Source organism: Triturus cristatus, chromosome 10 (genome assembly GCF_964204655.1).
Source record: "Triturus cristatus chromosome 10, aTriCri1.1, whole genome shotgun sequence".
NCBI classification, from domain to species: domain Eukaryota; kingdom Metazoa; phylum Chordata; class Amphibia; order Caudata; family Salamandridae; genus Triturus; species Triturus cristatus.
Window position 1 is genome coordinate 1,061,787,150 of NC_140593.1, and position 72,089 is coordinate 1,061,859,238.

The 72,089-nt window shown below is 44.5% G+C and overlaps 1 protein-coding gene across 1 annotated transcript; it reads left to right on the forward strand.

The window, feature by feature from the left end:
• The first annotated feature begins 5,567 nt into the window (after nucleotides 1-5,567).
• LOC146796564 (zinc finger MYM-type protein 1-like) lies at nucleotides 5,568-34,804 on the forward strand. The gene is made up of 3 exons (XM_085631348.1): nucleotides 5,568-5,793; nucleotides 33,166-33,255; nucleotides 33,810-34,804. The coding sequence occupies exons 1-3, from the start codon at nucleotides 5,568-5,570 to the stop codon at nucleotides 34,802-34,804; spliced, it is 1,311 nt and encodes a 436-aa protein (XP_085487474.1).
• The last annotated feature ends 37,285 nt before the right edge of the window (nucleotides 34,805-72,089 follow it).

The window sequence follows — 72,089 nt, forward strand, 5'->3', positions numbered from 1 at the left end:
GGAGAAACCAGGAGACATTTGACCCACATCTATCTACACTGTGAGACCTTCGGGAGGGGCTGGATGCCAGGACTCAGTGCTGCTGATCAGCCCGACTCCACAGAATAGTACCAGAAGAGCAGGCAGCAGTTTTTTATGTAAGTTCCAGTGACTTTAATGCATTCTTCAGCACATCATTACCTACTGCCTGCATAGCTAGGTTACTCTAAGTGAATGTTGTTCTTGACTTACATACATGGAAACGTCAAAGAGGACAGTCCCCACCGTATATGCAAATGTAGTGCTAGTTTGTAGTGTTCATTTTTTGGGGTGCTAGTGGGTAACTTTAGGGTTCAGGGTGGGTGTGGGTTTTAGGGTGCCAGTGAGTAATTTTAGGGTTCAGGGTGGGTTACGGATTGGGGTGCCAGGGGGTAATTTAAGGGTACCGAGTGGGTAAGGGTTTGGAGGTTCCAGGGATCAGGGTGGGTATTGGTTTTGGGGTGCCAGGGGTCATTTTAGGGTTCAGGGTGGGTATGGGTTTTGGGGTGCCAGGGGTAATTTTAGGGTTCAGGGTGGTAATGGGTTTTGGTGTGCCCGGGGGTAACATTAAGGTTCAACGTGGATATGGGTTTTGGGGTGCCAGGGGTAATTTTAGGGTTCAGGGTGGGTATGGGTTTTGGGGGGCACGGGTGTAATTTTAGGGTTCAGGGGGTAATTTTGGGGTTCAGAGTGGTAATGGGTTTTGGGGTGCCAGGGGAATCATTTTAGGGTTCAGGGCAGGTATGGGATTTAGGGTGCAATGGGGGAAATTTTAGGGTTCAGGGTGGTTGTGGGTTTTGGGGTGTCAGGGGAGCAATTTTAGGGTTCAGGGTGGGTATGGGTTTTGGGGTGCCAGGGGGTAATTTTAGGGTTCAGCGTGGGTTTGGGTTTTGGTGTGTAGGGGTAATTTTAGGGTTCAGGGCAGTTGTGGGTTTTGGGGTGTCAGGGGCAATTTTAGGGTTCAGGGTGGGTATGGGTTATGGGGTGCCAGGGGGAATTTTAAGGTTCAGGGTGGGTATGGGTTTTGGGGGGCAAGAGTGTAATTTTAGGAATCAGCGCGGGTATGGGTTTTTGGGTTCCAGGGGGTAATTTTGGGGTTCAGGGTGGTAATGGTTTTGGTGTGCCAGGGGGTAATCTTAGGGTTCAGTACGGGTATGGGTTTTGGGAGGGCCAGGGGGGAAATTTAGGGGTTCAGGGTGGGTGTGGGTTTTGGGGTGGGAGGGGTAATTTTAAGGTTCAGGGTGGGTATGGGTTTTGAGGTGCCAGGGGTAATTTTAGGGTTCAGGGTGGGTATGGGTTTTGGGGTGCCAGGGGTAATATTAAGGTTCAGTGTGGGTATGTGTTTTGGGGTGCCAGTGGTAATTTTAGGGTTCAGGGTGGGTATGGGTTTTGGGGTGCACGATTGTAATGTTGGGGTTCAGGGGGTAATTTTGGGTTCAGAGTAGTAATGGGTTTTGGGGTGCCAGGGGAATCATTTTAGGGTTCAGGGAAGATATGGGATTTAGGGTGCAAGGGGGGAAATGTTAGGGTTCAGAGCAGGAGTGGGTTTTGGGGTGTTAGGGAGCAATTTTAGCGTTCAGGGTGGGTATGGGTTATAGGGTGCCAGGGGGGGATTTATGGTTCAGCGTTGGTATGGGTTTTGGGGTGCCAGGGGTAATTTTAGGAATCAGCGCGGGTATGGGTTTAGGGGCTCCAGGGTGGTGATTTTATGGTTCAGGGTGGTAATGGGTTTTCGGGTGGCAGGGGTAATTTTAGGGTTCATGGTGTGTATGGGTTTTGGGGGGCAAGGGTGTAATTTTAGGGATCAGCGCAGGTATGGGTTTTGGGGTTCCAGGGGGATGATTTTAGGGTTCAGGGTGGTAATGGGTTTTGGGGTGCGAAGGAGTAATTTTAGGGTTTGGGGTGGGTATGGGTTTTGGGGTGCCAGAGGTGTAATTTGGGGGTTCAGGGTGGTTATTGGATTTTGGGGGGCAAGGGTGTACTTTTAGGGATCAGTGCGGGTATGTGTTTTGGGGTTCCGGGTGGGTTATTTTAGGGATCAGGATGGGTTTTGGGGTGCCAGGGGTAATTTTAGGGTTCAGGGTGGGTATGGGTTTTGGGGTGCCAGGGGGGTCATTTTGGGGTTCAGGGTGGGTATGGGTTTTGGGGTGCCAGGGGGATAATTTCAGAGTCCAGGGTGGTAATGGGTTTTAGGGTGCCAGGGGTAATTTTAGGGTTCAGTGTGGGTATGGGTTTTGGGTTAATTTTAGGGTTCTGGGTGGGTATGGGCTTTGGGGTGCCAGGGGGGCAATTTTAGGGTTGGTATGGGTTGAAGGGTTGTTGGGTTTTAAGGAAATGTGGGTGTGTGTGTGTATATATATATATATATATATATATATGTATATATATATATATATATGAGTACAATTCAATCCACAGGTAGGAAAGAGGCGGCACACCGTCCTGGTGTTTTAAGGTGTATTTAATCGCTCACAAAACAACAACGCGTTTCAGCCGTAGGACGGCCTTTGTCAAGGCCGTCTCTCTTTTGTAAATACACTAAATCTTATTTTATTTCGTTTTTCAGAGAATGGTATTGAATTATGCGGTGGCACTGCAGAACTTCGATGTTTATTTCAAGCATCAATTTATTCTTTCAGTATGCCCACTGGGGCGAGATTGTTGGCATATCCTTTACGAAGTTATATAATTTTTTGATTGGAGTGAATGCTTATTATTTCAGCAGAAACATTTATGGAGGTTTGCCCACTGGGGCTTAATACACTTCTTTATGTTATATTCACAACATGACAGCGCGATTCTAATCGCTACCCTAATCTAATATTGCATTGGATATGTTTATTCTGTAAATTGATACAATTTTGTTACTAATCATCATGTATGTAGTGTATTTTTGGATATGCTACTGGGTAACTGATACCCTTTGATTGATTTTCTGCACTAGGCTAAGATGGCCGCCAAGTTTACCAATTCGCCACTCCACACATTCTCTGTTGCTAAGAGTCTGTTGTTTATTTTGTTTATTTTGTGTTCATGAACTGTATTTAACTTTACACAAAAAAACGTCATTGTAACGTGAGCAAGGCGAAAGCTGAAACGCGTTGTTTGTGCAGTCCATTAAACCAATTTGAAAACTGCAAATCTCCTTGGTGTCCGTGTATACTTCCTTGAGGAGAAGTGTATGGTGTTGCATAATTGGGGTTGCCGATTACCCCCACACGGACCGCCCAGCAGACAGCCTTCGTTTTTATCGGGACTGGTTTTTTGATATATATATATATATACACACACAGAGGAGCATATCAATAATCAATGGAACATACTAAATAAACATCCATCAAAATCAGATGAAATTATAGGCATTTGCCTCATATTTTAAGGACATGAACTTAGACACACTGCTTTCGAGTAATACTTTAAAGGGCACTAGCCTTTGTTACTGTGCAACTCATCTCTCCTGTGGTCATTCTCAGTGTTGTATGTACAACACAAACTGGAGGGCAGTGGTCATATGCATATATTAAAAGCATTAGTCCTTGCATGTATTTTAATTTGGATGATTGGTATAATCCAATAATGTTTGATTTATTTTTATTGTATTGTACCTATAGGCACCGGGCAAATGTATTGCAATGATCAAATTAATTTAAAGAGGTTTGTCAAAATATCTGTGACACTTCATGGTGCTTGTTTTGCTTTAAATTTACACGAAGAGTTAATTACTGAAAGGTTTTTATTGGTTGAATGTAATTTAAATATGGCAACCCGTCACAGGCGTGTCAGGTGATCAAGATCGCTTTTGCGATCGAAATGCGTCCAGGGCGGACACTTGTCTGTTTTTACTACGATGGTTGATTAAATTACGATCATGGAGTAACCCCTTTTGTTTGAAGCGGTTTTTTCATCTTAAAAGACATCGAGAGGTCTGTACCTGTGTGTTGAAATCTAACAGCAACTCAGGCATCAAAGCTGCATCATTTTTCTGGAATCGGCTGACTCCGGATTGCGGACCCTCTCCCAACAAGCAGGCGTGGCATCGATCGGCCGGACAACACGCTGAGCGTTTTGCCATAGTGACTCGGAAGGAGTAGGAAAGCCAAGGCCCCCGTCATCATAATCAGCGAAACATCCGTTGGAAAACTCCGAAGCCACAAACAAGCCACGAACGGTACTGGAGGATTTCGTGTACCGACATTACTTGATGGTAAGGAGTCCCACGTTCGCTAATGACATTGACGGGTTGGGAGATTATTCTGTTATTCACGCTATTCAAACAAACTTGTGAAATTCTTCTTGGGGGAAGTATCACGTTTATTTACCGTATAACATGTCAGCCCGAGACACGCTGCGTGACCGGGAGGCAGCAGCTGAGGAACTTTTTGTGAATTTGCCTACCACTAATCGGGCAATTGGTAAAACATTAGACAGCAGTAATGTCAATGATATAAAGGGACTTTTGAAAAAGCTGGAAAAGCTACAACGCAATGAGATAACCAAATGGTGGGAGAAAAAATCTCTTGATAAATATCGGGATGTTGATAGAGTGCCACGTGGGCTGCGGGTGATGATTACTCCCACATTTGAAAACCCGCACCCAAAGATGTTAGCTGAGTGGGCTACTAACAATCTCCAAGCCTCGTTGAATATGGTGAACATCCTTATCAAATATGCGGAGATTGACAGAGAGACTATTGCTAAAGAAATCGACAAATTGAATATTATCCTTGAAACCAGTGAACAGAAAGACATAATTGCTAAAGGCAGAGTGGATATCGAGTCACGACTAAGAAATCATGAATCTGTGATCAAAACTCGTAAAGCCTTCAAGTTCGCCCGTGATAGGGATGATTACATGTCTGGTAGAGTTTTCACCTTTTCACGGAAATTTGATAATGTCAAAAAGTTGGTTCAAGCAGAACAGACCAAAATTCTATCAGCATGCGGCACAATTGGGGATAACTCTGCCCAAGGAGATTCAGATTCCTTAACTAGTTACGATTCAGAAGAAGGCACCAACGGTGTATCTGTGCAGAGAAACATAGAGGAGGCTGCAAAACACACGTTGGGGGAAGAATTTAGTTTTTTAACCATGGACAGGCGAGCCACTCTGTGCCCCAGGAACAAACAAAACACTGCGCCATCAACTCTAGAAAATCTCGGCGGGAGAGGCGGAAGCGGAGGCGCAGCAACTGGCAACAGGGGCAGAGGTTGGTGGAAACGAAATCGTTGACACAGCAGGATAACACCATCATTAATCTGACCAACATGACTCTAACCACAGCGGAACAACAACTCCTGACTCTGGGCTTGTCCTATTGTCCTGAATCTCTCGGGTGGACATCTACAAGTTTATTCGCAAGATTAAACTTAGGAAGCATTTCCAACTAAACAAAATATCTACCACCAATCGTAGCAACATTTCCAGTTCATCCGATTTGACAGTAGCTGATATTCTAATTTTAGGGGTTGTACAATCTCTTGCCAATGATATCAATATTGAACCAATCAGCTACTTGGATGAATCTTCTGAATTGGGGGTTAATACGGGCATGGCGGCTGCAAGTCCTTTTTGCCCCCAATCTACCTTCTATCCATTAATGCCCAAGGATAGTGTGGACATTTTCAGTGACATGGTTGTCAATGACTTGAAGAAATTACATACATCTGTCCTCAATGGACATACTAAGTGTACTTATCAAGAAAAAAAATATTGGGCTCTGATTAATAAATTGAAAAGCAAACATGATGTTTTTGTGATGAGTGCTGACAAGGGAGGTAACATCTTTTATGGCCAAGGGTGGATTATTTGAGGGAAGCAGACCGTCACTTAACAGATACTAACTGTTATGCCAAAGCAAGTAAGTCAGATCTAAATCAGGTGAAGGAAACTGTTTCAAAAAGTCTGCTATCATGGAAACGACAGGGGCTGATTACTAAAAAGGAATATCTTTTTTTTAAAAAATGACTTCCCTACTACCCCCATTATGTACTTTATTCCTAAAGTGCATAAGGGTACATCCCCTGTCTACGCAAGACCAATAATTTCTGCAAGAAATAACGTCCTAGAGGCCATATCTAGATATGTAGACTATTTCCTTCAACCACATATAATGAATCTACCTTCCTTCTTAAGAGACACTGGTGACTTTTTGATGAAAATTAACCAAATAGAATGGCAAGATGATTGGTGTTTAATGACCTTAGACATCACATCACTTTATACATGTATTCACCATTCACAAGGTTTAACAGCTGTCAAATACTTTCTCAATAGTCGCAACATTGGCTTTAACGAACACAATAATATGTTACTCCAGATGATTGAGTTATGCCTACAAAACAACTTCTTTTTGTTTAACAAAATTCCCTACAAACAACTTAGGGGAGTTGCTATAGGGGCGTGTTTTTCACCCACCTATGCCTGTCTTTTGGTAGGATGGTGAGAGGAGCACATCCTCAAAGTGCAACATAAACAGGCCTGGGAGGATCATGTAAGATACTATGGCAGATATATCGATGATATATTTGTCATATGGGAGGGTACAGAAGGCGAAGCTAAGGAGTTTATTTCGTCTATCAATACTAACTCCATGAACCTCCAATTTACAGCCTCTATCAACAAAAAAAAGGTGGAATTTCTATAAGTTGAGGTATACATTCATGAGAACCATCTACAAACTCGGCTACATAGAAAGGGCACGGCTGGCAATTCCATCTTGCATGTCAGCAGTGCCCATCCACGTCACTTAATACAAAGTATTCCATATGGAGAATTTCTCCGTATAAGACGTATTTGTAGCTTAGAATTGGATTTAGATAAATGTCAGAAAGAGGCTTTTTCACGATTCCTGATGCGGGGTTATGCATATTCAGATTTATCCAAGGCTTTGGACAAAGCTAACTCGCAATCACGGGATCTATGCCTAGTACCTAAAAAAAACCTCATTACTCCAATTCACTGTGAGCCCACTCTAGAAACAACTCAAACCATCCGCCTTATCACTACTTTTAGTAGACAGGAAAAGAGTTTAAGACATATTGTTTACAAACATTGGCCTATTGTCTTGACAGACTTAACACTCAGATTCTTGTTGCCTAAACTTCCAGCTATAACTTTCAGGAGGGCACCCTCTATGAGGGATGCACTTGTTAAAACATGCCCTGAGATTGTGACTAAAACCAATTGGTTGTTCAAACCAGGCTTTTTCAAATGCTCGTCATGTCGAGCATGTAAGTTTGGTCTGAACTTGTCGGAATATTGTACAGCTTTCAGTGAATCCCCAATCTGTATAAAAGAACACTATACGTGTAGAACTGACTTTGCTGTATACCAACTGCAATGTACATGTCAATTGAAGTACATTGGCAGCACAAAACTTCCGGTTTTCAACCGGATTCTTCAACATTTGTGTGCTATTGTGAATTCGGATGAAAACTATCCTGTGGCACGCCATTTTAAAGCAGTTCATAATAACAGATTGCAAGATCTGACATATTCTGTAGTTGGGGCGGTTCCACCTCACTTTCGGGGAGGCAACAGGGAGAAAAAATTAAGACAGATGGAGTCTTCGTTTATTCTCATGCTGGATACACGCATACTGCATGGATTAAACACTAGTGAGGACTTACATCATTTCCTATAAACAGTATAAGTGTTTCGGCCCTATGTTCAACACACATAGAAGGAATGTGAAAAATACAGCTATATCATTGGGTCTTTATTTAAAGTACTATTTGTTTATGGAAATGAATCTGTTGTCAATTCCACGTCAATCCCATGGAATGAAATCACTCTACTCTTAACCAGTCTAGCATTGAGATCACGTAGAACTGTCGATAATATGGCCATTAGTATGCTTGATCTACATTTTAACAGTACACATGACTGATTCAAATACCTGATAGCCGTGTCTTTTGATCAATCTACACAGCAATTAAATTTACAATTATTGTCCCTTGCTGCACCACCCAAAATAAACCTTTTTTTTTTTTTTTTTTAAAATAAAACTTTATTTTCTTTTTTAATTTTTTCTTCTGTGGTAGAATATATAATTCAGCACCATTACACTTTTTCTTCGTTAGAAGTGCACAGGATCTTCTAGACAGACATGATAAGTGATCACATTGATTACTTTTATTTATATTTTTATTTGAATAATAGCTGGTGCTTAGATAAGTTACAAGTCTCACATGAGAAATAAGAGGAGCATATCAATAATCAATGGAACATACTAAATAAACATCCATCAAAATCAGATGAAATTATAGGCATTTGCCTCATATTTTAAGGACATGAACTTAGACACACTGCTTTCGAGTAATACTTTAAAGGGCACTAGCCTTTGTTACTGTGCAACTCATCTCTCCTGTGGTCATTCTCAGTGTTGTATGTACAACACGAACAGGAGGGCAGTGGTCATATGCACATATTAAAAGCATTAGTCCTTGCATGTATTTTAATTTGGATGATTGGTATAATCCAATAATGTTTGATTTATTTTTATTGTATTGTTCCTATAGGCACTAGGCAAATGTATTGCAATGATCAAATTAATTTAAAGAGGTTTGTCAAAATATCTGTGACACTTCATGGTGCTTGTTTTGCTTTAAATTTACACGAAGACTTAATTACTGAAAGGTTTTTATTGGTTGAATGTAATTTAAATATGGCAACCCGTCACAGGCGCGTCAGGTGATCAAGATCGCTTTTGCGATCGAAACGTGTCCAGGGCGAACACTTGTCTGTTTTTACTATGATGGTTGATTAAATTACGATCATGGAGTAACCCCTGTTGTTTGAAGCGTTTTTTCATCTTTAAAGACATCGAGAGGTCCGTACCTGTGTGTTGAAATCTAACAGCAACTCAGGCATCAAAGCTGTATATATATATATATATATATATATATATATATATATATATATATATATATATATATATATATATATATATATACTTTACTAAAATAAATAAGCCATTTACAGGGAAATATAAACCATTCACTTAAAAAACCATAGGTTTCATACATGTTATAGTTAGGTTGATATTTCACTCGTAAGAAAACAATGAAATTCCCCCGTTATAGTTAGTTCAGATAACTATAACTCGCGCGACCGCAATCCACTGCTGATGACGTCACATATTACATCACTCATGACATGGCCAGTGGCATCACTGATGACATCACTGATGACATCATCCTTCTGATAGAGTGGCGGCCGCGCGAGTTATAGTTATCTGAACTAACTATAACGGGGGAATTTCATTGGTTTTTTACGAGTGAAATATCAACCTAACTATAACATATGTGAAACCTATGGTTTTTTAAGTGAATTTGCAAGGTTTTTTAAATGCTAATTCCTAACTATAACGTGTGTGAAACCTAAGGTTTTTTCAGTGAATTTGTACGGCTTTTTAAATGCTAAGTTATGTATGTATTTTAATTTTTTTTATATATTTATTTTACAATAAACTACGTATGAAAAAAAAATGTGTACATTTTTTTTTCTTTTGTTTTTCACCGTGCACGCACAGTGCGCGCACCCCCGCGATTTTTTTTAAAGAAAATTAAAATGTTTTTTTCTGCCTTCGGGGTCCTTCAGGGACCCCCTGACAAAGGCTAGGCGGTCAGGAACGCCCCCTTTGCACGTTCGCCACCTTCCTTTTTCACTCTCGCACCGAAAACAAACAAAATGGCGGCCGACACTTCCTGATTTCGACCGATTCGAACGTTGACTAACATGTAACCACCAATCAGAATTACGCTCGCGCACGTTACGGTGCGCGCACGGTGCGCGGCTATAGATATGTATGTGCTTTTAACTGCAATTTTCTCAGGAACTACTGAACAGATTGACTCCATATATATGCAAAAGGCACATCCCTGAGCTGAGGACTACCTCTCTGCCAAATTTCAAGTAATTCTGTTCAGCCGTTCGGGCTGTACCTTGGACTAAAGGTCCCTATGGAAAATTGCATGGGGAAAACGTGTTTTGGGACCCCCCTTTTTTCTCAGCCCCCGCTTGACGAATCCCCCCGAGACTTTCAGGGTAGGAGCGGAGAGGAGCGCCCCACCTATTTTGAAAATTTCGCGAGGATTCGTCAACCGGCGCCAAAGTTATTCCAAATAGAATGTTGCGGATTTCCTATGGAAACACGGTCCTTACTATAACTATCTACTGGCGACCGCCAGTAGATAATGTATATATATATATTATCTACTGGCGGTCGCCAGTAGATAGTTATAGTTAGGACCTATTTTCCATAGGAAATCCGCAACATTCTATTCCCAATAAGTCTGGCGCCGGTTGATGAATCCTCGCGAAATTTTCCAAATTTTTGGCCAGCTCCGCTCCTACCCTGAAAGTTTCACGGTGATCCGTCAAGCGGGGGCCGAGAAAAAAGGGGGGTCCCAAAACACGTTTTCCCCATGCAATTTCCCATAGGATCTGTTGTCGCAGCTACAGTCCGAACCGCTAAACGGAATGACACCAAATTTGGCAAAGAGGTAGTCCTCAGTTCAGACTCGTGCCTTTTGCATAAATGGTGTGAATCTGTTCATTAGTTCTTGAGAAAATTAGGGTAAAAAAGTTAGTGATATCTATGGCCGGGGAGGATCTGCGCACCCTACCCGCACCGTAAGCGCACCCTCCCCGAATCAAGCGCGCACCCTCCCGATCGCGTGCTGAATGCTAATTGGCTGTCGAGTGTCTGTCTACATTCGAAACCAGGAACTGTTGGCGGCCATTTTCTGCCTCGGTAGAAGCCAGGCTGAAGAAGCAAGGGGAATAAGTGTGTAAAACATATAAAGGGGGCAGAGTGGAAATACTCTGACCCTCTAGAGGTGCTTAGGGGGTCCCAGAAAGAACCCCTGGGGCCCCCTTTAAAAAAAAAAAAAACGCCGAAATGCACGCAGGGTGCGCGCATCCTATCGCGTTTGGTACACGAATCCTCTTGCGTTGGGTGCGCGGATCCAAGGAAATTTTTGGGGAAAAAAGACAAGAAATCATTGGTTGTATGACAACTTTCTACACTGAAAGGTAGGGTGTATATTTCTGTTTTTTAAACACAGGATTCTTATTGGCTAACAAAAACTGATTGTAAGGAACATTATATATAATAAGCTGATATGTTGAAAAGTCAAGCACACTTGCTGTCTTGTTTAGCAACATTGTGTGCTGAACTTGTGACCTGTGTGCTCAGTGCAGTGTTCCATGACCTGTTTCTATGGTAATAGGCAGAAGGCAGATTGGGGGAAGGGTTGAAATGTATTTCATTTGGAAAGGGTTGAAATGTTTAACCGATAGAAATGTGTGTTTGCTTTTGAATTTATGTGTGAAGGATTGTGATTTGATGTTTACATGTATATGTGTGGAAAATGAAAGGGAAACTTTCCCATTCTTTGTTTTTGCTGAGAGGTGCACAGTGGAGAGATTCTGTATAAGAAAATCTGGTGTGTGACTGATATCTGGTGTGTGACTGATATACTTCTAAATCTACAAAACAACTTAAAAGGTGAGTTATTTAATTGTGAGGGGATGTATGTAGACTATTTTGATTTTACTCCTAATGTATTTACCCTGCTAAAGTATAAGGAGTACTTTTTTTCTCTTCAATCTTATTGACAGTGTGTGTGCATGTAGAAACCATTCTGTGATAAGCATTTGTGTTTTTCATGTGTTTGCAGACAGATAACTGTGCTGTTTTTATATTTTGGTAGAATTAGAAACCTGTCATTGTTTATGAATTTGTGCAATGAGTTATGTTTCTATACTAAAATGTAGTACTCCTTCTAGATGAAGAAATGTGTTTTGGTATAGTGCAAGGGATAGTGTTGTTTGTCTAGAATCACACAGTGAGTATGTGTGCATTTGGGAACCAATGTGAGAGAAGCATTTGGTAACATCGTGTATTTACTGACAGATAACTGTTTTAAAACCTGTCATGTTGTCAAGTTTTAGTAGTATTAGAAGCCAGTCTTTGCTTATGCATTGATAAAATAAGTCATGCTTTGACACTAATGTGCTGTACTTTAATATGTAGCTTGTGTGTAGTCTCCTTACCCCTTGCACAGTAGTGAATGAATTTTTGTAAGCTGCTAGGGATAGTGTTGCTTGTCTAGAATCACACTGTGAGTCTGTGTGCATTTGGGAACCACTGTGAGAGAAGTATTTGGTAACATTGTGTATTTTCTGGCAGATAACTCTTTTAAAACCTGTCAAGTTGTCAAGTTTTAGGAGCATTAGAAGCCAGTCTTTGCTTATGCGTTGATTAAATGAGTCATGCTTTGACACTAATGTGCTGTACTTAAATATGTAGATTGTGTGCAGTACCCTTACCTCTTCTACACTAGTGAATGAGTTTTGGTAAACTCCTAGGATATTGTTGCTTGTCTAAAATAACACTGTGAGTCTGTGTGCATTTGGGTAAGGATTGTGAAAGAAGCATTTGGTAACATCGCGTATTTGCTGACAGATAACTGTTTTAAAACTGGTCATGTTGTCAAGTTTTAGTAGCTTTAGAAGCTATTCTTTGCTTATGCATTGATAAAATGAGTCGGGGTTTGACACTAAAGTGCAGTACCATGTACTATTCTCTTCACTGTGCCAGAACTGAAAATTTAAAAGTTTTACCCAGGCACTGTCCTAGCAGTAGTCTGATGATTTAGTCAGTTTCCAAGTACTCATGTTGTGAACCATACATTACCACATAGCCTGCTTTAAATGTCTATGCAGTGTGCATGCAGTCTTCTAACATACTATACACTTGTCTTTCACACCTTCAATTCCCTAGTCAGTATCCATACAGTCCAGCAAACATCCTGTCACTCCCTTTGCACTCCTCTAGGGACCCATTCAGTACCAAGTACTAATCCATTCACTGTGTCAAAAGCCAACCACTTATAAATTCACCCAGGCACTCTCCTTGCTGTACTCTAATAATTCCGTCAGTACCCAAGTACTCATGCAGTGAGCCAGGCCTTAGCACATAGACTGCTTCAAATGCCTATTCACTATGGATGCAGTCCTCTAATCACCTACACAGTTGTCTTTCACACCTTCAATTTCCCAATCAGTATTCATACACTTCTAGCAAACACCCTGTCACTCACCCAGTGTGTCTCCTTATAGTACTGTAATCATTCAGTTAGTTAGCATGTAGTCTTTTAGTGAGGTAGGCTTTAGGGCATGAACTGCTTCAAAGTAGCATGCACTATGCATGTAGTGTTTTAACCATCGTCACACTTGTGGTTCAGGGCTATAGTTTCTAAGTCAGTTTTTATATAAAATGTTTTTGTACAGTAATGGAATAGTATAAATTTGAAAGTTATTAATATACATTTATTTGCGATTCTTTTTTACAGATACTGTTTTTCAACGTAAAAATAGAGAAATCATGCCAGAAAAAAAAAAGAAAAAGAAAAGAAACTCAGAAAGGCGCAGGAGTGTTTCTCATCCGTTTGCACTCTTCTCGTCCAAGATTGTTTGGATGAAGGGTCCTTAGATGTTTCATCATACTTGCCGTGCCGTACGAGTATTTCTTGTTAGGATCCCCTCGCGACAGAACTCTTTTGCAAATCTTGCACATGACCAAGGTGGCATTGGTCTTTGTTTGCCCCTCGGAAAAGTAAAAGATCTCCACACCACTGAAGAAAAACGTTGTGGGCATGGTGCCTTCTCCAAAAATGTATCCTCATATTCAGTGAATATTTTAAAGCAGCAACATTTACAGTTTTTGTAAGTTAAACTTATAAAATGTTGTTAGCCGTAAGCATTTTATATATCTGTGATTTGCATTTTGTGGTATTTTGCTGAGAATAGCAAGTTGTTTTTTTTTTAACAATCTTTCTGATTGTTTTTTTTTTGCCCGCTGTTAAGTGATGAGTACGATTGGAATCACTATTTTTAGTGAAATTCAATATATTCGGAGAACAGCAAAAAAGGCAAACAAATTACTTTGTGGAAATTATGCTGTGTTGTAAAAAATGTATTATTACATGTTATAATTTTTTTTCCCTTTTTTTTCACAGATCCAAATTTTAAAATAAGCAATTTATATGAATTTAGATTGTAATGAAAATGTGAAAAAAATGTATACCATTTTTTATTCCTATTACTGGGAAGGTAAGTTTAACTAAGTCTCAATATGCAGAATGAGGAGGTCTGCAAGAAGCTACAAAGTTGAAACACGTTTCTAAAAACACTCTGTTTATACCTATGTAGTTTTGAAATCTGACTATAATCAGATATCATGTGACCTGCAAAAAAAAGAGATTTGAGGGGTTCATAATATTTCCCATTGTACCTATTGAAGGACCACAATAATTTCAATCATTCTTCTTTGAACATCTTTGCAGACAAAACTCTGTGCTTACCTTCTATCATTCGCAAGGAATTTTAAAACCGGAAATATGTCACTTTTTGTAACATAGATATTGCGCAAGATACTCTTTCATATTTACAAAGAGAGGAAAAGGCACTCTGTGCACTTTTTATACTCCATGTAAATACAACCTCATTATGCACACCAGTTTGCGTTGAAAGGGTGTTCTATAAGTGTTGTTGTGCATGATTGCTCTGAATACTCATAGAACAAGACACATGTCTAGATTTATCATAAATCATAAATCTCGATATGTGTGTGAATGCTGCACCATTCTAAAATTGATGTAGGAAAGCACAACAAGGAGAATTGTTTTCATTTCTCCACATTTTTATATCTTCAATGCATGCTACAATGCTCAGCATACATCGAAAGGGAAAATGCCTTTACTGATTGTTTTTGTGCAGGAAGGTGTGTCTTCCTTCACAAAAACAAACAGCACATGACACAGATATCCTTGCACTATGGTGCAAGGGTGCCTGTGTCACCACATGGCTGCAGTTTAAGCAGCCGTGCAGAGAGAAGCATAGATTTGCAACATATTTATGTACATATGTTGCATCCCTGTGCTTCGGAAGTACTACAGCACACTGCAGTTAAAGAGGTTACTGTGTGATGCTGCAGCACTTCCTCATAGTTCTGCACGTATACATTCACCATACGCTACCAATGCATTCATTCAGTCAATTACATACTACACATACATTCATCTAAACTTTCACACACTAACAAAGAAATTTAGCTCTTTTTTTAAACCAGGAAAGTTAGTTCTTACAAGAACTTATTTTTTTCTTCTTCTTTTTTTGGGGGGGGGGGGGGTTTCTGAACAAATTTTTTTTTTTTTTTTGGTTCTTCTGTAAAAAACAAAACAAAAAACAAAACAGGAGGAACCAAACAATGAACTTCAGGGAACAATAAAAAAAAACAAAAAAAACATAGCAAATGTGACTTTCTTGCTGGCGGCAGATCAGATCGATCGACTGCTCACTGTAGCACAAAGTCGTATTGTACTTAGTGTAGAGCACTTTTAAAAATTGAAATTGAGGACAGATGTCCAAATTTTGGGCTGATGGATGCACTCTTGAAGTGCTCAGCTGGGATGAGGTGGAAGGCGCAGGAGCAGGAGTGTTTCTCATCCATTTGCACTCTTCCCGTGCAAGATTGTTTGGATGAAGGGTCCTTAGGTGCTTCATCATACTAGCTGTGCCGCACGAGTATTTCTTGTTAGGATCCCATCGCGACAGCACTCTTTTGCAAATCTTGCATGTGACCAAGGTAGCATTGGTCTTATTCTGCCCCTCTGGAAAAGTAAAAAATGTACACACCACTGAAGAAAAACGTTCTTTGCGTGGTGCCTCCTCCAAAAAATTCATCCTCAGATGTATGAGGAGATGCAGGTGATGCCTGCTGCCCTGAAGCCATTTTTAGTTGAAAAAAGTTAGAGCTGAGTGTAAACTTAGTCTAAAAAAATCTTCTTCTCTGCAAAGAGATGCTCCTTCAAAGAAGGTCAAAGAAGAATGATTAAATTGGGTGGGGTCTTTCAATAGTTAGAAGAGGAAGTGTAATGAACCAATCAAATCTCTTTTTTTGCAGGTCACATGGGATCCGCGCACCCTGCGCATATGCAGCACGCACCCAGCACGCATCCGCGAAACTGAATTAAAAAAAATTATAGGATTAGATGTAAAAATATATTAGATTTAAGACTAGTTTAGAGTTTGTCTTCAATTAATATCACATGAAATGCATATATATATGTTTTTTTAAATGTTAAATATTTCGCGGGATCCGCGCACCTACCGCGTATAGATGCAGATGACGCATCGCGGAAGTGCGGAAACGTCGCGTTACGTACATCGAACGTGTCGCGTATAGGCTGGGAGTCGCGTACCTGTCGCATTGCGATCGCGCACCAAATACATACCCAACGCGTACCATGCGCGGATGCTAATGCATAGGGCTCGAGAACGGTGCGCATAGGGTGCGCGGATCCAAAAACATGGAAAAAAAGTATATAAAATAAAGTTTTGAACATATAGTTAAAGAAATATTTTTAAAAATATAAAAAAATATGTTTGAAAACCCAATAAAAACAAATAATATTTTTGAATTTTTAAAAGAATTAATTAAATTTTTTTTTTAAATGGTGATAAAAAAGAATTTCAAAAAAACATAATTAATGAAATTGACACACTGAATTTGAAAAATATAGAAATCCAATGAAAATCATTTAACATGATATCTTTAGAGATAAGTTATAGATAGAAATTAGCATTTAAAAAACCTTTGAAATTCACTGAAAAAAACATAGGTTTCATGCATGTTATAGTTAGGAATTGGCATTTAAAAAACCTTTGAAATTAACTGAAAAAACCAAAGGTTTCAGGGGCGTTATAGTTAGGAATTGGCATTTAAAAAACTCTTAGAAATTCACTAAAAAAACCATAGTTTTCAGGGGCGTTATAGTTAGCTGGACATTTCCCTCATACAAAACCCTAGAAATTCCCCTGTTATAGTTAGTTCAGCTAACTATAGCTCGCGCCCCCGCAATGCACTGCTGATGACGTCACATATTACATCACTCATGACATGGTCAGTGACATCACTGATGACATCTCAAATTACATCACTGATGACATCACTGATGACATCATCCACGTGATAAATTAGTGCATCTTCTCACACCCTAATATAACCTTTGATACACCGAATCAAAATTTCAGACGGCCATTCTCAAAACCATAGATACTCCAATACCAATAACTACATACCCACTCATTGACTCTTAGGTCTACATACATCTCCACTCACTCACCTGTACAGTCACTCATACTTACAGTCACTCAGTACAGGACAATCATATGCATTTATACACCTATATAGACACTCACACACCGCCAATCATCCATTGAGGTACTGACACACCTAGTCAGTCATGCAAATAATTAATCACAGTCCAATTTACTCACCTATACAGTTAAACACACTCAAGTTCACTTACTCATAAAAATACTAACAAATTCTGACGCTCTTATACAATTACTGATACAAGCACACACTCATCCATACAGCCACTCCCAAAATCACACACTCTCACATATAAAGTTATATACTCTTACACACATATACACTGCGTTTTACATATGTAGTTACTGACACATGTACAACTGAGATATACATTCAATCACTAACACACCCATACATACACTCACCCAACCATACAGTCCATCACAGTTGCACACTTAAAACCATGCACCCATAGAAACGCCCACTCACACATCTATGCACAGAGTCACACACACTCTACCCACACAAGCACTCAATCAATCAATCAATCAAAGACATTTATAGAGCGCACTACTCACCCGTAGGGTCTCAAGGCGCTTGGGGGGGGGGTGCCATTACTGCTCGAACAGCCGTTGTTGCTCGAACAGCCAGGTCTTGAGCTTCTTCCTGAAGGAGAGGTGGTCTTGGGTCAGGCGCAGGTCGGTCGGGAGGGAGTTCCAGGTCTTGGCGGCCAGGTAGGAGAAGGACCTTCCTCCTGTTGTTGCTCTTCGGATGCGGGGAACGGTGGCGAGGGCGTGGCTGGCTGATCGGAGGTGGCGTTTGGGAGCGTAGAAGTTGATTCGGTTGTTGAGGTAGCTCGGGCCTTGATCGTGTAGGGCTTTGTGTGCGTGGGTGAGGAGCCGGAAGGTGATTCTTTTGTTGACGGGGAGCCAATGCAGGTCTCTCAGATGTCCGGAGATGTGGCTGTTTCGTGGGATGTCGAGGATGAGTCTGGCTGAGGCGTTCTGGATCCGCTGGAGTCTCTTCTGGAGCTTGGCGGTGGTTCCGGCGTAGAGGGCGTTGCCGTAGTCCAGTCGGCTGGTGACGAGGGCCTGGGTGACAGTTTTCCTGGTCTCGGTGGGGATCCACCAGAAGATCTTCCGTAGCATGCGCAGGGTGTGGAAGCACGACGAGGAAACGGCGTTGACTTGTCTGGTCATGGAGAGGGAGGAGTCCAGGATGAAGCCCAGGTTGTGTGCGTAGTCCGTCGGTTTGGGTGCGGTGCCCAGGGCGGGGGGCCACCAGGATGAGGACCTCCGTCTTGTCTGAGTTCAGTTTCAGGCGGCTGGTCGTCATCCACTCGGCTACATCTTTCATCCCTTCGTGCAGGTTGGCTCTGGCGGCGGCGGGGTCGTTGGTCAGGGAGAGGATCAGCTGGGTGTCGTCGGCGTAGGAGATTATGTTGAGGTTGTGTTGGCGTGCGATGGCCGCGAGGGGGCTCATGTAGACATTGAAGAGGGTGGGGCTCAGCGAGGATCCTTGAGGGACGCCGCAGATGACTCCGGTGGCCTCAGACTTGTACGGTGGTAGGCGGACTCTCTGTGTTCTTCCGTCGAGGAAGGAGATGATCCATTCCAGTGCCTTCTCCTGGATTCCGACGTTGCTGAGGCGCTGCACTAGGGTGCGGTGGCAGACAGTGTCGAATGCCGCGGAGAGGTCTAGGAGGATGAGGGCCGCTGTTTCTCCGTTGTCCATCAGGGCTCGGATGTCGTCGGTGGCAGCGATGAGGGCGGTCTCGGTGCTGTGGTTGGCTCGGAAGCCAGATTGTGAGGGGTCGAGGGATCCATTCATCTCGAGGAAGGCGGCCAGCTGTTTGTTGACGGTCTTCTCGATGACTTTGGCTGGAAACGGGAGGAGCGAGATGGGGCGGTAATTCTTGAGTTCGGTGGGGTCCGCTGTGGGTTTCTTGAGTAGAGCGCTGAGTTCGGCGTGCTTCCAGCTCTCAGGGAAGGTGGCGGTGTCGAAGGAGGTGTTGATGATGTCTCGCAGGTGGGGTGCGATGACAGCGTCGGCCTTGTTGAAGACGTGGTGAGGGCAGGGGTCGGTCGGAGATCCGGAGTGGATGGAATTCATCATGCGGGCGGTGTCTTCGGTGATGATCGGAGTCCAGGCGCGGAGGGTGGTGGTGGGCGGCGTTGCTGCGGTCGTGGCGTGCGTCGGTTGAGTGGTGAAGCTGTTGTGTATGTCCGCGATCTTGTTGTGGAAGTAGGAGGCGAGGGAGTTGCAGAGGTCTTGCGATGGGGTGATGTCGTTGTTTCCGGCGTTGGGGTTGGAGAGCTCTTTCACGATGTTGAAGAGTTCCTTGCTGTTGTGTGCGTTGTTGTCCAGCCGGTCCTTGAATGCAGTTTTCTTGGCGGCGCGGATCAGTTGGTGGTGCTTCCGGGTGGCAAGCTTGAGGGTGGTCATGTTGCCCGGTGTTGGTTCCCTTTTCCAGACTTTCTCGAGGGCTCGGCAGTTCTTCTTGGAGCTCTTGAGTTTGTCGGTGAACCATGGGGCTTTCTTGCTGCCGGGTCTGCTGGGCGGGGTCCTCAGAGGGGCGAGTTCGTCCGCGCAGTTGCTGATCCACTTCGTGAGGTTGTCGGCGGCCTGGCTGGGGTTCGCTGAGCTGGCCGGAGGGTGCTGATTCAGGGAAGCGGCGAGCTGGTCGGCTGTGATCTTGTTCCAGCTTCTTCGGGCAACCTGTTGCTGGTGGTGGTGGATCGTCGCTCTTTTGAAGGAGAAGTGGACGCAGCTGTGGTCCGTCCAGTGGAGTCCTGTGGCGTGGCTGAAGGCGATGTCTTTGCTGGATGAGAAGATGGCGTCGAGTGTGTGTCCGGCGAGGTGGGTGGGGGTGGACACCAGCTGCTTGAGTCCGAGGTTGGCGAGGCTGTCGAGCAGGGTGATGGTGTTGCGGTCGCTGTTGTTCTCTAGGTGGAAGTTGAGGTCCCCCAGGAGGATGCAGTCAGCGGAGGGGAGGGCATGCGGGCTGATGAAGTCGGCGATGTCCTCGCTGAATTGTGTGTGTGGTCCCGGGGGTCGGTAGATCAGGGTTCCTCTGAGGGTGGTCTTCGGGTCAGTGTGGATCTGGAAGTGCAGGTGTTCGGCGGTGGTTAAGGTGTCGTCGGTGTTGGTCGTGATGCGGATGGTGTCCCTGTGGATGATGGCGATGCCTCCTCCCATCTGGTTGGCGGTGCGGTCCCTCCGGGTGATCTTGTAGCCCTCTGGGATGGCGATGGCGATGTCGGGCGCTGAAGAGGCGTTCATCCAGGTCTCCGTGAGGAAGGCAACGTCAGGGGCTGTGGTGTCGAGGAGGTTCCAGAGTTCGGTGGCGTGTCTGTGGACGGAGCGGGTGTTAAGCAGGATGCACTTGAGGTGGTTGCTGCTGGTGTTTGGCTTGGCGGGTGCTGGTGCAGGGCAGGTCCGGATGCAGGTGAATTTGCAGGCGTGGCAGCTGAAGGGTCCGTGGGTGCGTCGCGGGGTGGCTTGGTGGCATCCTGGGATTCGGCCGGTGTTGAGTGCGTTGAGGGTGGCGGTGGTGTACGTTCGGCGGGTGGGCTGGGGTCCTCGAGGGCCAGGGGTTCTGGCGCTGGGCGCGGTCCGGTCGCGGACGGGCGCAGACGGGCTTACCTTTGGCGCGCCTTCGGCGCACAATCGGCGCGCCCGCTGCGCGTGGCCGCTGCGCGTTCGCACGGTCGCCATATATGGCGAAGTGCGAGGGAGGGCGGAGCAGCTGGGAGGCGGGAGCGGGGAGGGTACACAAAGAAAAAGGGGGCGTGGTCAGCGGCGGTGGCGGGAAGCGGGCAGGGATTATACGGGGGAGCGAGAACAGGCAAACAGGGACAAAAATACAATTACAGGTTAAGGAACAATTTAACAACAGTACACAATAATGCAGAGGGGCACACGGCAGGACAGCGGGGCACAGGAGCACAGACCACGCCGATCGGCGGTAGGGGGCGTGGTCAGACGGCGGTAGCTGGAGCAACGAGGCAGGCAGGCGGGAGGAGCACGCAGCAGCAGCTGGTGGCCGTGCGGCGCGGGGGTGTCCTAGACTAGGTCACACTCACCTGCGTCGCGCGGTCGCCATATATGGCCAAGTGCAAGGGAGGGCGGAGCAGCTGGGAGGCGGGAGCGGGGAGGGTACACAAAGAAAAAGGGGGCGTGGTCAGCGGCGGTGGCGGGAAGCGGGCAGGGATTATACGGGGGAGCGAGAACAGGCAAACAGGGACAAAAATACAATTACAGGTTAAGGAACAATTTAACAACAGTACACAATAATGCAGAGGGGCACACGGCAGGACAGCGGGGCACAGGAGCACAGACCACGCCGATCGGCGGTAGGGGGCGTGGGCAGACGGCGGTAGCTGGAGCAACGAGGCAGGCAGGCGGGAGGAGCACGCAGCAGCAGCTGGTGGCCGTGCGGCGCGTGGGTGTCCTAGACTAGGTCACTCAGGCACCCATACAGATACTGAGACAACCAATCAATAACCCATATAGACACTCATATAGCTATTCACAAAACCATGCAGCCACTTATACACCAACACACAGACACATACAGACATTCACACAGTTTAGTCACTAGTCTGCAGTAAGATACATTTAATGACTCACTTATAGAGTCAGTAACGCACCTAGAAAATCATCCATTCACACACTTGTACACCCACTCATTCTTCAACAGGCCTTTCCCTATATATATTAAACATATTAAAACTTACAGAAACACAGACTCACTGGATGACGTCATCAGTGATATCACTGACCATGTCATGAGTGATGTAATATGTGACGTCATCAGCAGTGCATTGCGGGGGCGCGAGTGATAGTTAGCTGAACTAACTATAACAGGGGAATTTCTAGGGTTTTGTACGAGGGAAATGTCCAGCTAACTATAACGCCCCTGAAACCTATGTTTTTTTAGTGAATTTATATATATATTATCTACTGGCGGTCGCCAGTAGATAGTTATAGTTAGGACCGTGTTTCCATAGGAAATCTGAAAATTCTATTTTGAATAACTTTGGTGCCGGTTGACGAATCCTCGCGAATTTTTCCAAATAGGTGGGGCGCTCCGCTCCGCTCCTACCCTGAAAGTCTCGGGGTGATTAGTCAAGCGGGGGGCGAGAAAAAAGGGGGGTCCCAAAACACATTTTCCCCATGCATTTTTCCATAGGGACCTTTAGTCCAAGGTACAGACCGAACGGCTGAACAGAATTACTTGAAATTTGGCAGAGAGGTAGTCCTCAGGTCAGGGATGTGCCTTTTGAATATCTGGATTCAATCTGTTCAGTAGTTCCTGAGAAAATTTCAGTTAAAAGTACATATATATCTATAAGCACGCACCGTGCGCGCACGGTGACGTGCGCGAGCGCAATTCTGATTGGTTGTTAGATGTCAGTAAACATTCTAATCGGTCGAAATCAGGAAGTGTCGGCCGCCATTTTGTCTCTTGCAGTCTGAGGCTGTGGAAAACAAAGGTGGGGAACGTGAAAAGGGGGCAGGGTGGACAGTTCCTCACCACCTAGCCTTTGTTAGGGGGTCACTGAAGGTGAAAAAAACATTTATTTTTTTCACGAAAAAGCGTGGGGTGCGCACGGCACGCACAACGCATCGTGGGCACTCGGTGCGCGAAGCGCACCGAGCGGCCACAGCGCGTGCACGGTGAAAAACCTGAAAAAAAATATATTAATAAATACATAACTTAGCATTTAAAAAACTGTACAAATTCACTTAAAAAACCATAGGTTTCACACACGTTATAGTTAGGAATTAGCATTTAAAAAACCTTGCAAATTCACTTAAAAAGCCATAGGTTTCACACATGTTATAGTTAGCTGGACATTTCCCTTGTAAAAAACCAATGAAATTCCCCCGTTATAGTTAGTGCAGGCAACTATAACTCACGCGACCGCAATCCTCTGCTGATGACGTCAGATATTGCATCACTGTATTTAGACACCTATTTACCCATGTCTTCTTCCATTAATCTTTAGCTATACATATATTCCAAATATTTATTTTTCAGAAAGACACATATGTAATCAGTGATGTAATATCTGACGTCATCAGCAGAGGATTGCGGTCGCGTGAGTTATAGTTGCCTGCACTAACTATAACGGGGGAATTTCATTGTTTTTTTACGAGGGAAATGTCCAGCTAACTATAACACGTGTGAAACCTATGGTTTTTTAAGTGAATATATATATATATATATATATATATATATATATATATGTGTGTGTGTGTGTGTGTGTATATATGTGTGTGTATATATATATATATATATATATATATATATATATATATATAGCGTTTATACTTACCTGTAAAATTGTTATATTTTAAAACAAAACTTTTACCACGCATATATATGCCTTTGATCAAGGCTGCCATTGGGCAGTCGAAACACGTCAGGCTGGGCACTTGCTTTTAAAATGAAATATGCACTTGCACATTTAAATCTGCAATAAAAGAAACTTTTCTCCACGTTGTGGTCCGTACCTGTTTTTGGATCCAGACAAGGATCGCTCCAAGGTTTTGGTTACCATATATATATATTATCTACTGACGGTCGCCAGTAGATAGTTATAGTTAGGACCGTGTTTCCATAGGAAATCTCAAAATTCTATTTTGAATAACTTTGGCGCCGGTTGACGAATCCTCGCGAAAATTTCAAAACGAATGGGGCGCTCCGCTCAGCTCCTACCCTGAAAGTCTCGGGGGGATTCGTCAAGCGGGGGCTGAGAAAAAAGGGGTGTCCCAAAACGCGTTTTCCCCATGCATTTTCCCATAGGACCTTTAGTCGAAGGTACAGCCCGAACGGCTGAACAGAATTACTTGAAATTTGGCAAAGAGGTAGTCCTCAGGTCAGGGATGTGCCTTTTGCATATATGGAGTCAATCTGTTCAGTAGTTCCTGAGAAAATTGCAGTTAAAGTACATAAATATCTATAGCCGCGCACCGTGCGTGCACCGTGCGCGCACCCTAACGTGCGCGAGTGTAATTCTGATTGGTGGTTACATGTCAGTCAACGTTCGAATCGGTCGAAATCAGGAAGTGTCGGCCGCCATTTTGTTTGTTTTGAGTGTGAGAGTGAAAAAGGAAGGTGGCGAACGTGAAAAGGGGGCAGGGTAGAGAGTTTCTGACCCCCTAGCCTTTGTCAGGGGGTCCCTGAAGGACCCCGAAGGCAGAAAAAAACATTTTAATTTGTTTTTTTTAAAATCGCAGGGTGCGCGCACGGTGCGCGCATGATGCGCGCATGGTGAAAAACCAGTAAAAAAACAAAACACATTTTTAATACGTAGTTTATTGTAAACTAAATATATAAAAAATATAATAATAAATACATAACTTAGCATTTAAAAAACCGTACAAATTCACTGAAAAAACCATAGGTTCCACACACGTTATAGTTAGGAATAAGCATTTAAAAAACCTTGCAAATTCACTTAAAAAACCATAGGTTTCACACATGTTATTGTTAGGTGGACATTTCACTCGTAAAAAAACCAATGAAATTCCCCCGTTATAGTTAGTTCAGATAACTATAACTCGCGCGACCGCCACTCTATCAAAAGGATGGTGTCATCAGTGATGTCATGACTGATGCCACTGACCATGTCATGAGTGATGTAATATGTGACGTCATGAGCAGTGGATTGCTGGCGCGCGAGTTATAGTTATCTGAACTAACTATAACGGGGGAATTTGATTGGTTTTTTACGAGTGAAATGTCCACCTAACTATAACATGTGTGAAACCTATGGTTTTTTAAAGTGAATATATATATATATATATATATATATATATATATATATATTATCTACTGGCGGTCGCCAGTAGATAGTTATAGTTAGGACCCTCTTACCATAGGAAATCCGCAACATTCTATTTTGAATAACTTTGGCGCCGGTCGACGAATCCTCGCAAAATTTTCAAAATAGGTGGGGCGTTGAGCTCCGCTCCTACCCTGAAAGTCTCGGGGGGATTCGTCAAGCGGGGGCTGAGATAAAAGGGGGGTCCCAAAATGCGTTTTTCCCATGCATTTTTCCATAGGACCTTTAGACAGAGCTACAGCCCGAACGGCTGAACAGAATTTAATGAAATTTGGCAGAGAGGTAGTCCTCAGGTCAAGGAAGTGCCTTTTGTAGGTTTGGTGTAAATCTGTTCAGTAGATTCTGAGAAAATAGCCTTTAAATCAATATATATATCTGAGCCAGCTTACGGTGCGCTTACGGTGCGCTTACCGTACGCGTACGGTGACGTGCGCGAGCGAGATTCTGATTGGCTGTTAGATCTTAGTAAACATTAGAATCGGTCGAAACCAGGAAGCGGCGGCCGCCATTTTCTCTCTCGCACTCTGACAGGGGGTTGAAAAACAAAGTGCAAAAACATGTAAAGGGGCTGTTTAGACAGCTCCCAAGCACCTAGCCATGTCGAGGGAGTCCCCAACGATCCCCCAAGTGAAAAAACGCACGGAACGAACTGCGTTAAGTGGGCGCGCACGCCACAAATGGCGTAAAGTAACTTAGCATTTAAAAAAAACTTACAAATTCACTGAAAAAACCATAGGTTTCACACACGTTCTAGTTAGGAATTAGCATTTAAAACACCTTGCAAATTCACTGAAAAAACCATAGGTTTCACACATGTTATAGTTAGCTGGACATTTTACTGATAAAAAACCAATGAAATTCCCCCGTTATAGTTACTGTAGGCAACTATAACTCACGCGACCGTAATCCTCTGCTGATGACATATGTGTCTTTATGAAAAAAAAATATTTGTAATATATGTATAGCTAAAATTTAATGGAAGAAGACATGGGCAAATAAGTGTCTAAATACAGTATTAGCATCAGCAGAGGATTACGGTCGCGTGAGTTATAGTTGCCTACAGTAACTATAACGGGGGAATTTCATTGGTTTTTTTATCAGTAAAATGTCCAGCTAACTATAACATGTGTGAAACCTATGGTTTTTTCAGTGAATATATATATATATAGCGTTTATACTTACCTGTAAATAGTTATATTTTAAAACAAAACTTTTACCACGCATATGCCTTTGTTGTAAAGGCATATGCATGGTAAACGTTTGCATTGTAATGGTAACGTGTTGTAGCAGCACTTGAGTTGTTGAGTTGTTACAACCGCGTTGTAAAGGCATGCATTGTGATGGCATGTGTTGTACTGTCATTCATTTGTGTGATGCTGAAGCACTTTAGGGTTCAGGGTGGGTGTGGATTTTAGGGTGCCAGTGAGTAATTTTAGGGTTCAGGGTGGGTTACGGATTGGGGTGCCTGGGGGGTAATTTTAGGGTTCCGAGTGGGTAAGGGTTTCGGGGTTCCAGGGGGTAATTTTAGGGATCAGGGTGGGTATGGGTTTTGTCGTGCCAGGGGTCATTTTAGGGTTCAGGGTGGGTATGGGTTTTGGGGGGCCAGGGGTAATTTTAGGGTTCAGGGTGGTAATGGGTTTTGGTGTGCCAGGGGGTAATTTTAGGGTTCAGGGCGGGTATGGGTTTTGGGGGGCCAGGGTGGTAATTTAGGGGTTCAGGGTGGGTGTGGATTTTGGGGTGCCAGGGGTAATTTTAGGGTTCAGGGTGGGTATGAGTGTTGGGGTGCCAGGGGCAATATTAAGGTTCAGCGTGGGTATGGGTTTTGGGGTGCCAGGGGTCATTTTAGGGTTCAGGGTGGGTATGGGTTTTGGGGGGCACGGGTGTCATTTTAGGGTTCAGGGGGTAATTTTGGGGTTCAGAGTGGTAATGGGTTTTGGGGTGCCAGGGGGATCATTTTAGGGTTCAGGGCAGGTATGGGATTTAGGGTGCAATGGGGGAAATTTTAGGGTTCAGGGTGGTTGTGGGTTTTGGGGTGTCAGGGGAGCAATTTTAGGGTTCAGGGTGGGTATGGGTTTTGGGGTGCCAGGGGTAATATTAAGGTTCAACATGGGTATGGGTTTTGGGGTGCTAGGGGTAATTTAGGGTTCAGGGTGGGTATGGGTTTTGGGGGGCATGGGTGTAATTTTAGGGTTCGGGGGTAATTTTGGGGTTCAGAGTAGTAATGGGTTTTAGGGTGCCAGGGGGATAATTTTAGGGTTCAGGGAAGGTATGGGATTTAGGGTGCAAGGGGGGAAATTTTAGGGTTCAGGGTGGGTGTGGGTTTTGGGGTGCCAGGGGGTAATTTTAGGGTTCAGCGTGGGTATGGATTTTGGTGTGTAGGGGTAATTTTAGGGTTCAGGGCAGGTGTGGGTTTTGGGGTGTTAAGGGGCAATTTTAGGGTTCAGGGTGGGTATGGGTTATGGGGTGCCAGGGGGGGATTTGCGGTTAAGCGTGGGTATGGGCTTTTGGGTGCCAGGGGTAATTTTAAGGTTCAGGGTGGGTGTGGGTTTTGGGGGGCAAGAGTATAATTTTAGGGATCAGCGCGGGTATGGGTTTTGGGCTCCAGGGGGGTGATTTTAGGGTTCAGGGTAGTAATGGGTTTTGGGGTGCCAGGGGGTAATTTTAGGGTTTGGGGTGGGTATGGGTTTTGGGGTGGCAGGGGGGTAATATTGGGGTTCAGGGTGGGAATGGATTTTGGGGGGCAAGGGTGTAATTTTAGGGATCAGTGCAGGTATGGGTTTTGGGGTGGCAGGGGTAATTTTAGGGTTCAGTGTGGGTATGAGCTTTGGGGGGCAAGGGCGTAATTTTAGGGATCAGCTAAGGTATGGGTTTTGGGGTTCCAGTGGGATGATTTTAGGGTTCAGGGTGGTAATGGGTTTTGGGGTGTGAGGGAGTAATTTTAGGGTTCGGGTATGTATGGGTTTTGGGGTGCCAGGGGTATAATTTGGGGGTTCAGGGTGGTAATGGATTTTGGAGGGCAAGCGTGTAATTTTTGGGATCAGTGCGGGTATGTGTTTTGGGGTTCCAGGGGGGTGTATTTTAGGGATCAGGATGGTTTTTGGCGTCCCAGGGGTAATTTTAGGGTTCAGGGCGGGTATGGGTTTTGGGGTGCCAGGGGGGTAATTTTGGGGTTCAGGGTGGGTATGGGTTTTGGGGTGCCAGGGGTAATTTTAGGGTTCAGGGTGGGTATGGGTTTTGGGGTGCCAGGGGGATAATTTCAGAGTTCAGGGTGGTAATGGGTTTTAGGGTGCCAGGGGTAATTTTAGGGTTCAGTGTGGGTATGGCTTTTGGGTTAATTTTAGGGTTCAGGGTTGGCATGGGCTTTAGGGTGCCAGGGGGGCAATTTTAGGGTTGGTATGGGTTGAAGGGTTGTTGGGTTTTAAGGAAATGTGGGTGTGTGTGTGTGTATATATATATATGTATATATATATATATATATATATATATATATATATAAATATATATATATATATATATATATAAATGTATATATATATATATATACTTTACAAAAACAATAAGCCATTGACAGGGAAATATAAACCTATATATATATATATATATATATATATATGTGTGTGTGTGTGTGTGTGTATATATATGTGTGTGTGTGTATATATATATTCACTGAAAAAAACATAGGTTTCACACACGTTATAGTTACAAATTAGCATTTAAAAAACCTTGCAAATTCACTTAAAAAACCATAGGTTTCACACATGTTATAGTTAGCTGGACATTTCACTCGTAAAAAACCAATGAAATTCCCCCGTTATAGTTAGTGCAGGCAACTATAACTCACGCGACCGCAATCCTCTGCTGATGACGTCATATATTACATCACTGTATTTAGACACTTATTTACCCATGTCTTCTTCCATTAATCTTTAGCTATACATTTATTACAAATATTTATTTTTCATAAAGACACATATGTCATCAGTGATGTAATATCTGACGTCATCAGCAGAGGATTGCGGTCGCGTGAGTTATAGTTGCCTGCACTAACTATAACGGGGGAATTTCATTGGTTTTTTACGAGTGAAATGTCCAGCTAACTATAACATGTGTGAAACCTATGGTTTTTTAAGTGAATTTGCAAGGTTTTTTAAATGCTAATTGGTAACTATAACGTGTGTGAAACCTATGTTTTTTTCAGTGAATTTGTACGGTTTTTTAAATGCTAAGTTATGTATTTATTATTTATTTTTTTTTCAGGTTTTTCACCGTGCGCGCTCCGTGCGCGCGCTGTGGGCGCTCGTTGAGCTACGCGCACCAAGCACCCACGGTTCGCCGTGCGCGCATCGTGCGCACATCTCGCGATTTAAAAAAAAAAAATTGTTTCTTTCGCCCTTGGGGGTCCTTCTGTGACCCCCTGACCAAGGCTAGGGGGTCAGGAACTGTCCACTCTGCCCCCTTTTCACGTTCTCCACCTTTCTTTTCCACCCCCTCAGACTGCGAGAGACAAAATGGCGGCCGACACTTCCTGGTTTCGACCGATTCGAATGTTTACCGACATATAACAACCAATCAGAATTGCGCTCGCGCACGGCAGGGTGCGCGCACTGTGCGCGCACGGTGCGCACGTATAGATATTGATATGCTTTTAAATGCTATTTTCTCAGGAAATACTGAACAGATTTACACCAGGCAAAAGGCACTTCCTTGACCTTATGGCTACCTCTCTGCCAAATTTCACGTAATTCTGTTCAGCCGTTCGGGCTGTAGCTGCGACTAAAGGTCCTATGGAAAAATGCATGGGGAAAACGCGTTTTGGGACCCCCCTTTTTTCTTGGCCCCCGCTTGACGAATCACCCCGAGACTTTCGGGGTAGGAGCTGAATGGAGCACCCCATTAGTTTTGAACATTTCGCGAGGATTCGTCAACCGGCGCCAAAGTTATTCAAAATAGAATTTTTAGATTTCCTATGGAAACTAGGTTGTAACTATAACTATCTACTGGCGACCGCCAGTAGATAATATATATATATATATTCACTGAAAAAACCATAGGTTTCACACATGTTATAGTTAGCTGGACATTTTACTGATAAAAAACCAATGAAATTCCCCTGTTATAGTTACTGTAGGCAACTATAACTCACGCGACCGTAATCCTCTGCTGATGCTAATACTGTATTTAGACACTTATTTGCCCATGTCTTCTTCCATTAAATTTTAGCTATGCATATATTACAAATATTTTTTTTTCATAAAGACACATATGTCATCAGCAGAGGATTATGGTCGCGAGAGTTATAGTTGCCTACAGTAACTATAACGGGGGAATTTCATTGGTTTTTTATCAGTAAAATGTCCAGCTAACTATAACATGTGTGAAACCTATGTTTTTTTCAGTGAATTTGCAAGGTTTTTTAAATGCTAATTCCTAACTATAACGTGTGTGAAACCTATGGTTTTTTCAGTGAATTTGTACGGTTTTTTAAATGCTAAGTTACTTTACGCCATTTGTGGCGTGCGCGCCCACCTAACGCAGTTCGTTCCGTGCGGTGAGCGCCATGAACGCACGATGCGCTTCGCGCACCGTGCGCACATGGAGGACATATGATGAGCATCGTTGTGACAGGTAAAATATATGTTTTGTTCATCTGTAATAATCCATGCACAAATGGTGCACTTCGGGCACCATTTGCACACGGGGTGTTGAGAATGTGGATTTTTTTTTTTTATTATTTATTACCGTACGGTAAGCGTTATCGGCGAAATTTTCAAAAAAATTAAAATTCCCTTTTTTCACTTGGGGGATCGTTGGGGACTCCCTCGACATGGCTAGGTGCTTGGGAGCTGTCTAAACAGCCCCTTTACATGGTTTTGCACTTTGTTTTTCAACCCCCTGTCAGAGTGCGAGAGAGAAAATGGCGGCCGCCGCTTCCTGGTTTCGACCGATTCGAATGTTTACTAAGATCTAACGTCCAATCAGAATCGCGCTCGCGCACGTCACCGTACGCGTACGGTAAGCGCACCGTAAGCGCACCGTAAGCTGGCTCAGATATATATATTGATTTAAAGGCTATTTTCTCAGAATCTACTGAACAGATTTACACCAAACCTACAAAAGGCACTTCCTTGACCTGAGGACTACCTCTCTGCCAAATTTCATTAAATTATGTTCAGCCGTTCGGGCTGTAGCTCTGTCTAAAGGTCCTATGGAAAAATGCATGGGAAAAACGCGTTTTGGGACCCCCCTTTTATCTCAGCCCCCGCTTGACGAATCCCCCCGAGACTTTAAGGGTAGGAGTGGAGCGTAGCGCCCCACCTATTTTGAAAAATTCGCGAGGATTCGTCGACCGGCGCCAAAGTTATTCAAAATAGAATGTTGCGGATTTCCTATGGAAACAGGGTCCTAACTATAACTATCTACTTTTAGCCATCACGTCCGAAGTATGTTGATTGGCTCTTCAAATGTGAGATTTTCCTGCAGGTAATGCAGTGTATCAAAAATGCATGTCAAGCAGACGGGTGTAGATTGCGGGGTATTTTGAAAACACCATCTTGGTTACTCAGACGTTACTAGGGCTGGACTTTTACATGAGAGCGCAGAGCTCAGGCATTTAAGGGCTCCATGTGTGTGCCTCTATCCTGACTTGAAACATGCAATCATATTGTGATACTGAGCCATTTAGAGGGTATTTACGTTGCTTGCTGATGTACACCACTCCCTAATATCAATATTATGAGAGCATAATATCCACATTTGGTAAACACACTTTGCAATGAACTCTGTAACCTGCTGGTAAATCGGGTAGGTGTGTGTTATCCTCTCTGCTATTCTTTCATCCATCAATCCAATCATCCATCCTTTCGGATTTCAATTTACTCTGCCAACCTTACACCCACCCTTTTAGCCATCATCTCAGATTTCTATTTACTCTACAATCCCTTCACCAACGCATCCATCCTCTCACATTTACATTTACTCTGCTATCCTTTCACCCTTATAGCCATCCATTCTGATTTCCTTTTACGCTGCCATCATTTTACTCATTTAATTGGGATTTACCTAACCCACACAAAGCCACTTTGTGTGGTTTTGCGTGGTTTAGTAACTCCAGAGTAATGAGAGGCAGAGCATTGAGCTGCCTTGAGTTATCTTGCTTTGGGAAGTCGTTCCATGGGTGGAGCTAGGGCATTCCCACACATCCGTCTATGGATTTTGACACAACCCCACAGTTACTTCGGCCAGTAAACCAGGGAATGCTTCCAAATGGTGCGCCGCCCAAGCGTTACGAGGAGAATTATCTTTATTTATCTTTGTTGCTTCCTTTTTCCATGTGAGCTGCATTCAGGTATCCCTTCCATCTCAGAAAAAATCTTGCTCATAACGCAGGGACAGTTGGACCATGATGTCTGCATTGGCACTATGCAGCACCAGTTGAGGGAGACAGCAGAAATGTGGCATTTTTGTGAATATGGCACATTTTTGCTCTCTGCCTTTCATGCAACACAGGGCAGCATGTTCCCTTGTCAAGTTGTGGTGCATGAAAGTTTAGTAAATCTGCGCCTAAATATTTTTGAGGCCTGTTCTTTCTGTAGGTAAGCGTACATTGAATGCATAGAGGGCAGAAGTCTTTGCGTCAAACATTAGAAATGTAATCTTCTAATTATATACCCAGATGGTTTTGCACAATTGTTTGGGGCTGATTTGCATTGGACATTTTCATATTATAAGAAATTCCAGCCATTTCATTGGAGTTTAGACATGTGGTAAGTGTGTGGTATCATAATTATACAGGAAATCAGGCTACTTCTAGCTTACTTCTTTAAAGAGTTTAGGGTAAATTAGAGAGGTACTGGATGTTTAACTTGTATTTCTTGGCTTTTTAATGTTGGGTTATTGTACAAAATTACAGTATTACAGTATTCTTTCCCCTCGTAGTTTTGTAATAATGAAGTAATTGACCTGAGGGCCTTTTTTTATATTTCACTAGACATCGATATCTGCATACAGCAGGATGCCAAGCACCAGAGGCATTGGACCACAAAATGTTAAGCGGCGAAAGATAGAGGATTTTTTCATTCGTCGGCCAGCCACTCAAGACCCTTTGACAGCATGTTCTGATTCAGGTGAAGAACCTGTCCTTCCAGCTTCCGGCTATACTCCAGAAGAACATTTAGCATTACTTCATTCTGAGTCTCCTGCATATACAACAACTGGTAAGCCAGCGAATAGTAGTCCATGTTTGGAAAAGTCAAAGAGTTCATACATCTTAGATATAGAGTCAGCACAATTTCATCATCAATCCCAGGTGATTTATGCTACCAACTTTTGCACTCTTCCTGGACGCCAGAGACATCATACACGTTTCCAGTCGTTCAGCAGGGAATTCAAGCATGTCGCTTTCAACATGGATGGTTGAAAACCTATCGCCCATGGCTTGCCTACAGTGCTAAACTTGAGGGGGTCTTATGCAAGATGTGTGTACTCTTTGCCCGTAAAGAAGTTGGAAGAGGTTCCCATCAAGCTGTGGGGAAATTAGTGCTTCGGCTCATAACAAAAGGGAAACATGCACAAGTGATTTTCGTTTCCATGCTTCTTCCTTGTATCACAAAGAGAATATGACAGTGGCAGCTAACTTCTCATCTTTTTTTGAAGGGAAGTCTGTTGCTGTTACAACTATGATCGAGAGCAACTGGAAGAAAACTATTTTGGGAAAACAGAAAATGACTTGTGCCAATAGTGGAATCAGTACTCCATTGTGCCAAACAAGGTATAGCTCTTCGAGGACACAGAGACAGTGGACAACCTATTACTTCAAAGGAACCCGAAGAGAATGATGGCAATTTCCGTGCTGCTCTGCGCCTACGACTTCAAGCTGGTGATGAAGTTCTGGCATGGCATCTGGCAACGTGTTCCTCTAATGCAACTTACACATGTTGGAAGATTCAGAATGATATCATCTCTGCTTTCAACATTCTAATGAGAAATAGAGTGGTGGAGCGCGCAAACAATGCAAGATTTTTTGCCATTTTAGCAGATGGAACAACTGACAGTGCCACTATCGAGCAACTTGTTCTAGTAATTCGTTTTATAGAAGGTACATCTGTGTATGAAGAATTCCTTGGCTTCGAAGAGCTTCAGGATGGAACAGGGGTTGAAATTGGAAAGAAAATTCTCACTTCTTTAGAAACATTTGGCCTGAATGTAGATCGTATATGTGGGCAAACATACGATGGTTGTGCTGCAATGAAAAGCTCTGTTAAAGGTGCACAGGCGCTAGTTTCAGAGCGTGTGCCAAAGGCATTTTATGTACATTGTGGAAGTCATTCACTGAACCTTGTGATTCGATATTCATGTGTTATACGTCAAATCCGTAATTGTCTTTCAACACTTAAAGAAGTGTCTAATTTTGTAAGAGGCTCCGCAAAAAGGATGGCTGTCCTAAAGGCGAAATTTGCTACTTTGCCAGATACAAAAAAGAAACTGTTAAGTCGTTTATGTGAGATACGGTGGGTTGAAAGGAATGCATCGGTTGTTCGTTTTGTTGATATGTACCCAGCTGTGGTTGACTCTTTGCTTGAGCTCTCGGACTTGCAAGGTCACAATGCCTCTTCCAAGGCTGAGCAATTTCTCGCAGCTGTTCAGTCCCATAACTTCATTGTTGCATTACACATCCTGGCACGATTTTCTGGGCTACTGCTTCCTGTTTCAGCTGCACTCCAAAATCATAATAACAGATATGTTGGAGTGCATAGGACAGATTGAAAAAGTCCAGCAGGTGATTCAAGAAAGCAGAGACAAAGCTGAAGACGCATTTAATGAGATTTTCGTTAAAGCCCAAACCACAGCAGGGGAACCTCTGACAATGCCACGCCTTACTGGCAGGCAGACACAACGGGCCAATTACAAGACTAGTGATCCTGAAGCTTAATATAGGATTTCAATATTTTTACCATTTATAGACAATTTATTGTATGAATAGTCAGAAAGATTCACCCAGCGTGTGAAAAAAGCCTGTACAATGCAGTATCTGGTACCAAGATTTGTCACCCAAGAGTCTTTTGAAAATTTGAAGGATGCTCTTGACATATATGAGGACGATTTACCTGGTACATGCGAGGATCTCAAAAATGAATATGACATATGGGTAATGACATGGCTGAAGGTACCTATTGAAGAAAGGCCAGGGAATATAATGGATACCTTAACTCATGCTCACATTGACTTCTATCCCAACATATACTGTCTGCTAAAATTATTTGCCACTTTGCGAGTGACAACCGCATCCCCAGAAAGGTGCTTCAGTTGTCTTCGCAGACTGAAAACCTATCTTCGGTCAACAATGGGGCAAGAACGACTCTCTGGACTTTCAATGATAAATATTTCACAAGCACATTGTCCTCCTATAGAAGCAATTGTTGATGAACTGGCGAGAAAGGGTCGTCGCCTTGAAATGGCATTGTGAAAATTGGTTATATTGTGTTCCTAAAGTGCTTTGTAGTAAAATATATTAAATTGGTCTTTTAATTCAGTACATTCTGTTCCATTTTCATAAGACAATAGCATATAAATGCATCAAATTAACAAAAATGTGTGCTCTAATTGTTGTCCAGTTTCAAATGCAGAATTCACCACATTTTTTTCTCAGCTTGACCTGAGCATTAACCGATCTTGATTATCTGCCATTTTAGCCCCACCCCTATTGATTAGCATTAGCCACGCCCCTTCATTTGCCATGTTAGCCCCCCCCCCCGAAATTAAGACCTAGTTGCGCCCCTGGCTGTGGCTCTCTGAATTACGCTCTGGGATGTTGACTGAGTGGGACACGCTACTCAGAGTCAGTGCAGGTCGAGGTGGGGATCAGCCACGCCCCTGGGAAGGTACCTAACCACAGTGGTAGCCAAATCAGACAAGAAGCCACCCTGAACCCCTAGATACGTGGTATATGCCCACTTTCCACCAGCAATTGTGAAACCCAGGGGGAACTTCCCATTCTTCTGCACGCTGCTTCCATCCTGCAGGAAGATCCTGCTTGCACCACCCAGGTGCTGCACTCCAGTGGCTCTGCCCTGCCATCTCACCCCCTGTGGTTTTGCTCCCTGCCCCTCCCGCCTGTTCCCTCCACCCTGCAGGGGTCCTCTCCCAAACCAGGGGCACCCCCTCACCCAGGGGCTAGGTGCCCCCCCCCCAGCTCTGGCCTACGAACACATACCTCTGGTTGAGCTAGTTGCTCTTGTTTCTTTTGAAACTTAGTCTTCTCAGGGACAAGCAGTACTCAATAACAAACACTGATTCTAGAGCACGATACATGAAGCAGAGACAACTCCTTTACATCTGTAACAAATATGTATGCCATGATCGACTATACTTCTTATAAGTCTGAAGCTGCACTGTGCCATGTTATCTCTCTATGGTATATGTGTTTGATTAAAAAAACATACCAAAAAAGACTTTCCAGACCAATTTCAAGTAGAAGTTGTTGGGGTCCTTTGACAGAAGGTGAAAAGAAGCATGGATTACCACAGCGCTCTGTCTTTATTGCTGTGAGGCTGGACATATGATTGATTTAAGGCTGTGCTACATTGTCAAATAGGAAGGTTAGTACAATTCAATCATTTTACGATAAGAAGTTGGGAGAACACAGGCTCTCCTATATTGGATCATTCATGAAAAATGCTGACAATCATTTATGTCTATTACTCAATGTGATCAAGACTAAAGATGGGCAGTTTGTTAATGCTTCTACCTTGCTAGAATGTGAGGCATGTAGTTTGTTCATAAATCAGGATGGATAGGGCAAAAAGGAATAGAAAGCCAAGGAGATGTCTGAAAAAATGTGAACAGTTGGTTTCTTCTTTCGGTTGAATTTAAGAATACAAGAGGCGTCTTTTCCAATGCAGGTCTCTTTTGGAAATCGTACAGAAGTGTTAAGTTAGATATTATTGCCTCTCATCACTATGTCGTCATCTTTGGAATTACTTGTCTTAATATGCACAATCCATATGTGAATTGATCTGCTCAAACCATTTCTTAATTATCACAGTTTTGTCACATTATGCTTCCGGATGTTATTGGTCTCCGAGTGATGAACTAAAGGGTTCTACATCTGACCAAATTGTAGCTAACATGTCTCCAGTGCCAAAGCAGTATAATGCCTTTTATTCAGTTATGGCCACCATTGCTGCCTGTGTGCAACCCACTAAGAACAGCGTGGCATGGAGGGGCCCCTACCACCCTCCCCCACTTATCGCAGACTATATTAGGACACCATATCCAATGGGGATCACTCTTCCCCATCCATCCTTTTCAAAGTCTGCGGCCTGTTTCATTGCCCTCCCTCAATCCTCTCTATTTCAACCACCTGACCTACTATAAGGGGGGCTTCTGTGAACTGAAATAGGCACATGGTACTGTGCCCCTGTCAGGACTGGGACCCAGGACTCAGTGGGGAGATGTGTATTCAGTGGTTTCCTGCCCGCAGGTGCCCCTATCCTTATTGTTTGCCCTAAACATGACAAGGCCACTGCGGTCACGGCCGAAGCAGCGGCTCAGGTTGAGGTGCCCTGCAACCTCCTGATCGAACGATGCAGCTTACGCTATCAGGACACTCTCGAAAATTCGAGGAGATCCTACAAGGTGTCCTAGACATTAAATCTTCCCTGGAACCCAAAATAGATGCCCTGGTGATTGACACAGGCTTCATGCATGAAGAACACAAGAAGTTGAAAGGCCAGGTGGAGGACATGGAATCTACTCTGGCAGCGCTCAGACCGGCAGACTTTCATATCACAGCCCTACAGTAGGAGGCACATTACCTCAGGAAATGAGTCAAGGATCATAAAGGCTACTTCTCCCCTAATAATGTGAGGATTGTGGGACTCCCGGAACGAGCCAAAGGCCACAGCATTGAGCTCTACCTAGAGGACTGGCTTGCACAGACTGTTCTGGGGGGGGGGGGACTATTGACCCCTTTCTCACTGGAACAAGTGCACAGTGTTTCAGGTGGACCGTCCCATCCTTGTGCCTCTTTCCTGGAAGTGAAGCAGCACCTTCGAGCCCTGGAAATTAAGTACGCCTTGTAGATTCCTGCCACTTTAAAGATAATACATAATGGCCACACCACCTTATGTGCAACCCTAGGAGAAGCGTGGACCAGGGTGAAAAGTTGGGGCATCGTCTCGCCACCCACAGGAGAAGGAGTACTTGGGAGCTGGCAGGTGCAGAGGCATCGGAGGCCCCGTGACAGGGTCAGGACGGTGGGCCCCATGAGGGAACAGGCAGACAGTGCCAGTGGTGGACTGGTCACAAGGGTTTTCTTCCTGGATGATACATTGCTCCAACACCACCCTACACCCTCAGTTGAATTGCTGCTACCTCTCTTAACTGCTATGAGAACATGTTTCTATGCATTATAGCATTGCTGGCTGGGCGCCTGTTGACACATTGGTGTGGGAAGGGGTGTTGGGAAGTTGATGTTACTTTTCTTTGTTTGTTGCATTTTTTATGTTTTCTATATGGTATGCATGGACGGGGATCGGGGTGCTTGTTTGGGGGTGGGGCGGGGGCACATGGTTACAGCATCTGGCTCTTATTGCATTAACCATGTCGGTCAGTGATCATTTTGCTGGGACACAGTACCAGCTTACGACCTGAAATGTCATAGGCATGGACACTATGTTAAAAGGTATTGCATCTACAAATATCTGACGAGGCACGGGGTATGCATAGACTTTCTTTAAGAGATCCACCTCTTTTTATCTGCTATAGAGGGGGTGTGGTCAAGAGATGGCGGGGTACAGTGATAGGGACCACATACTCCAGTTACGCATGGGGTGTTTTGATATGGGCTGCTCCAGGGGTGCCTCCTTTGGTGTTGTACGCTAAAACTGAACCAGAGGGGAGATATGTAGTGGTGGAGGAGTTGTTAGATGGGTCTCCAGTTCCCCTAATACCATTATATGACCTAACTCCAACCAGGCATTCTTTCTAAACTCATTAACCACAGCGTTACTGACTGGCACTCCGTGTTATTATGGGGACTACAATTGTGTCCCGGATGTGGTGTTAGATTGTACGCATTTGACAGTCCCTGGTGCACAGTCCATTTCCTTGACAATAAACCTGCAGCAATGGGTGTCCGATGCCCAGGTGTTGGAAGCTGGCCTCTGCTTACACCCACAACTAGGGAATACCCCTACTACTCAAGTTTACATGACCTCCACACTAGAATCAATCTCTTCTATTGTAGAGCCACTGCACTCCCCAGGGTATCAAAGACTGAGTACCTTGGACAAACCTCCTCTGACCACAACCTGCTCTTACTGCCGTGATGCATGCCGACGTGGTGCCTACCTGTGGAAGCCCTACAGAACAAGGCGTTATGAGCTACTCTGTCTAAGCACCTGGATTCGTATTTCAGAGAGAACGCAAGTATTGCCTTGGATGCCAGGATAGAGTGGGACATATTTAAAGTGGTACTCAGAGGTCTAGCTATCAAATGGTGTTTTGCACCAAATTTATATTGCAGAAGAAGCTTCAATGCTTGGAAGCAGAAATCAGAGCACACAAATTATCACTACCCACAGAACAGCCAGGCAGCCGCTCTTCCATTAGTGCAGGTGAAGCTCGCTCACAATACCACTTTAGTTAAACTGGGTACCCTGGACTACAGGGAGTACTTGGCTAGGAAACATGCGGAGGAGGACAAAGCGGCCAGACTCCTTGCCTGGTTCATTATTTCAGACTTCCCCAGGACCCCCATCACAGCTATTTGGGATATGACTGTCACCATTGTCAACTCTATGGAAGCCATTAACCTTGCTTTCTGCTCCTATTCCAGCATGCTGTACATGGCTCCGGTAACAGTGGACACCTCCGCGATACAGACATTGATAGATGCACTGCATCTCCCATGATTGCAGGCATCTCACCAAGCAGAATTGGAAGTGTCACTCTCTGGGGACGAAATCTCTCAGGCACTCAAACAAATGGCATGCAGTAAGATCCTGGGCACGGATGGTTGGCTCGTAGAGTTCTACACTGACCTCTCATTGCAACTCACCCGCACCTCCTCCAGGTCTATGAGCAACGTTGGACTGGCTGTACCGGGCAGCAGGTATTTCCCCAATAATCTGGAATGGAAGAGGGACAGTTTTGTATCAGTTCAGCAGTTTTAAAGGCACTGCAGAGTCCCTTGTACATCCACTAGTTTTCAGGCAATAATAAAAGTGTCAAGATAACCTGGGGCCATATTATCAAGGAACGGCGATAACATTATTGTGATTAATGCAACTGCTGGAGAGAGATTGGAGTTTTGTCTAGTGGCAGTTTTGACTCATCTAAGGTAGCACAGAGGATTAATATGCCTGCTGCAGAGGACGTATACCATGCAGATCACAGAAAAATATTTTATGTGCTTCACTTAGTGGGATACAGCTTTTGTCACAGAGGCCCTTTTGTTACTGTGCAGTTCATAAGTTACAATCATAATCTAGCACAATGAGATATGAAATGTCATCTAAGAGCTGCATGCAAACTGTATGCCACAAGTTAGAATGTTATGTTTTTTCTGACTCTTTTATTGTCCTAATGTTGCTAAAAGGGTTTATTTGGGTAGAAATACATTCTTATTAGTGAATCCATCCCTAACCACAGTGTTATGTTTTGAATCCAGGGTTTGTGCTTCTCCACACCAAGGACTCTTAAAAATGCCTACCAGTATGGATGACATGAATTCTACACTTTGTAGCCCCCTTTATCTTCTGTAACATTTTCTATGCAATGATTTACACATGTATAATTCATTGCCTCTGTGTTTGTGTGTAATGTAAAGTGCTCGGACACCCTACACTGGAATGAGAGGTGCTATAAAACAAATTTAATGCATGTGAGAGAGGGGCTATGGAGAGATGAGGGGCCCCGTTGGAGGTTGATAGTGAGGTAATCATTGAAAGGCCCCCACAAAGATTGTTGAATTCTGGTGCACTCTAAGGTCCTCATTTACTATGCTTTAAAAGCTAATATAATTGAATATATAATAAAAAAATCTGTTGTAGAATGCTCAAATTTTCTTGGAGCAGAACCCCCTCAAACCCTCCTTATAGTGGTCAGGCTCACTAACTGCACTCAGTATGCACCGTAAAGGGGCTGGTCCAACAAAAATTGCCGAGGCTGCTGTGGGTTCCTAGTCCGACCCTGTCTATGAGTCAGCATACTCATCGGGAATACTTCCCCAATCTATAACGGAAGCAGTACTAGTAGTCGTTTCCAAACTAGACAGAAATCCCTTGCTGCTGGGGTCTCATTGCCTCCTGTCCCTTTTATATGCCTATAAGATCCTCAGGAAGCTGCTGGCCAATAGATTGATTCCTATAGCACAACACGTAATAGTCCCCGAACAAAATGGGTTCATACCCGGTAGAAACACCTTTTGAGCTTACGCCGCCTTTTCATATTAGTGAACTGGATGAGGAAATCCAGTACTAACCCCTGGGTTGCTTCCATCAATATAGAGAAGGAGTTTGACACTCTGGGGTGGGATTATCTAAAGGAGGTCCTCCACAGACTTGGTGTGGGGCTGAGTTGCCAAAGCCTGGGTTTCGCTACTCTACAATACACCGATGGTAAGAGTGAGGATGGGTGCTACCATCTCTGACCTACTCCACATAGAACGTGGCACACTGCAGGTCTGTCCCCTCTCCCCAACCATCTTCGCTTAGGCCACGGAGCCCCTTGTGTGTACGCTTCGCTTTGCGGCCAGAAATTAGGGTGGTCAGGTCGAGGACCGGTGGCATATAATTTCATTATATGCAGATGACATGCCTGTACACCTCTCTGTGAGGATGCAGAAAACATTACATGCCTTATAGAGCTCCTGCACCTTTTGGTGGAGGTTTTGGCCTTAAGGTGAACTTGGACAAATCCTATCTCTTTCCCTTAACAGTGACTACGGATGAGCAGCAACATAAGACACACCCCTCCCCTGGAGCTATGCCACCTTTAAAAACCTGGGGATCAGTGTGTATCACACTGACAAAGACCTGGTGGATGGCAATAAAGGGGGGGCACTGACCACAGTAAGAAGCTCCATGTCATTGTAGACGGGCCTCACGCTTTCCCTTATGAGGGTCTTAGCCATCTCCAAAATGTTGGCACTCTCGCGACTGCTATATTTCTTCTCCACCATTCCTATCCTGCAAAACAAGGGGTTCTTTAAAAGACTACGTTTACTTTTGATTGTATTGATATGGGACAATGGGAGGCGATGGGTGACAATCTCCTCATTTTATGCCCAGCTGGTAGAGGGTATATTATGAGCCCCAAACTACAAGTACTACTATACAGCTGCCCAACTGCAGTGGCCGACGCGCTAGCTAACTGGAAACAGCATGTCAGAACTGGGACATTGGTTCAGAGGATCATCTCCACAAACGTATTGAGGTGGTTACTGTGCCTTGAGGTGATGGCTCCAAAAGGAGATGAGAACATCTTTATGCTGGTGGCTAGGACATGCTGGGGCACCTTACACTACTAAGTGTCACACATATACCCCCTATGCATTGTCTTTGCCCCTCTGGGAGATGCCAGGTTGCACCACACTCTGACCGAGACAAGATGTGACCCAGTGGACATAGGCGGGCCTTATCACATGGGGGAAATCTTTTCAAAGACAAGATTCTCCACACTTGTAAAGGCCTGATGGATGACTATGATATTCCACTCGGCTCTTTCCTAATTTACGCTACCCTCACACACCAGCTCTACCAGGTCTGGCATAGGATAGACGAAGAGCCAGAGATCTCATTTTTTTGCAGAAATTACTTGTACATGGGGGGCCAGATGAGCCATCACTTGCCTGTATAGCACTTTACGCACGGACAGCGGTACAACGCTCCAGGTGCTGAGGACTTACTGGGAGACTGCACTACACACAGAGTTTACGGGTAGGCAATAGGCACACCGTATGTGGAGGGTTAAAATTATCTCTACGAACGTTGGGCTTAAGTCTACCTGGTTCAATTATTTCCATCACACTTATCTCACCCCCAATCAGATCGCCCATAGGTACCCGGGCACCGGGGATGTCTATACCCATTGCTCCACTGATACGGCAGATTTTATACACATGGTGGGGGATTGTCCCTCCATCAGCTCTTACTGGGATGAGGTACTCACTCATATCTAGGAAGCACTGGGTTCCCACCAGATGAAAGATGCACTATGTTGTATTCTGGTGCTTACTTCTTGCATCGCTGAATGAAAACCTCCTAATAAATTCATTGACCTGGCCCTAATTCTCGGCAAGTGGCAGACAGCCATGGGTTGGAAGTCAGTCCTTTCCCCCCTATACAGCTGCGGCTCTCTGAATTACGCTCTGGAATGTTGACTGAGTGAGACACGCTGCTCAGAGTCGGTGCAGGTCGAGGTGGGGATCAGCCACGCCCCTGGGATGGGAAAGGTACCTAACCACAGTGGTAGCCAAATCAGACGAGAATCCACCCTGAACCCCCAGATACGTGGTATATGCTCACACTTTCCACCAGCAATTGTGAACCCCAGGGGGAACTTCCCATCCTTCTGCACGCTGCTTCTATCCTGCAGGAATATCCTGCTTGCACCACCCAGGTGCTGCACTCTAGTGGCTCTGCCCTGCCATCTCACCCCCTGTGGTTTTGCTCCCTGCCCCTCCTGCCTGTTCCCTCCACCCTGCAGGGGTCCTCTCCTAAACCAGGGGCACCCCCTCACCCAGGGGCTAGGTGCCCCCCCCCAGCTCTGGCCTACGAACACATACCTCTGTCTAGTTGAGCTAGTTTCTCTTGTTTCTTTTGAAACTTAGTCTTCTCAGGGACATGCAGTACACAATAACCAACACTGATTCTAGAGCACGATACACGAAGCAGAGACAACTCCTTTACATCTGTAACAAATATGTATGCCATGATCGACTATACTTCTTAGAAGTCTGAAGCTGCACTGTGCTATGTTAACCTCTATATGGTATATGTGTAAAATACCAAAAAAGACTTTCCAGACCAATTTCCAGTAGAAGCTGTGAGGGGTCCTTTGACAGAAGGTGGAAAGAAGCATGGATTACCACAGCGCTCTGTCTTTATTGCTGTGATGCTGGACATATGATTTAAGGCTGTGCTACATTGCCAAAAAAGAAGGTTAGTAGAATTCAATCTTTTTACGATAAGAAGTTGGGAGAACACTGGCTCTCCTATATTGGATCATTCATGAAAAATGCTGACAATCATTTATTTCTATTACTCAATGTGATCAAGACTAAAGATGGGCAGTTTGTTAATGCTTCTACCTTGCTAGAATGTGAGGCATGTAGTTTGTTCATAAATCAGGATGGATAGGGCAAAAAGGAATAGAAAGCCAAGGAGATGTCTGAAAAAATGTGAACAGTTGGTTTCTTCTTTCGGTTGAATATAAGAATACAAGAGGCGTCTTTTCCAATGCAGGTCTCTTTTGGAAATTGTACAGAAGTGTTAAATTAGATATTATTGCCTCTCATCACTATATCGTCATCTTTGGAATTACTTGTCTTAATATGCACAATCCATATGTGAATTGATCTGCTCAAACCATTTCTTAATTATCACAGTTTTGTCACATTATGCTTCCGGACGTTATTGGTCTCCGAGTGATGAACTAAAGGGTTCTACATCTGACAAAATTGTAGCTAACATGTCTCCAGTGCCAAAGCAGTATCATGCCTTTTATTCAGTTATGGCCAAGCCTAAGGCCCGTTCTCTTCCACTTCATAAGGAGTATGACTGCTGTACACATTATACCAAGATGTGTGGTGCCTTTTCAGAAAATGTATTCTCTGAAATATGAAATAATTAATGCCTAGGTACAAGAGAATCTATAGAATAGGGTGATTGTTCCATCTTCTTCTCTTGATTGCTTCTGGTTTTTTCTCCCCAAGAAGGGTCAGGATCCTTTATCTTAGAGGCTTGAATCAGATTACAACGAAGGACAAATATCCTTTGCCCCTTAACAAGGATGTATTGGAATCATTCCATAGAACAAAATCTCTTTAGAAAACTTGATGTGTGAGGCACTTATCATTTATCATTAGACTGATGAGTGAAAAACAGCCTTCCACATCATAGTTGGACCTTTTGAATATCATGTATTGCTATTTGGGTCGTGCAACTCTCCACATATTTTTCATTGTTTTATGGATTCCAGTTTTCTGTTTGGTAGAACCATTTTGTACTACCAGATCTGGATGATATTCTTTTTTTGTCCAAGACTCTTACTGAATATCAAAAACATGTGAATTGTGGATGGATTGTCATGGCTCCAAAAGCATCATCTAACTTGAAAGTATGTTAAATGTGAATTTGACAAGGAAGAAGTTGTGTATCTTGGATTTAGTCAGAGTGCTTGTGGTCTTGGTATGGATAGTAAGAAGATGTCTGCTATAATGGAATGGTCTTTACTAAGAAGTCTTAGGAAGGCACATCATTTCTTGGGGTTTACAAACTATCCAATAATTCATAAAGAATTTTGCCCATGTAACCAGTGATATTAGTTGAGTTGTGAAGAAAGGATTTACTTTTCTCACTCTGATCTACTCAACAGTAAGGAAAGAGTTGGGCTCTATGCAACAGCAAAGAAAGTGTTAGATTTTGGAGGGGTTACACCTGTTGTTCTCACTCCACTCTAAGCATCAGTAGGCAGTGTTATACTTTGAAGAGGTCAACACCAACAAACACATTATTAATATTAAATTACGTATTAAAACAAAGCAATTTAAACTAAAACAAATAATATAAAACTCATTTCAAAACATTTAAAATTAAATACACTGATCAATTAATTGACAGTTATTCAAAAAAACAAATGTACATGATTATCAACTAATCTTTTAATTAACTTAAAAAATAATTGTTCATTAAAAGCATTAATTAACATTTTCAATAACTTCCAAGTCTAATCTCCTAGACACCCATTAACCTGCTACTAAATTACAAATTACTAATTAAACTGTATAACATTGTAATATACATTCAAAATCACAAACTATACAAAAAAATACATCGAATATTTAACATAATTAATGGTCAATTCAGTATTTAGTTAACCCAAACAATTATTAACATTTAAAATCACTAATTAATATTTAAAAAACTGCACACCCTAAACCTCTAGAAACCCAACAACCCACTACAAATTTACTAATTTACTGTAAAAACAATTACATTTCACTTACAAATTGCAAACTAAATCAAAAATAAATAAAATAAAAATTACGCCATTTCATAAATTACAAAAATGTATATTTAAAATAACTTTCCTACCCAATTCCAAAGAAACCCAACAACTAATTATGAGCTTAAAAATGTACTAATTAAATGAAAAACATTTTACAAAGTAGTATACAAAGTATGAAGAGAAAATGAATTAACAATGATTATAATATTAACACTTAAAAATAATATAACTAATATATATATAAAAAATCAATGGAAAATAATATTCATTCCACCATATTAGAGTAAATTATATAATATGCAATGATACTAAAAGAAGTACAATATGACGTACCTAAACAAATATATTCTTACCTTCAATTTTCTGTCCCATGATATTCTTTATTTGACGACATTCTTGACACAATATTCTTGTAGCATGATATTTCTATGATATTCTGGTCATTCCCTTTATAGTTTCCTTCCAGCAGGAGCCTAGGGACTTAAATAATCTTATAATCTCAAGCCTTTTCTGCGTTTTACATCTTGACCCCCAAAGTATTTGTTAGTTTGAGTACCCTTTAGCTTGCTCTGTATTGTGAATTTTAAGTGTGGTGTCAAACTCTTAGGTATTTAGCAATCTGAATTTACTCTGCCTGCTCTGTATTTGCACCTGAGTGGACAGCTTCTTATTTACAATTGGAATCAATAAATCCAAGCTCCTCCTTGCTGCTCCTGACTGAGTCTCTACCCACTCTGAGAAAGACCATGTCAAAGATTTTATTTGTCTGGCTACACTGCACTATCACTAGCAATATGGTTAAACCTCAGTGCAAAGCTTTCTGTTGTATTTTCCTTACCCTGGTCTGCCAAACCATGTGACTGTCATGCGGCTGTCAACCTGAATATCCTTTTATATCTGGACTCTATGAGTGTAATCTCCCAGTTCTTACATTCCTAGATATCAACCATCATCGCATAAATTCTAAACTACAGAAGCCATACTACAGCAGTTGAATTGTTAAACTGCTTGAAATATATGTGCACAGCGTAAGTACTTCTTATTTTTCCTTTTTTCGATCTCCTCCCCCAACCATTCTGGTCATCCAACTGACTACAGGATTGAAGATTCAAATATTATCACACAGGATGCTCTTGAGACATATGTTGATGGTAACCTAGTTGTGACACATTGAGGTCCATTAGGATGGCGGGAGGAAAAACACCCGACCGCCATGAAAGCGGAAAACAACCGCCCGCAGGCACTGTGGGAAAACCGGCGGGCAAATTAGGATTAACTGCCCAAAAAATCAGACCGCGGCGGTACGAGGCCAAGAATAACTGCCCGTAGCGGGCGGAGATGGCCAAAATCCGTCCGCGGCGGTCGGAATCGTGGTGGAAAAACAACAATCCGCCGCAAGTATAGCGGAGACACCGCACCGGAAATTAGTATATCCCCGATGATCCCGCAGTACGTACCGCCGTCTCCGACCGCTGCGGTCGCACAATGGGATAAGTGGGAGAGCCACTGGAAGAGCTGGAGCACAGCCACCGCGGTGGACGAATCGTCAAAAATATGGCGGAGGAAGCCAAAACCCCACAAGAAAGCCAAAAAGTGCACAAAGAAAACTAGACATGCCTCCCAAATACACAAAACACACCCCAATGACACAACCAAATGGCAAAACGAAAAATACAAATCCCAGGACAACAAACCTGTCAGCAACACCCCAATTGGACACACCCACATAGCTGAGTATAAAACCAGCCCCTTCCCTGCCCACAATCCCTTGCAAAACTACAGGTGAGAAGGGACACATACCCCAGCTGACAGGAGAGGCAAAGGACACAACATCATCAGCCACACCACACACAGCACCACCACCACCTCCACGCCAGCACAACTAACCCCCCTACACAACACACACCATACACAGCACAACCACAACCACCATTCACACTCCTGCACCCACAATCACTTTGCACACCACACACCATGGCCACACAGAAAATGCCCAAATTCACTGAGAGTGAGTTGAAGGTCATGGTAGATGAGATAGTCAGAGTGGAACCACAGCTCTTTGGTACCCTGGTCCAACAGACACCATTATAGCCACAAGGACACAATTGTTGGCTAGGATAGTCCAAAGGGTCAATGCAGTAGGGACCACCTCAAGATCAAAAAAGGAGATCATGAAGCGTTGGCATGATCTGAAGAGGGTGGTCAAGGAGAGGAGGAGCAAGAACCGTGAGCTGGCTCAGATGACTGGCGGTGGCCCTCCCATTCCACCAAAACCATTCCCACAAGGGGGGGAGAAGGTACTTGCCATACTGCATCCTGAGAGTCTCACCACAGGAGTAGCTGGGGGAGTGGAGATTGGTAAGAACAAACAAATGACTACCGCCACTCTGCAATGTACTGCCTTGCACAACTACAAAGCTACACCACCTAGGACACATACCATCTATGTGCACCACACACTCACAAAACATGGCTCACAGATCCAACATTCACCCACTCCCATTCACCCCAAACATAGCTAACAACATAACCATGGGGCATGTGTACAGGCAGACAGCACTACAACAACCACCAGGCCCCCTGGCCCACACCTGAGCAGGATGGATCCCTCCCCCACCCCACCCAGGAGCATGTGTCAGCCATTACACAACCCTCATCAAACTTACAGGTAGGTAGCCATCTTCCCTGGGAGGGTGTTTGTGTCTAGGAGGGCTGCACTACTACTCCCACCATGCCCCCGTCCCACAGCCTAGCAAGATGGAGCCCTCCCACCACCCCACCCAGAAGCATGTGTCAGCCATTACACAAACCTCATCAAACTTACAGGTAGGTAGCCATCTTCACAATTAGGGTGTCTGGGGGTGGGGGGCCTGCACCACTACTCCCACCATGCCCCCGGTCCCACAGCCTAGCAAGATGGAGCCCTCCCACCACCTCACCCAGAAGCATGTGTCAGCCATTACACAACCCTCATCAAACTTATAGATAGGTAGCCATTTTCCCTGGGAGGGTGTTTGTGTCTGGGAGGGCTGCACTACTACTCCCAACATTCCCTCTGTCTCACACCTCAGCAGGATGGATCCCTCCCCACCCCACCCAGGAGCAGTTGGAAGCCATTGCAGTACACCAAACAAACTCACAGATAGGTAGCCAGTACGTGCACCCACCCATTTTTCACAAATGAAATGGTGCCATATGACAACACCAGCCCTCACATTGCACAAAGAGGCATACCTACCCCATTGCCAAACACAGTGTGCACACAGGTAAGCTAAGGAAACTGTCACAACCACCAAAGTGTGACACAACAATGCACAAGTAGAAGAAAGCCAGAGCACAATCATGCACAGCAACTAGTTACATGTGCATCACCATGGGGCAAGTGCAACAAGAACCATTCTAAAAATATGAAAGCATGTGTGGTGGCACAAATCAAGATATGCACATGACAGGACAAAAGGATGCAGGAGATGACAATGGCCAGTCCATGGCCAGATGTGACCACTTCTAGGTCAGACAAATAAACTATGAGTCCTCAATTAAACACATGTTGTGCCAGGCCCTAGATGGCAACAAGTCCCTGTAAACCTCAATTGTGCACGGTTCGCATGGTATGCCTTGACACCTCGCACCGTGGAAAAGTAATGCTTGTACCACTGCATCATGTCAGGAAGCACAGTACTGCACATAGTCAACAATGTGATGATATGTCAATTGTGCAGTGTACTAAAGGTGAATGACACACAGCTAACACAAAGCTTGCCGGGTGCACTGCAATGACCATTTCACATCTGACCCACAGGTGACAAAGAACTCACTGGCGAGGACAACACCAGCAACCTGCAGAGCCAGTCTCCACCCCCGGTACAAGGACTCTCAGATGTTGACTCCCAGGATTCCATGGACGATGAGCTCGGGGTCGGCCCATCTGGTGTGCCAGGGAGCGACAGGTCCCAGGACCCCATCGTCCCCCCCACCACATCTGCGGCAACAACAACTCCACAGCAGACTCCTGCTGTCACGGCCTGTGCGGCCACCACCACCACCAGTGCTGCCTGCAACACCCTCCCTGTCCCAGAGGATGCCCAGCACACACCACCCTTGGAGGAGGGCAGGGAGAGGATGCGGGTGCCCACAGTTGTGAGGCAACAGGTCCGTGGCAGCAGGGCAGGTGGGAGGGGCAGGGTCACCCAGGTACACCAGGAGGCTGGGACCCACTCCCTGGAACACATCACCAGAGTCCTGGGTGCATACGAACAGGCCCAGGGACGAACAGGCTGGTCGGACGATCTGTTGCACAAGCTCATCCTGCTGATGAGGTCCATCGACACCCGCATGGGACAAATCGTGGACCTCTTGGACCAGCAAGTGGCGGTACTGAGGGACAGGCATGTGCCACAGACAACACCTCCACCTCCCTCTGGTGGGCTGCACAATGACAGTTCACCACCCCCCCTGCACCCACAGAGAGGGGTGAGTCCTCAGACCCCATTGGCCCTGCAGCAGGGCCCCCCCTACCAAAGGACAAAGGGGCCGTCCCAAGAAGACCCTGGGAGTATCTGGAGGCCAAGCACCTGCCAGACGCCAGTCACGGAGCCAGCCATGATGGCAACCCTCTCCACCACGGCATTGGCTCTTTGGACTGTCCTTCCACACACTGCCTTGTGAATGGCATCTGTCTGTTGGACTGGGTCACCACAGCAATGTGGTGACTACTCGACTATCTCATCTACCATGATTGTCAACTCACTGCTCCCCCCCAATGGAAATGTACACCCCCTCTCATCTCACCATAGTATATAAAATATCCTCACACACATGTTGTGTCTGCTCCGTCTTCATTGCAGGGTGTACAGTCTTCAACATGATCACAATGTACCAGGAGCATGGGCTGTATGTAGGCAAGGAGAAGTCGAAGGCACCTAGGGAAACACAACAGAACAACTGTCACTGGTCCGGGTGTGGCATCACAGATGATGGAGCATGGTTATGCAGAGCCAAATGAATTAGAGAAAATCCAGATAGCAAGAATAGGTAAATATAATGTCCTGGGATTTGTATTAATTAAACCCGAAATTCTAAACTTTTGATGAAACAAATGCTCAAATTAATTTCAAACAATATTTAGATTAACAAATATCTGATTAACAGAAATCAAAAGTTTGTGGTTTTTCAATGAAGAGAGTAAAGTATTTTGAGTATTAAAATGTGTTTTAGATGGTTCTAAATCACCATCAACCAATCCAACTAATTGGTCCGTCGACCAAGGGGGTGGAGTGCCTTGATGATTAGGATTAGGAATCTATAGGTGGTGAATGCTAATGAATATTTTGTAAAATGACTTTTCTTCCCTATAGGGGTCCCCCCCACATGTCCAGCTCTTGATTTATTCATCCCTCCTGTGTGCAGACTCGTGAGTGGCGACGTGTGAGTGTTGGTGTTATGGGCCCCACCAATGACTGCGTGTGTGAATGAGCTAGTGTGACGTCGGGTCTGTGACGCAGGAAGGATAGTTGTGTATATAGATATTTTCCCTTTTTTTTTTTTTCTTCTAGGTCTCGCGCTGGATCAGTTTTTCTGGTAGCAGAGGATGGTTTTATTGCATTGGTTTGGTGATTATTGCTTATAGATTTGATTACTGCTTATTGATTTCTCATTTTTGAATATTGATTATTGATTGCGGATGTTTGGATAAGTATTGGTTTATGTATTAACACTCTATGTTGAGTCGAGTTGAGTTATATGTTGTTTTTGAAGACCTCTGGGATGTAGGAAGTCGGATGCTTGTAATGATTCCGTAATAGGACAGAGGTAAGCGCTGTTCTCGGGAAAGACGGAATTATTGTGCCCTGTAGGTACACGGGAAAAACGTGAGATGATTGAAGTTGCACGACGCATTGTCTGGGTTCGATTTGATAACATCGTCATGTGTTATCGATAGGGATATTTCTGTGTGAAAGAGGTGTATGGGTAGCGAAGGCCACCTGTGAAATTTTTGGTCTTAAGTACCAGGAGTCCATATGAACTCTGATTACGCTTATCACTGGAAAGGTAATAGGTGTTCCCTAAATTTGATAGAAGGGTAAAGTAGATGCTACTTTATTAACGAGTGTAATAATTCTGTAGTAGGGAAGATTGTTGCGCTGCTCTCGGGAAAAACAGGATTCTGTGAGAAAGAACCACATTTTCCGTATGAAAGTGTGTAAATGAAACAGCATTCGACTCAATTGTGAAACTCTGGTTTAATTTCTCAGGAGCAGTGCGTCTCCAACAGGTGTCTTATTTCCAGAGAAACGGTTAGTTAATGCTTGTTAGAAGGGTAAGGTAGAGGGAAGTGCTACTTTATCGACGGATGTAAAGATTCCGTAGTAGGGCAGATTGACGCGCTGCTCTCTGAAAAGAAGGAATTCTTGTGAAAAAGGTCAAGACTATCCTTTTGTTAGTGAAACAGATAATGGTGGCGTATTTATGTAGTTACTAACAGAATTTGAGTAAAAATTGAATGTAAGAAAGTTTGCCGACATTTTTTGTAAAGGAGGGATCAGCAGAAGCAGGAGTAGCGAGAAAGGCTGACGTCAGAAAGCCCGCGGTGGGATTGGCCAGTCAGTAAGAAATGTAGACGCCCCGGATTGGTGCGTTAGTGAGAGTCGCGCTAGGAGTGGAGAATTACAGGGTGACGTAGACGCCCTGGATTGGTGCGTAAGTGAGAGTCGCGCTACGATTGGACAAAACAACAGAATAGTCGTAGGAGAAATCTAGCGATACTGAAAAAGAGAAAATTATGTATTACGATCCACCAGAGAAAGAGAAAAAGTCCTGGTTCGGAAAGATCAAGAACTTATTTAAAAAGGACAAACCGATTTTGACTAGAGAGGGACAGTTGCTTCCTCTACCTAAATCACCTGCATCCTTTATGGTTGCGAAATATGGCTATCATACATGTACTTGGTTAGACAATTGGGCAAAGTATACAAAAGATGATGGAGTTTTAGCATTTCCGGAACATTTAGCGGTATTAAGGAATTTGAGAGAAAGAATGATGAAACTAGAACCGAGACCTAGACCTACACAGTTTGAAGCATTGACAGAATGGGAAGATGAGAGGTTTTAGAGGGCGAGGACTGATCAATGATGAAGCATGACACCAGGTGGTGTGTGAGACTAGTTCGTTACTTTTTGTGAGATGTCCCCACTCACAATATAACTCAAACCTTATAGTGGTTATCACTTTAGGAGCAGCTCTTTTGTGGTTAAACATTCATAGTTGGAGGATGCTAGATCCTAAAACCCCGTGCCTCTTGTTCCCTCCTCCACACAGTGTGGAGCTCATGTGTTTTTGAAGATGAGATGTATGACAGAGAACGACAGCGGAGTGGCGGAAGGTACAAATATAAGTTTGGTAGATCGTATGGACAAGAGAATCATGATGATAGAATGAGGAGATGGCGAAGTGCAAATATGACTGATGGGATGTTCCCTATGAGAAATGTTGAAGAGACTACTAGTAGAAAATGTACAGAAAAGAGAAATAATACAGGATCAGAAGGTTATAAGTATGGTGTACATGAGTCGGAGGATGATGTTCTTGAGGACATGTTTTATAAAAATCCACCCCTGTATCAACCAAATTCCACATTATTGACACCAAGTGCCCCAGTAAAAGAATCACCACAAAATATAAAGTTTGAATCAGTACCACATGAGGTAGGAAGAAATAATCCCTTCAGAGAAACAGAAAATACCCTACCTAGTAAAATGGCAAATGAAAATTCAGCTGAATTAGCCAGAACTACTTTAGAGTTAACTGAAAAGATTAGGGAATTAACTAAAAATATGGAAGCTGTAACTGTTCCTGTAACAATAGGACCTGTAATGCCAATTTTTGATAAACAAAAGGATAGTGAGCATTGTCTGACGATTCCTTATAACAGTAATAGAGAAAATGAAATACAAAGAAGAGATTCAAGAGAAAATTCATGGGGACAAGCGGTGGGAATTTCTGAACAAAGTACTCCTAAAAATTTGACAGTAAATCAGAGTCTAGCGAATAGAGCAATAATGACAACAGAATCAGTACCAGGATCACCAAAAGGTTTAGAACAAACACAAAATGAAATGGTTCCTGTAGGTCCTACTTCTGATGAATTAAGTGAATGGCTAAGGAGTTTACAGCAAAAAGATGCTGAGCCTAGACCTTTAGATGTGTCCAAATTAAAAATAGTGTTAGAAGAATTAATAGTAGGGACTATTCCTACAGAAAAGTTAAAAACCTATCAGGATGAAGAATTAATGTTTCTATGCAAAAGTATAACGAGGCGATGCAACAGATAAAATGTTTGCAGCTTACCCAGTAAGAGAAAAATAAAAGGTGGTAACTGAATGTCCCATGAGAAAGATTCCAGGCGGAGGCTATGTGCATGTCCCCTGGACCAAACAAGGTATTTTGTCATTTACCAATGACTTTCCTCGATTGAGTGAGAAGCCAGTGGAGTGGTATAGGCAGGTAGACAGGTTTGTAAAATTATCAAAAGTACTATGGATTGATTTGAATAGTTTATTTGACATAATTGTACCAGCAGACCTATGGGCAGAATGTAAAATTACAATAGGATGGCCTACTCAAGAATACCCTAGAGATCCAAAAACAGGTGTCCCTGATCCAGAAGTAATGAGAAAATATGAACAAGTAGTTACCTTTCTGAAAAATAAAGTACCCCCTAAAGAAACTGATTGGATAAAAATTGATAGAACTCATCAAGAAGTGAAAGAGTCTGTACACGCATATTACGAGAGGTTGTTATTGGCTTTTAAGCAATACAGTGATGATGAACATTTGAGTGAGAAGGATTTGAGTCATTTTGTGTATCGATCTGTGTATGGGTTGCGACCTGAAGTAAGTGAAACGATTAAACAGCATACAGTAGATTGGCAGAATAAAAAGATAGAGGAAGTACTGAGACATGCAAAATATTTTAGTGATGAGATTGAAGCAAAGCAGCGTAAATTAAAAGAAAAAGCCATGTGGGCTCAAGTAAAAGTGGCAGAGAGACAGGAAGCTCAATTGATTGAACAAGCAAGTGGTACGGGCATGAGACAAAAACCTAACATTGGGAAAGGGAAAGGACAAATTAGTCTAGATGAAGCCAAAAAGAAATGGCCATGTCATAATTGCGGAAGAATAGGGCATTGGAGAACCGAGTGTAAATTTCCCCCAAGTGCTAATGGTGATAATGCATCATTGAATTCACAGGTGCAGAATGAGGTGAGTTGTCAACTGCAGTGACAGCAGCAGGTTGTTGCCCAACAGAATCAGGTGCCAAAACCGCCTTTTCCACAGAGCCTAAATCCTCAGAAATACAGTAATGAGACAGGATTCTACAATGAAGAACAGGTAACTAAGCTGCCGCGCGCTAGTGCTGTTTCGCAGTATGGGCTACAACGCGATGAGAGTGAGTCAGAAGAAAGTTATTGACGGTGCCGAGGGGAGGAAGAAGGGTGCGTACTTGGCGCAACTCTAGAAGTAGACCAGACAGGCCCTTTTGTGGATGGAAAGGTAAATGATGAAAACATTACTTTCCTAGTAGACACTGGTGCTACTCGTTCAACTGTTAGGTCAGCTGATATTAAAAATCTTCCTCTCTCGGATGAAACGATCCAAGTAGTTGGAGTATCCAACAGACAGATAAAAACGTATCTCACTGAACCAGTTAAAGTTAACATAGGGAAATTTTCTGAAATGCACCGTTTTGTCGTGTGCGATTCAAGCCCTGTAAATTTGTTAGGGAGAGATTTGCTGTGCAAGATGAACTGCACAATATTTTGAGACTCCTGGTGAGGACATACTGTATAAACTGACTATAGCTAATATGGAACCTGAGATTACCGAGGCATTTGCTGTATTTGACCCCGAGGAATTGCCTCAAGAATTGAAAAAAAACAGTAAAAAGATGTGGGATTAATGAAAAATGTAGATCCCGTAAAAGTTGCTGTAAAGGAAGTTACCCAAATATTCCAAGATAATTGCAGGAGTCAGTCCTATAATAGACAGAATGATTGAACAAGGTATTTTGAAGGAAATAATGAGCAGTCCATGTAATTCACCAATTATGGGCCTGAAAAAGCCTAACGGAACTTTTAGAATGGTACAAGACCTGAGAAAAATATATAAAAGCGTTGTATCATGTTTTCCATTGTACCAAATCCATCAGTGATTTTGTATCAGATTCCTCACGATGCAGAATGGTACACAGTAATGGATCTGTGTCATGCTTTCTTTTCCATTCCATTGCACCCTGACAGCCAACAGATTTTTCTGTTCCGGTGTGGCAAACGTATTTTGGCATGGTGCCGAATCTCACAGGGGTATACAGAGAGTCCCTCAATATTCAATCAGATATTGAAAAAGTCCTTAGAAGATTTAAAAATGCCCGAAAGTTCGGTACTGGTCCAATATATCGATGACCTGCTTGTGGCATCGAGAACAAGAGAAGCTTGTGTAGTGGATACTATTGCATTGTTGAATCATTTGGCAGATGGAGGACTTAAAGTGTCCCCATCAAAATTGCAATTCTGTCAGAAAGAAGTACAATATTTAGGCCACAAAATTGAAAAGGGATTGAGAAAAGTAACTGCAGATAGAATTAAGATAATAAAAGGAATGAGAGCCCCAATGACTCAAAGAGAAGTGAGAATGTTTCTTGGAATGGTTGGATATTGTCGTCAGTGGATTAGTAACTTTTCCCTGATTGCAAAACCTTTGGTACGCTTGACAAGGAGTAATGTAAAAGATCCCATTGAATTAAATAAAGAAGAGTTAAAGGCCTTTAAACAAATGAGAGATGGGTTATGTTAAGCACCAGCTCTTGGCATGCCTGACTATGAAAAATAATTTGAGCTCTATTGCAGCGAAAGAAATGGATGTGCACTTTCTGTGTTAATACAGAAACATGGAAAACTGAGGAGACCAATTGCATATTTTGCAGCTATATTAGACCCTGTAGCTGTAGCATTGCCTGGTTGTTTGAAAGCTGTAGCAGCTACTTGTAAGAGTCTGGAACAAAGTGAAGGAATGAATTGTGATGGGATATCCTGTGAGAGTGTTTGTACCTCATGATGTGGCAATCCTTTTAACAAGGAGCCGCACTCAGTTCATGACGCATAGTCGTCTGACTAAATATGAGAAAGTCATCTTAGGTGCAACGAATGTGAGTCTTGTGAGATGTCTGAATGTGAATCCTTCAACATTGCTACCTGATGCTGAGAATGTGGAAGTCAGAGATGACGCGGGTCATGACTATTTGGAAGTGCTTGATTTCTATACCAAACCACGTCCTGATATAAAAGATGTACCTTTGACAGAAAGTGACTATGTGATGTTCGTGGATGGATCATGCTTGAGAATGGATGAGGGAATTCTGAGTGCAGCGTATGCAGTAGGTACGGTAGCAGCTATATTGGAAGCATCTTGCCTGAAAGGAACAAAATCAGCCCAGGTTGCTGAACTTTTTTGCATTAACAAGAGCATGTAAGTTGGGAAAGAATGTGAGAGTGACTGTGATAACCGATAGTCAATATGGCTTCGGTGTAGTGCATGACTTTGGGCAAATTTGGTCCCAAAGAGGGTTTTTGACATCGAGTGGAACTCCTATAAGGAATGCTGAAGTGGTTGGAAAATTGCTTGAGGCGATACAGCTGCCTAAGCAGTTAGCAGTGGTGAAATGTGCTGCACATTCTAAATCCAATGATTATATTTCAGCTGGCAACCAATTTGCCAACGATATGGCTCAGTATTGCGCACGTAATCAGAACTCAGTCAATCGTGGGAGAGAAAAGGAAATAAATTCATGTCCCTTGTTGTTTACTAACACTGTGAATACATGGGAAGAAGTGAGGCAGTTGCAGGAAGAAGCAGGAGATGAGGAAATGAAACAGTGGGTAAAAGCAGGATGTGCACCACAGGAAACAGATCATGTTTGGGTTTATCGGGATGGAAGACCAGTCATGCCTGATAGCATGGTTTCTACCATGGCACGGATGTATCATAGACAAGCACATGTAGGAAGAGATGCTATGATCAGACTTTTCAAATAGACATGGTATAATGCAAAATTTAGACTTGTAGCTGAACGCCTTTGTCAAAGATGCCTTATATGTCAGCAATTCAATCCTGGAAGAAAAACAGTGGTAAGTCTGGGAACGATAGGACGAGAAGGAGGGCCTTTCACCAGAATGCAGATTGACTTCATTGAAATGCCCCCCTGCAACAGGTTGAGGTATGTTTTAGTGATGGTTTGTCTGTTCTCTTGATGGGTGGAAGCATACCCAACAAGAAGAAGTTATAGAATTACAGTAGCCAGGCTATTATTGAGAGAGTTCATTCCTAGAGTTGGTTTTCCAGTTACGATCGAGTCAGATAGAGGAAAACATTTTCATAATGAAATCATGAAATTAATTTGCGAAGCATTGAATGTACAACAGAAACTACATTGTGCCTATCGCCCAGAGGCTTCTGCTGTGGTGGAACAAGTAAATGGCACCATTAAAAGCAGACTGGGAAAAATGTGTTTAGCCACAGGTTTGAAATGGCCTGATGTCTTGCCTCTGGTACTCATGACTATTAGATCTATTCCAGAGAGGAATACAGGCTTGAGTCCCCACGAAATTGTGAGGGGGAGAGCAATGCGACATGTTGTCATACCCGTCAACAAGCTATTGCCTATATCTGATGACTTGGTGTTGGATTATTGCAAGGGGTTGGCTGATTCCGTTAATTCTGTGTTTCATCAGGTTGGATCGGATGCACCCACTCTTGAAAAGAAGCCAGCTCATGATCTGAGCCCAGGTGACTGGGTGAGAATAAAAGTGCACAGAAGAAGAAATTGTTTGGTCCCACGGTGGGGAAAACCACGTCAGGTGATCCTGACCATGACGACAGCTGTAAAATGTGCAGGAGTGAAGAATTGGATTCATGCTAGTCACACCTTGCGAATTCCAAATCCAGTGGATAACAAAGAAGGAGAATATTTTGAAGAATCTGATACAAGTTCTGAATCAGATACAGAAGAAATAAGAGCAAGACAAACTCCTGAAAGGGGGGAGTCAGAACCAAGTTCAGTTATAGCACCAGAGAATCTACCATTAAGAAGAAAATTGCAAATTTCTGACACCAGTTCAGAATCAGACACTGAACCAGTACAAGCACGTAAGAGAGAACATAAAAACAGTGAAGAGACTGTCAAATAAATTCTTGATAAAGAAGTTCCGTATGAAAAGTCAAGAGAAATTCCACCTGTAATAACAGAAGTAGATGGTAAGGTACCAGATACAGAGAGAGAGGGAAAGATTGTCATGGAAGACCCCCGAGGAGATGTAGGGAAACCATACATCCAGGTAGAAGAAGGGACAGTTAGTCAGCAGGAAGATTGTGTGGAAGAACCACGAGGAGAGACAGAAGTAGGTAAGAAAAAGGAAGTGGTGGAAAGAAAGACTACTGAAAGTAAAAGTCAAGTTGGAACTGAATCGGAGGACAGTGATGAAGAAGTACCAGAAGGTCAAGTCCTGAGGAAAAGAGCATGGAGAACTGAGAGAAATGAAAAGGGAAGTAAGCAAAAAGGCCAGCAAAGGATGAAAATTGGCCAAACAAGATAAAGAGATTGAGATACAGATTGACACGAGTAAATTCATCCAGAGCTGAACAAGTGAATGAGGTGTCTAGCCAAGAAAAATCAAAAGACATTGAACAGACACCATCAGAGGAGAACAAAAGGACTAGAAAGCCCAACCAGAAGTATAAGTCGCCAGAATGTTTTTATATGTGGCACTTCCTGAAGTACGAGAAGAGGCAGTCAAGGAGATCTAGGGGTGACTGTACCAGAAGTGGTTGAGGAAGAAGAAGAATCGGCAATCCTGAGAATTATCTTGTCCGACATCGGGGAAGAGACGGATGTTCAGGAAATTCTGAATCAAGGTTGTGAAAGAAGAGTGAAAGACAATCAAATGCCAAACTGAAGAGACAAAAGTGCTCTAAAGGGAGAAACTTTACCGGAAAATACATAAACTGAAAGAACCAAGTAGGTGCTTAGAGCCTTGGGTTAGACAAAACTAGTTGTGAAGTAGAAGAGGCTAAGTCTTTTTACTAAAACTAGTTAGTACCTTTATTGGTAAGATATTATTTCCTGTAACATGTGTGATTATTCTAGTATTAATTCTGAGATTAGGATGTCTAAGTAGCAAAAGGAAGAAAATACGAAATACCATAAAAAGAGAAACTGTAAAGAAAAGAGAGAAAGAAAGGAAAGAAAGAGAATTTGAAGAGGTAGAATTAGAAGAGTGGAAAGAGAATATGTATAGAAAAACAAGAGAAGAAGAGACAGGTGAAACAGTAATGTGATCTAACAAAATATTAAGAGAACTGAATTCATTTCTATTTACCAAATTTTACAAATTTTAAGGTAGTGTGGTGATGTTAAAAATCACCAAAGAAGGGATTGATGGAGCAGGTAGAACAAAATGTTGTATACCTCCTCTATTTTGCATGAAAATACTAACCAAATTATCCTACTGATTATAATTTTACTAACGGAGTGCAGTGTGTAACTAAAACAACCATTTGCATACACCAATTACACGCGGGAAATTGCTATTTGCATGGCAAAATAACTCTAATAACTAAAATATGTACGCATATTAATAGTAGTACATGTGGTAATTAGATATCGCATGATTTATGTTGCTTATGTGATGTTTGCGTTCCTGTTTGGATCCTAAAGGTGAATATTATCGCTTTAAATTTTGCTATATGCTAGGAAAATACTAATACATAAAGGGATTAGTGAGGGTTTAACATTAGAATCTTAATTTCTTTGTATTAATTATTCTTTTGTGTTTGTTTCGCTTAAGTTGACATTTGGGCCTACCTAAAAATGGCGTAGGAAATCGAGTTCAGAAGTGGCCACCGTCTCGTGAGCGCGATGCCTACTGTGCAGACTCGGATGGCTCTGTGAACTTCCTGACGACCTAAGCTCACCATGTCGCCGGTCAAGAATAGGATCTTGGTGGACTGCCAAACTTCAGTCAGTAAAAACTGGTCTAAATGAACAATTGGGACATGCAAGCAAACCTTAAACATTGCTGCATAAGGGCAACATGAGCTACGGAAGTGAACCAGCAAAATCCATGAGAACCTCATAGAATAAAAATCGGACGTTTTCCGATCAGCCAATCACAGACTTTCGCCGCCTAAAAATGTTTCATGTTATCCCAAAATTTATTATAAAAAGAGTGGTAGAATAGGGAGGGGCATTCCATTCTCCAATTTCCTGACATCTCTGCTGGCATTTAGCGGTTTCAATGACTGCACACACTCTTTGACCCCACAGGCGATGACAGATGCTTGCACGATTTCTGGTCCTTGTGAGATCTTTGGGACTGTAACGTGCCGAGCAAAGAACTTTTAGACTTTGAGCTTTGGCCTGCTTTATTTGGACAATTTAACGGCTAATTTGGTTATGCAGAGCCAAATGAATTAGAGAAAATCCAGATAGCAAGAATAGGTAAAAATAATGTCCAGCGATTTGTATTATATAAACCAGAAATTCTAAACTTTTGATGAAACAAATGCTAAAATTAATTGCAAACAATATTTAGATAAACAAATATTTTATGACGCAGGAAGGATAGTTGTGTATATAGATATTTTCCCTTTTTTTTCTTTTCTTCTAGGTCTCGCGCTCGATCACAGACATCACACAAGCCCTAACACCAGGATAACCCAACATGCACATGTCACAATGGCCACCAAGTGTCAACATACGCGTCCCGTTGATGATCCCAAATGACATGTCCTAGAAACATTTCCAAACAACACTGAGTCTGCAACTGGCTGATGCTGCAATTCTCACATGCCCCTTCACGACAACAGTAATATCATCAGACAATGGGTATGTTGCACATTGACACCCACCGTCAAGTGAAGTAGCGGGTGATGAGCTGTTCACGCAGGTCAACGCCTTCCTCCTCTCCACAGTCCTCATCACTGGACATGGCTTGGTTTGCAGCCTGGGGCCATGGGTTCTCACCACCATCCGGGAGCAGGGGAATCTCCTTGTGAATGGCTAGGTTGTGGAGCATGCAGCATGCCACAACAATCTGACACACCTTCCCGGGTGAGTATGCCAGTGCACCTCCGGTCTTGTCCAGGCACCGGAAACGTGACTTGAGCAGGCCAAAAGTACGCTCCACCACACGACACGTCCTCCCATGGGCCTCATTGTAGCGACTTTAGCCGGGGACCTGGGATTCCGCAGTGGTCTCAGCAACCAGGGACGGTTGGGATATGCAGCGTCACCTAGGTATGACAAACACAAATAGACATTGCAACGTCGCAGAGTCTCAGGGCAGAAGGTCACACACACAGCACGCCACACGACTAGGCATACTCACCCACAATCCATGCACGCTCTGGAAGAAGATTATCCATCAGCTGGGGCACTATGCTGTTCCGCAGGATGTAGGAGTTGTGGGCCGAGCCTGGGAATTTGGCACACACCTGCGAGATGGTTATATCTGCCAGGCACACCACCTGAACATTGATTGAGTGGTAATGCTTGCGATTGCGGTAAATGTGCTCACTTGCCTGTGGTGGCACAAGAGCGACATGGGTGCAATCAATGGCCCCAACAACATTGGGGATGTGTCCAAGGGAATAGAAGTCTCCCTTCACAGCTGACAATTTAGCACCCCTGGGGAAATGGATGTATCTGTTCTTGTATAGCGTCATGGCGGACAGTACATCACGCAGCACCATGCTGAACATCGGTTGTGACATCCCACCAGCGCTGGCCACAGTCTCCTGGAACGATCCAGTGGCAAAATAATGCATGGCTGCCATCACCTTATAAGTAGGGTTGAAAGCTGTTGGATATGTCCTGCGTGGCTGCAGGTGGGGCTCCAACAGATCACAAAGGGTTTTCAGGGTGGCACTATCCAGGCAGCAATTCCGTATGATCGCAACATTCTCCATGTCCTCCAGCACCGTCAAGTGACGAGTCAAATTTGTCCTCCTCGTATTGGAGATGATAGTGGACACATGTCAATGCAATACATAATGAGATGTGCACCGTATATCATGTTCTGGATGACACAACGACAACAATGACAGACATCTATGGTGACTAACAGACCAGCTTACATGGAGGGACACCTTCACCTTCACAAAGGGCACATGTGTCAACTTACACAAGACAAGTACCTCAAACACCACCTTTGGCAATGTGAATGCACATAGGGATATGGCCACAGAACACATGTGCATGCCTGGGAGTCTAGCATCCAGCATATGTGTAACTAATCAAAACCACTGTCTCATACCTAGCTGCTGTACCGGTCACAACTTAATGCGTCATTACAACCTGGCACACATCCACCACACAATGACCACAGTCGGCGCTGGAATGACGAATGTGTTCATGAGCAGACATGAGAGGCAATGGTAAATAGATCAACATTCATCGAGACGAGCATTGCTGTGTTTGTCACTGGACCTCAACACATTGACATGTGTACACATTGTACAGTCCAGGACTACACTGTCCTGCCTACACCAACATCAAATCTTTAAGTGACATGTGAGTGGGTACAGGCAAATCTACGTTACACACACACAAACATGGCATGTGTAGCCATCAGTGGAGTAAATTGAACATTGGCATCGTGTGCACAATGATGTGCCATTGAACATGTTGGCACTGTGCACTGTTGATGTTTGACAGATGGCCATCGCCATTGTATGGCACCCATATCACGGTAGCTACCGCCTGGCACTGGCGGTGTGTCACCAGCACCCCCATTCACACAAGTGCGGCAGTCATAGGCATGGATACATGTGGAAATGGTGGTTGGCATGCTCCACCGCCAGAATGGTGGTGCCTCGTGTCAATGCATGGCACCCATATCGCGGTAGCTAGCGCCTGGCACCGGCGGTGTGTCACCAGCACCCCCATTCACACAAGTGCGGTAGTCATAGGCATGGAGACATGTGGAAATGGTGATTGGCATGCTCCGCCACTAAAATCGTGGTAGCGCACACCGGGCCCCTGCGGTGTTTCACCGCCATGGAGGTCGCCCTAGAGCCAATGCGAAGCTCGATAGCAGTGGCATGATGCAATTTTGAAGTTCGCGGTAGGCGTGCTATGCTACTGCGGAGGCGGATATTGGCTGGATTTGAAAGATGCACCATCGCGGTAGCGCACCCCGGGCTCCAGCGTTGTATCACCGCCATGGAGCATGCTCTTACAGCCAATGGGAGCCATGATTGTGGTGTAATAATGCAATTTTGAAGATCGCGGTAGGCGTGCTCCACCACCGCGGAGGCGGTCATTGGATGCATTTGAAAGATGCACCATCGCGGTAGCGCACCCGGGACCCAGCATTGTATCACCACCATGGAGCATGCCCTTACAGCCAATGGGAGCCATGATTGTGGTGAAATAATGAAATTTTGAAGATTGCAGTAGGCGTGCTCCGCCACCGCGGAGGCGGTCATTGGATGCATTTGAAAGAGGCAGACCTGGACCACCAATTGCTGCAGCTTGGCACCTTTGAAACAACCCCAGGGGGCTATATATGTGGGAGTGAGCCTCACATTGCCACTGCTCACAGACCCTGCTGCCTGAGACCCCTCACCTGCTGCTGTTTTCAGAGACTGCTTCCTGAGACCCCTCACCTGCTACTGCCTCCAGGGACTACTGCCTGAGACCCCTCACCTGCTGCTGCCTCCAGGGACTGCTGCCTGGGAACCCTCACCACCAAAATCCCCTGCTGTTGTCTCATGTCCATAGTGATGACAAGGACAGAGAAGATCCGTGCCAGTCCCTTCACGAGCGAGGAGCTGGAGGTCCTGGTAGACGAGGTGCTCACACAGTACCCAAGGCTATATGGTGCCCCAAATGGCGTGGTAAGTCTTCAACAGTGGTGTGGTAGGGCAGGGGGGACCACACATGTAGTGGACTGATGCAGTATGTGCCTGGGAGTGTGGGGTAGTGTCATGTACTGCCTGACATGCTGTCTCCAGTGGGGGGGGGGGGTGTACCCAATGACACAGCTTTCTCTCCCTGCACATGTATGTATGAGTGACCTGTGTTGTGTTGTCAGCCATTCAGTGACACAGAAGGTTGTTCATGCTGTAGTCAGGACAGTGATTGCTTGGCTGAATGGCTGTGTATGCCCCTGTACTCCATCTCAGTGTGAGCCCAGCTGGCCTGCATAGTCCCCGCCTACAAAGACAAGGACAACTCACTCAACTTACAGAGTATGACATCAGTATTGTCACATAGCACTCCAGCTATAGTCCATCTCAGCTCTGTGGTTTGCACACAACTGCCCTATATTGGATTTGTGATATCATGTCCATCCATGTGACCACCATGACACATTCAAATATTCACAAGACAGGGACATTGATGGCTGCGCAGTCTTGGACACAGTGAGTCCACCCACAAACACAGGTTGACATGTGATGTATGTGTTGCTCAAGCAAACAATGGACTGGACATGTGGGCAGGCTATATGGGTGTTTCAGTGCTGGCATCCTGCATGTGTGTGAGATGTGCATGGACTGTGTTCCCCCTCACACCTGCATGCTTTAACATCAGCTTTTCCCATGCAGGGGTCCCATGTGGGCTGTACTATAGTCTCTGATTGACCTATCGTTGGATATGTGATGATGTTGTATCTTGCTGCCATACTGAGAGATGTCGGTACATGGCACTGTGTCCCTGATCATTTCTCCCTCTTGTCTCCAATGCCAGCAGCTCAAGGTACACCAGCGTAAGGCCGTGTGGAGAGCCATTGCAGCGAAGGTGCGAGCCCTGAGGGTCTCAAACCAACAGCGCACCCACTGCCACAAGAGATGGGACGACATCAGCCGGCTGGCAAAGAATGTGGCGGAGATGATCCTGGGGCTGCTTCCTCGCACTGGGCGTCTGGCATGGCGCAGCATGACACCACTAATGGGGCGCATCTTGGCGGTGACACAGCCTGAGTTGGATGCACGTTTGAAGGAGCATCAGCAGCAAGCCAGGGGTGAGCATTTGGGGAGTCTGACTTTGGCTGGGAGTGGCTGCATGTGTACAGAACCTGTGCCAGCGCTGGCCTCTGTGATGTTGGTAGTGTGATGCTGTGGCATGTAAGTGGCTGCTGCCCTGGGTGCCTGTGGCATGCATTTGCCTTACCTGTATTTGCAAAGTTGATTTGGATGCTGTGCCTTCACATTACATTCTGAGTTGTGCTCTTCAGGTTTCTTCTGCATTGGTGTAGTCTTGGGAATCCCATGGGAGGGAACGGCAGTGTGCCCAATCTGACTGTGCGTACATCAATGCGTCCATTGCATGCACCCATATTGGGGAGGACTAGACATCTTACAGCAATGTGCAGCATTCTATTGTCCCCCAAGGGACGACATGGTGGGTGGCATGGGCTAATGTCCATTGTGGACTGTCATGTTGTAGTCTGGGTCTGTGTTATCCCCTCCTGTTCCATCCAGTTCTGTCATTGGCAACAAGTACTGTGCCCCCATCATGTCCCTAGGTGTGCTCAGAACTAGTTGTATGTCTGTTTGAACAGAGCCACAAGCAGGGTGTTGTGCTGTGTGGTCATCACATGGCTCACTCATGCCTGAGTTTTCAGTTTCCACGCACTTCTTGAGTCTATGTAGTGAGTTGGCACAATGTGATTGCACAGGGTGGTGTGCAACATGTAGATTTGCTCTACTTTTGTCATGCATTGCTTGCATATGTTTGTTCTGTTTTTGCCACTGACCTGACTCTACATCTCTCTCTCCCATGCAGCATCACCTGTGGTTACGGAGGGACAGGAGACGGACACCAGTGGGGGTGAAACTAGCACCACAGCTGCCCAGGAGCCCAGTGACACAGATGTCACCAGTGCATCAGAGGGGGACAGGAGTCTGCTGGATGAGTCCAGCCTGAGATGCAAAGCACCACATCATCCGATGCCAGCGGGGATGCATCCATGTTGGAGGGCACAGGGAATGGGGACTCTGCACACAGCGGCCATTGCCCACCCTCCCAGCCACTTCCTCGCTGCCCATGTCTGCCTCAGTAAGAGGGGAAGAGTGTCTTTCACCCCGGCACCGCTGCCCCTGCCCCTGTCCCCCCTGCTGCCATCAGTGCTGAGTCTGTGGACCTTTTGCGCCAGCTGTGTGTAGGCCAGACAGCTCTCCTCAAAGCCTTCATTGACCACAATAAGAAATTGGCAAAGGTGGTTGCTTTCGTGGAGGGCATACATTCAGACGTGGGTGGCCTGCACCGGACAGTCCAGGCTTTGTCATTAACAGTGACGTCTGCCCTGCAACAGGCACATTCTCACAGTCCAGCTCCAGTCCCTTTCTCCACCCCCAGGCAGTGGCCACGTCTGACGATAGTGACCATGGTCCACATACATCAAAGTCACGATACAGCACATGGAGCACACAGCAGCAGCAACTCAAGCGGTCCCGTGCGCAGACACCATCCCCACAGAAGAGCAAAGACTCCCCAGAGCGCAGGGAGAGAAGCCCGTCAGGCGACACCAGTGGACAATTAGCAAAGCAGCAGACCTCAGGCACACATGCCTCAGTAGCATCCCCATCCAAGGACTCTCCTGCCCCTAAAGCATCGTGCAAAGATAATTGTACAGTGTCTGTGCCCACCAAGGAGGTGGTGCATGCCAAGGGTACACCTAGGAAGGGCTCAAAGGCAGAATCACCAACCACCTCAACTCCCATTCCAAGCCCAGTGAAGCAGGGGCTGGAGGGCACTGCAGGGGTAACACCTAGTAAACGGGGGAAGGGGGGGGGCAGAGGCGAAGCAAGGCAAAGCGTTCCGCTGGGGCCAGCACATCACCAGAGGGGCTGCCAGCGCCTGCACCTGCTGCAGCATTCGTGGTGTTTGTGCCTGTTGTGCCCACACCAATTCCCATTGATCCCAAGTCAGGCAAGCCATTTAGGATCCCCAAGAAGTGGAAGGGCACCCCTCCACAATCTCCCAGCCACACCGTGACTCCCGTCTGCATGACTCCACCTCCACGTGCCACTACACCACCTGGTCCAAGCAGCCCTCCAGCTTGCCAAGCCACTGACAGCTCTACTTCAGCTGTTCTGCTCTCTCCCCCTTTAAGTGCCCCGACAGTCCCCGAGACACAGCCAGCTCCCAGTCCGCCTGAGAGCCAAGTCTGAGTGGTAGTCACCCTCACACACCTGTGTCTCACACAGGTAGGCTTATACTGCACATTGTTTCCCCCTGACTGTGTTGCTGACCATGGAAAGGTACAGTCGCACACATTCCCTGTGCAGCTTCTCATGGACTCAGTCTGCAGTTTGTCATGCCCACTGGCCTTGCCGTTCACTGCTGTGTTGGACCCTTCCCTGTGCAGCCTTTCATGGACTCAGTCTGCAGTTTGTCATGCCCACTGGCCTTGCCGTTCACTGCTGTGTTGGACCCTTGCCTGTGCAGCTTCTCATGGACATACTCTGAACTCTGCCCTGGCCACTGGCCTTGCTGTTTTGCCCTTGCCTGTGCAGCTTCTCATGGACATGCTCTGCACTCTGCCCTGGCCACTGGCCTTGTTGTTTTGCCCTTGCCTGTGCAGCTTCTCATGGACATGCTCTGCACTCTGCCCTGGCCACTGGCCTTGTTGTTCACTGCTGTTTTGCCCTTGCCTGTACAGCTTCTCATGGACATGCTCTGCACTCTGCCCGGGCAACTGGCCTTGTTGTTCACTGCTGTTTTGCCCTTGGCTGTACAGCTTCTCATGGACATGCTCTGCACTCTGCCCTGGCCACTGGCCTTGTTGTTCACTGCTGTTTTACCCTTGCCTGTGCAGCTTCTCATGGACATGCTCTACACTCTGCCCTGGCCACTGGCCTTGATGTTCACTGCTGTTTTGCCCTTGCCTGTACAGCTTCTCATGGACATGCTCTGCACTCTGCCCTGGCAACTGGCCTTGTTGTTCACTGCTGTTTTGCCCTTGCCTGTGCAGCTTCTCATGGACATGCTCTGCACTCTGCCCTGGCCACTGGCCTTGCTGTTTTGCCCTTGCCTTTGCAGCTTCTCATGGACATGCTCTGCACTATGCCCTGGCCACTGGCCTTGTTGTTCAATGCTGTTTTGCCCTTGGCTGTGCAGCTTCTCATGGGCATGCTCTGCACTCTGCCCTGGCCACTGGCCTTGTTGTTCACTCCTGTTTTGCCCTTGCCTGTGCAGCTTCTCATGGACATGTTCTGCACTCTGCCCTGGCCACTGGCCTTGTTGTTCACTGCTGTTTTACCCTTGCCTGTGCAGCTTCTCATGGACATGCTCTGCATTTTGTGCCTTACTTTTCTCTTCTCATGGTGCCTATCTGTGCAATTTATGAATAAAGACAGTTGCTCCAGTTGTCTATTTTGTCAGTGTCCTTACTGAATAAAGTTATTTTGCTGTGTGTAAATGGTTTACTGTACCACATGGTCTGTGTGGCACTTCAACATGGTCAATGTTTGGGCTCACTTGCTCTCTTTTTTTCAGGGGTGACAGGGTCTTCAGTTCTTCTTGGCCCAGATACTTGTTGTGTCAATGGTGTCAATTTTGAATGGTTAGCAGTTGTCATTTACTTGATTAGTTCATGTTGGCTCTATTGTACACATGTCAGGTTGGGGGGAACTGCCAGCACAGGGTGGGTTTCTGCACACAGTATTGCAGGCAAGCTGTCCAGGTTCATCATGTGTGTGTTCTTCCTATATGTGTTCCCAGTGGTGTATCTGTGTGGTCATCTTGTGATGGCCAGTCACCCTAGTCCCATGGCTTACTTTCCATGTGTGCTCTTGGATGGCCAGGTAGTGTGCAGTGTGACGGGGGTGAGTTTTCTGGGGAGTGTTGATGTGTGCATGCCTCTGCAATGTCAACTACACACATGTGTCACCCAGGAGTTGTGTGCCTGTTGTTTTGATTGTTCAACCCTGTGGATGTGGTTGTATGCCCATATGTGAGTTGTATGTTGTGCACTGTGCAGTGTGTTGGTGTGTCCTTGCAGTTCTGTCTGACTCCTACTTGTTGTTTTTGTCACTTGTGACTATGCAGAGGGTGTTACTGGCAATTTAGTGTTGTGTTTTGCTGCACATCCTTGTGTCTGGTGGCTGTTTGTGGGGTCTGTGCAGACCTGCTGCTCCACACTGCCATTGTGGTTGTGTTTTCTCATGCCTTGCTGTCCCATGGTGCCTTCTTGCCTCCAGTGTGGCATGTTGTGTGTGTTGTCATGCCATCCCCAATCTGTGCTTCAGCTGCCTACCCATTGTGGGTCTGCACTCCCTCTCTTTGTGTATGGTACACTCCTGCCATGTCCCCTACTGACATGCAGTACACTTATCTTTGGTGTGAGCTGTCCCCTTGGTTTGTATGTGTGTGTGCCTCCCCATGACTTCATGTGTGCCACTGTGCTTTGTGGTGCAGTCATTTGTCCAGGGTCAATGTGTCACTCAGTGCATTTCCCCAATGGGTCATGTGTGATGTTCGGGTGCTGTTTGTCAGTCATTGTTGCTGCTATGCAGTTCAACTGTGTGTGCTGCCCAGTCCTGTGGTCAAGTTGTTTCCACCTTTGTGTCCCAGACTTGTGCATCTATTGGGTGTTGTGTTGGATGTCTGTGTATTGTTTGTGTTATTACTTCACTTCCTGGGTGTGCTGTTGTCTTTATGCTGTGCTGTATGGTGTTGTGTGGGTTGCTGTTCTGTCACTGATGTCTGTGTGTGTCTGGTATGCTGGGTGTGCACACACATCTTGTTGTGCATGCAGTGTAGTGTGTGTATGTTGCCTTGTGATTGCCTGGTTTGCATTCCCTGATGCCGTGCTAAGTTTGCTATGTGATTGTTCTGCCTGTGCATCTGTTGTTTGTTTTGCTGTGACTGTGTTGTTCTGTGATGGTGCACTTCTTGTGTGTGTTGTGGTATGTTGTCTGTGCATTGTTCCTAAGTGATGAGGTTGTGCACTCCTGTTGTGTCTGTGCTCCCATTGCCTTTCCCTAGTTTAGCTGCACAGGGCATGTCTGTTGTTGTTGTTGTGGCTCTGTGTGTGTTTCTGTTGGGTTATGTGTTTGTCTGTTGTATTTGTTTCCACATTTGTGGTGGCACCCCTGTGTGTGTGTGTGATGTTTGTGGCTCAGCCCAGGGTGTGTGGTTGTTTGTGTGTGTATTGCCTGTCAAGTATTGCCAGCCTTCAGTGTGTTTGGCACTGGTGTTGTGTGCTGCTGGTGTGAGGGGAGTATGTGTGTAGATTCTTACTGGTGTTTGTCAGTCCTGAGGTGTGTAGATGGTCCCTGTGTGTATTGCTGCTGGTGTACTCCTGTGAAGTAGTTGTATGGATGCGTGGCTGTTCCCAGTTTTACTTCACGGCCTTCCTTTTGTCCTTTCATCCTTGTGCCTATACATGGTTTGCCTTGCTGTCTCCCTGTGTTGTTGCACTGAGCTGTCTGTGGTTTGATTTCACTGACTGTGCCAGCCATGTGTGCTTTGATGGTATGAGGGTGTTGTGCTCTGTTCCTTGTGTTGATGTGATGTACACATGCTTGTTGCGTGTCTCCATGGCCTTCCATTTGTGTGCAGCCCACTTTGGCTTCCCTATTGTTGTGCTCCATTGCTGTTGGCATGTGTCAGTCTGTGATATGTATGTGTGACTGTGCAGGCTGTGTGTCCATTTGGATTTTGATTCCTTGTGTGTGTTCATTTGTTGCTTGTCCTCATTGCTTTTTCCCTGAGTGTGGTGTTGTGTATGTTTCCCTGGCCCTGTGCTACTG

What these genes read in the sequence shown, in the direction of transcription:
- LOC146796564 (XM_085631348.1), top strand. Translation starts at nt 5,568, where the DNA reads ATGGCGGCTGCAAGTCCTTTTTGCCCCCAATCTACCTTCTATCCATTA. An exon ending in GATGAGTGCTGACAAGGGAG is followed by an intron (nt 5,794 to 33,165) that starts GTAACATCTTTT and finishes GTTCTGATTCAG; the next exon opens with GTGAAGAACCTGTCCTTCCA. An exon ending in TCCTGCATATACAACAACTG is followed by an intron (nt 33,256 to 33,809) that starts GTAAGCCAGCGA and finishes GTGCCAAACAAG; the next exon opens with GTATAGCTCTTCGAGGACAC.